Source organism: Papaver somniferum, chromosome 10, assembly GCF_003573695.1.
Source record: "Papaver somniferum cultivar HN1 chromosome 10, ASM357369v1, whole genome shotgun sequence".
NCBI lineage: Eukaryota > Viridiplantae > Streptophyta > Magnoliopsida > Ranunculales > Papaveraceae > Papaver > Papaver somniferum.
In genome coordinates, this window is record NC_039367.1 from 61651354 (window position 1) to 61718860 (window position 67507).

General features: G+C 38.0%; 2 protein-coding genes across 2 annotated transcripts; one reads left to right on the plus strand and one right to left on the minus strand.

Annotated features, from left to right (window-relative positions):
- Positions 1 to 30719: 30719 nt before the first annotated feature.
- LOC113318331 (ubiquitin carboxyl-terminal hydrolase 14-like) lies at positions 30720 to 38213 on the plus strand. The gene is made up of 20 exons (XM_026566477.1): positions 30720 to 30974; positions 31078 to 31249; positions 31493 to 31605; positions 31739 to 32075; positions 32333 to 32427; positions 32922 to 33055; positions 33195 to 33251; positions 33375 to 33452; positions 34166 to 34220; positions 34330 to 34371; positions 34589 to 34669; positions 35237 to 35435; positions 35519 to 35576; positions 35662 to 35784; positions 36002 to 36090; positions 36214 to 36303; positions 36528 to 36698; positions 36811 to 36926; positions 37046 to 37175; positions 37752 to 38213. The coding sequence occupies exons 1-20, from the start codon at positions 30867 to 30869 to the stop codon at positions 37928 to 37930; spliced, it is 2427 nt and encodes an 808-aa protein (XP_026422262.1). The 5' UTR covers positions 30720 to 30866; the 3' UTR covers positions 37931 to 38213.
- A 1392-nt stretch (positions 38214 to 39605) lies between these two features.
- LOC113318833 (putative cyclin-D6-1) lies at positions 39606 to 41618 on the minus strand. The gene is made up of 6 exons (XM_026567087.1): positions 41166 to 41618; positions 40986 to 41066; positions 40785 to 40883; positions 40475 to 40676; positions 40244 to 40374; positions 39606 to 40141 (listed from the first exon to the last, which is right to left on the minus strand). The coding sequence occupies exons 1-6, from the start codon at positions 41331 to 41333 to the stop codon at positions 39866 to 39868; spliced, it is 957 nt and encodes a 318-aa protein (XP_026422872.1). The 5' UTR covers positions 41334 to 41618; the 3' UTR covers positions 39606 to 39865.
- Between the last annotated feature and the right edge of the window lie 25889 nt (positions 41619 to 67507).

Here is a 67507-nt window from a genome sequence, read left to right on the forward strand (position 1 = left end):
ACACAATAGCTATTTATTTCTGATGAATGTGCCTCGATCAAACGTTTTTCTCTAATTGAATCTTCCTTAACAATATCCTCAAGAACACTAATCTTTTCGCGTTGTAGAGTAGTTTCTTGAATAAGTTTTTTAATATTATTAGAGAATGACTCAATCATATTGTAGACTTACCGTTCTCGACCAAGAGACTTTTCAAATTCATCAATGAGCTGAGTACGATTTTGAAAATCAATAGCCTCCGTAGAATTTTTTGAGATTCTGGTGAGCTCCATTTCAGCTTTTGCGGTGGTGTCAAATGTCTTATTAGAGGGACAGATATCAACTGCATTTCAACCTCGGGATTAGGAAGAATCAGCTAAGGAATGATCCTTTGAGGTGATCCCAAGACATTTCGCATAGTTAAAAGCTTTAGAAGGCATATTGGTATGCGTATATGCCAGAGATGAGATTCTGTCCACAGACTCAGATTGCTACAAACACAGACTTGTAAGATCTTTAAACGTGTTTGCCTACTCTGATACCAACTGAAAAATCGGGGGTCTAACAACCACACCCAATATTTCGCTTAACAATCTGTATGGACTAACTCTAATATACTTTTAAGAGAATCAACTAGACAGTCAGACTCAATCTTATTAAAAGTATATCAAACAGTTATATCTCACTTTCTCGATTCAATACTTACTCAAGCAAATAGAAATCTGAGAGTCTAATTGAATACAAGAGAAATCACTTGAACGGTACCAAAGACCAATGTTCAAGGATCAATCAATTTCAATCAACAACCAAAGGTTGGATTTCCCAATTGATCGATTCAACGCACAACCTGTGATATTTCAATTATATAACAAAATATAATGCCAAAAAGAAATAACACAGACACCAGAAGTTTTATTAACGAGGAAACCGCATATGTAGAATAATCCCGGGACCTAGTCCAGATTGAACACACATTGTATTAAGCCGCTACAGACACTAGCCCACTACAAACTAACTTCGGTCTGGACTGTAGTTGAACCCAAATCAATCTCACACTGATCCAAGGTACAGTTGCGCTTCTTACGTCTCTGATCCCAGCAGGATACTACGCACTTGATTCCCTTAGCTGATCTCACACGCAACTAAGAGTTGCTACGACCCAAAGTCGAAGACTTTAATAAACAAATTTGTATCACACAAAAAAGTCTATGGTAATAGATAAATCTGTCTCCCACAGAAATACCTATGAGTTTTTGTTCCGTATTTTGATAAATCAAGGTGAACAGGAACCAATTGATAAACCGGACTTATATTCTCGAAGAACAACCTAGTATTATCAATAACCTCACAATAAACTTAATCGACTAGCGAAACAAGTTATTGTGGAATCACAAACGATGAGACGAAGGTGTTTGTGACATCTTTTATATATTGCCTATCGGAGAAATCAATCTCAAGTCAATCTTACGATTGTACTCAAATACGATAGAAACAACAAGATCAGATCACGCAACTACAGAGAAAATAGTTGGGTCTGTCTTCACAATCCCAATGAAGTCTTCAAGTCGTTAACCTACATGGTCTCGAGAAGAAACCTAAGGTTAAAGGAGAATTGACTCTAGCTAATACAACTAGTATCACACAGGAGGTGTGGGGATTAGTTTTCCCAGTTGCTAGAGTTCTCCTTTATATAGACTTTCAAATCAGGGTTTGCAATCAATGTTAGCTTAGTAACAAAAGCATTCAATATTCACCGTTAGATGAAAACCTGATTAGATTCAAGCTAATATCTTTCAACCGTTAGATCGAACTTAGCTTGTTACACACAAATGAAATGCATGTTTATTTAGGTTTGTGTAACCATACCCAAACATGTACATTTAGTTGGTTCAACAGTAGTTAACCAAATGGTTAGCTATATGAGCACTTCCATATCAACCATATTCTTCTTTACCACAACTAGTTCAAATGACTCAAATGAACTAGTTAGAGAGTTGTTCAATTACTTAGATCTTATAGAAGTATACAAGACACAATCGAAGCAAAAACGATTTGATTCACTCGAATCAATTCATGAACTTTATAGCCACGGTTTTCAATTATGCATTCCTTAATTTATATAAGTTTAAGTTTACGAATAATCGTTTTTTAGAAAATAACCAATCTAAGTACGCGGACTGGTACGCGGACTTAAGTACCCGGAATAAGTTTGTTTTCTGTTCACAAACTCCAGCAGATTTTCACGGGACGTGAACTTCGGATGGTGCGTGTACTGGTACGCGGACTTTAATTCCGATTTTCCTGAGCAGCAAAGTACGCATACTTTGGTTGAAGGAATAAGGACTTACACACATGTGTAACTAGACAATGTTTATATCCTTCCAAGGTTATATATTCTAAACTCTCATTTCAATCATTGAAACATTCTTAGAGGACGTTATATGATTGTTATTCACAAACCATTTTTCGTCAAAGTCATTTTCAAGTAATTGAAACTTAATATGACTTTCGTCATTAGTAAAGATGAACTTGGCCAAAGCGAAAGCTTACCAACACATATTTCGAGAAATAGATATGCGAGATAAACTCGGCTCGAAATAGAAAACGTGTATAATCATAGTCTATATAATAATACGAATTTTGTCTCAAGATAGGAGATAGAATAGATAGACTTTTGAGTGAAAGATAAGTTCAAGTCTCCACATACCTATTAGTCGAAGAAGTTCCAAAAGTTCCTTGAGTAGTTCTTCGTCTTTGTATGATGATCGCCATGGAGTCTTGATCTCAACTACACTTTCTATCCTAGTCCGAGACTTAGCTATAAGTAGACTAGAAATCAAGACTTATAGTATTGATCACTAACATTGACAAACATGCTTGAGATAGCAACGCATGCGAGTTCGACCGAGCGGTGCTCTAACATGCTCCTTATCCGTAATCAACACCTTTGGAGTATAACCTTCTTGATACAATAACTTCACCTTTTGCAATTCCCACATATAACTTTCCTTCGTCTCGTCTTTCAAGAAATAAAACGCAACGGTAAATGTTGACTTGGTAGATGTTTGCCCAACAATGTTCAATATCGGTATGTTGTACTTGTTAGTTTTATATGTGCAATCCATAAAGAGAATTTGATGAAAGCATCTTGTCAGTTGTACACATTCCGGATTCGCGATGAAAAGATATTTCATTTCCTTTTCTTCATTTGTGTCATAGACGTTAGAGTACTTTGCCTCCTCAAACAATATCATTAATTGTTGCATAAGCACTCTCTCTTTACATGTCTCATTTCTAAATTTTATCTTTCGTTATAGATAGTTTCCAATGAGGATGAGGTTTGGGGGTTTAACACCTTCACGTCACTAAGAATATCAATAGGTCTTGTGCGTCTTTTACTCAACACGTGTACTAACTCCTTTTCTAATGGGTTGAGCCTTACCGAATAAGGATGGTTGATCTAATTCTCTGGAATAGGATGATTATGATAACCCGAGACGACTTTGACCATAAACCATATTTTCTTTTCCTGGTTAAATTTAAATTGAAGCTTAAAAGGGCATCCACACTTCTTTGTATTATAATGTCCCTTCTTCCTCGTGCTTTTCGGTTTATACTCGCTACCCTTTTTCCAATGGCTCGCATACATTCCAATACACTCGCAAACCATTTGAAAGGTGGTGTCTGTAACTTTTTTATTCTGGACTGTGATGCACATCTTTTTCAGCCCTTGTGATCGAGCCCACTTCTTTGTGTCTTCCTTATCTTTTCACTCATAGTTGTTTGCATAGTGAGCGCTTGTGTCCTCAGAAACTTGCACAGGTGGCGTTGGTCTTCCATAACAACCTCTTGTTATTCCACCGGAATGTACGGTAGAATCTATAATAAAATGAAATATGTCACATCATTTGTCAAAATTTAAAAAAAAAAAAAAAACAGAAACGGCTGGGTCGAAAAGTGAATATTCAGCCGTCATTGAGTATACGGCTAGGTAGACTAATGATATTCCACCCGTCATAGTATACACAGCTGGGTCGACTAGTGATATTCCAGCCGTCAAAAATTACACGGCCGGGTCGACTAGTAATATTCTGAAACGTAAAACGTTTAAGTCCAGGAGTATGGGACGTTAATTGTCCTGTAAATGGATGAGTTAGCTTACGGCCTAGAAAATGAGTCGTTAACAACAAAAAAACGTCCAGAAAACCAGGCCGTTAAATTAGATACGGATGGGTATCCCAACCAGCGCCGACAGCATCAAATAGCATTTAATACTTACGGCCAGGAAACCTAGCCGCCGCCGACAGTATTAAATGCTATTTAATACTTCCCATGCACGTAGAAAAAACATGGTCGTAACTTTCCAGTTACGGCCAGGAATATTCATCGTTCCGTCCGTAATCTTTTGGTAACGGTTGGGAGTTCATCAAGATTGAGCCATAAAACAGAATAACGGCCAGGAGTTCATGGGTTCCCAGCCATGATTGGACCTGGCGGCTGGAAACCTAGGGTTTTCGGAAGGAAAAAATCGAAACTTCTTGCCACTCTGAGCTTAGAAACTGAAATTGAAGTTAGAATAGAGGTATACTTGGTAATCTTGAGCATTTGTTTCTTCGATTTCTTCTTCTTCTTGGGTTGGTCCTTCGAAATCATAGTAAGGTTCATAAAGGTTATTTTGAGTTTGAGAAAAAAATTCATGATTTTCTGAAAAATCAGCAAAGAACTGATCGTTGTTGATGGGTATTAATATGTTATTGTATATTGAAGATGCGGGTTCACCTACATCAAAAGTCTTGCTTGAATCACTCATTTTCATTTTTTTCCCTATTTTTTTCTCTTCTTCTTCTCTTCCCTACCTTTAGTTGGCAGTGGCGCCTTTAACTCGCGCTAGCGGCATTGCGGCATAGCTGGCATGGTTGCGCCTGGCGTAGCCATGACCACTGAAATTTTGGCACGTTGGTGTGAAAATCTTGCCTAAATTAGGGTTTGGCTTGTCGAAACCCTAATTAGCCTGTATGGCATGTCGCATGTGGTGAGTGGCCATGTTTGGCGTGTTTTGGCATGTGTGTGTGGCATGTGTGCCTGGCATGTGTGTTTGGCATGCACGTTTGGCATGTTTTGGCATGCCGTTTGGCATGTTGGCGCGTTTTGGGAAGCCAACTTGGTATGGCAACCTCTTGACACAATTTCTGCCTCTTTTAAGGCTACGGCAGGTTTGGAGCAACCTAATTGGACAATGAAAGCAGGGGGCCGGAAAAGCATTGGCGTGGCTACCCTTTAGTGTGCGTGAAGGGTTTAATACGACCTGATTGGTCGATTAAAAGAGGGTCGGCCAAGCATGGGCGTGGCTACTCTTCTGGCGAGAGTGTGGCGGCTTTAGAGCGACCTGATTGGTCGATGGGAAGTGGGGCCGGCAAGCTAGGGCGCGGCCACACTTCCAGTGCATTGTGGCGGATTTAAAGCGACTTGTTTGGTCGATGGGAAGTGGGGCCGGCAAGCTAGAGTGTGGCCACATTTCCAGTGCGCTGTGGCGGATTTAAAGCGACCTGATTGGTCGATGGGAAGTTGGGCTGGCAAGCTAGGGCGTGGCCACACTTCCAGTGCGTTATGGCAGATTTAATCGCCTAGTTTGGCTAAGCATAGTTTCGACCAACGGGGTCTAGTGTACTGCGCGGGGCGCGAAACCCTATTTTTTGCAAATTAGTCGGGTTTATGAGTTTTTTTTGAGTTATCACAATAATTGGCTGGATTTTGTATGTTGCTAGAAAATCCTTATCTATAGAATGCAGTGTGCTTTCCGTCTGAGCATTCCGTGTGATGGCCTTAACTTTGGTACTTGGAGGTTCATGCTACTCCGCTGCGAGTGAACATAAATCCGTCATGCCATACCGATATTAAGGGTTCTGCCGGGGAACATAGCACAGGAAAGTACTCAGTGAGTCTTGTATTGGCGAGGTTCCGAAATTTACAGAGCGTTTGGGATGGTTTCTAAATTCGCCAGTCTGGATAAATTTCATGTAAGTATATTGAGCGGCTCAATAAATATGACAGTGGAGAGATTAGCACTCACGGAACCGTTTCCTTGCAGAGTGACGTCACATCAGATGCAAGGTTTTACGATTCTAACCCTAATCTAAAAACCACCATCAACAATTGTTCTTGTGAAGTAGAATCGATTCAGCATCACCATAACTTTTGAAGATAATACGTTAACTTAATTGTTGAGTTTGCTTGATATCTTGTTTTTCTTGAAGATCCCTCATAAACATATAAATTTCCATATATATTTCTGAAAGGGAATCAAATAGCCCATATGTTAGAGGTGGAATAATAAAAAGAAATTTCAATGAGGTTGAAACAACTCCTAGGCCTGTAAAGAACGCCAGTTAGGGGAATCGTGTTGCGTAGGATCTTGCATGATCAAAGTTATGTAAAGGAGGAAAAATGAAGCTAAGTTGCTCGTAGGTCGATTCAGACTCAACTACATTCCTTTATGAAGTCTGATAATAAGCTAGTGTATGTAGCGGCTTAATACAATATGGTATTCAAGTTCTGGACTAGGTCCCAGAGTTTTTTTGCACATTGCAGTTTTCTTCGTTAACAAAATTTATGATGTCTTGTGTTATTTTTTTCCCGTCTTATATTGTTTATCTTTATAATAAAAATATCACAAGTAGTACGTTAAACAACTTAGATAGTTTTTAAGCCTAAAACAATGTGTTGAACCAACAAGATTTATTCTTGAGAATTTGTATCATGACAGACAGATTACAAGACATGTTCTTGTTGGAATTCGGTTCGGTAACAACTCAGGTACATATTAGGTCGATTCCTAAATATTGATTTTTGAGATCGTCCAATAAAACTCGTCCACAAATCAGGTATTGGATCTTTACTATTGGTTTGTGCTACTGATTGTAACAAGTTGCCCATACAAGTTTCTGAACGAAAAATTGGTGGTGTACTTGGTACCATATCCTTTCCAGATAGAGGATCCCCTTGTCTCAGCCCTCTCTCAGGTTTTATAAGTTCAGTAGGGACACCGTTAATTAGGACCGAGTAAGACGTAGTGGCTAGGCACTAGATTATCAAAGAAATCCATTGTTCCCAAAGACCAAGCTTTATAAGAACTTTTTCTAAAAGAATCCATTAAATTTTATCATAAGCTTTAGACATATCTAATTTGAGAGCAACTGACCCCTCTTTTTCTTTGTAATGATTGATAGTAAACACAACTTCATTAGCAAGAAGGATGCTACCAGAAATGTTTTTTTTTTTGAAACAACGGCACTTTGATATGAGATATCAAACCATCCATCACAGGCTTAAACTAATTGGCTAAGGTCTTAGAAAGGATTTTGTAGACAAAATTTCAAATGCAGTGGATCTATATTGAGAGACTAATTCATCCATAGGGAATTTAGAGATAAGAGCTATGTTAACGTGGTTCAGGAATTTGGTTGTGTGGCCTGTTCTAAAACAGATTTGAACCATATCAATAACAAAATCACCTACAATATCATGATGTTTCTGATAATAAAAAAAATATTTAAAGCCATCAGGACCCAGAGTTTTTTCCAACCCATTTGAAAGACAACATTCTTAAACTCCTTAGAGGAGAGGGGAACATTGAGAAAATTATTACCGACTGAAGAGAATTTAAGGGGCAGGTCTTTGAGAAATTCATCTTGAATAGACTGAGAACTAGAGGAGTAAAGGTTCATAAACTAATCAACAAAGAAAGATCTTATACTCTCTCTATTAGTTATAGTATCTCAATGGCTTTATTTTTCTCTTATAAAGAGTAATTATATGGAAATAAGGAGTATTTTTATCTCACTCGAAAGCCCACACCTATCTATACTTATCCTTCCAAAATAATTCTTCAATAGAATACAAGAAAGTCAATCTGGCTTTAAGTTTAGAGATAGAGGAAGAGTTGATAGGATCCGACGACTGAATATCAGGGAGATCAGTTCTAGTGGTAGATATATTGGTTTGGATGTTATTAAAAGAAGTTATACTCCAGTTCTTTAGACCTTTTTTTTTGTATTTAATGGTTTAGACTTTAGTTTATAAGCATGAGAACTAACAACACTGACAGAACAAAAATTGGCTATGATATATATATATATATGGATGGGATCTTCGGTCCACATAGCCACAAAGTTGAAGGGTTTAGGCAAAAAAACACCATTAAAGTTGAGATCTACATGAATGTGGCAGTTGTCAGAGGAGTTCCTAGGTATGTTATTAAGTGTTATACAAATCTTAGGAAATAACATTTCAGCATGATGGTTTATTAAGCATACGTTAAATCTTTCAAGAATAAAACCAGTTCCAGTTTGCATGTTGAACCAGGTAAACCTAGAACTCGAAAATATCGGGTCATGCAACTTAAAAGTAACACAAAAGTTTTTTAGATTGTAAAAATCAACATCATCTTCCTCTAAACCATATTTTGGTATTTTTCTCCTAATAGAGAGTTGAAATCCCCAACAAAGAAAACATGCTCACCATCAGGGATACAAAGTAATTCATATTGACTGGCCAAAAAGCATCTTTTAGGGTTTGATTGGGTTTACTATACACAAAGTGTACATGGAAGAGTTTAGAGTGGATAATGTTATTGGTAATAACATAGATGCCTCTAGAGGTGGAAAAAATAATATTAAGATCTAAATCGTGCTTCCAGGCTATAACAAAACCACCAGTACTTATACATATACAAGGGTTATTAAAAACACAAGGGAAGCCCATATTCTTCATTCTTCTAGCAGGAAAATCATTCTTCATTTTAATTTCAGACAAGACAACTACCAGGGTTGATATTTTTGAGGAGAATATTAAACTCCTTATATATGATTTCTTTTTTATGCCCCTAGAAATCCAAAATAGCATATTTCTCATTATTAACGAGAAATAAAGAATCAGAAATAGCTGAACTAGAATAAGCTGTAACAGACTAAGAAAAAGGATGACTGATGCGTGTCATAAGTGCAATCAAATTAATAATCTTATTTCCACACAATTAACTGGTAATATAATGGAAGTAAGGATCGTTCCTACGAAAAGCAGTGAGTTTTAGTTGTCAAAGTGTCACAAACGATGGTTTTGTTTTAGATTGTGAACAAAATAAATAATCAAAGCAAATAAAGTTATATTGTAATCAATAGAGAGAGATATGATTGAGGAATCCTTCTTCGTATATAAACCGTCAATGAGTTATCATGATTGCCTACTCTTCGTTAATCATAGATTATCACCAACCATAGAATAACATCTAGATCAGTGCTATCCCCTAAATTCCTTATATCACTGGATACGGAAGTTCTCGCCTACCAAATTTTATCCAACGAACCACCAAGTAGTAGATCACTCAAGGTGTAATCCAATCTAACGCTTTAAGCTTTGTGAATTTATAGGTTGATCCTACTAGTTAGACTCTTAGATCAAGGTCCACTTTTTAGTGTTGTTTATACACACAATTGCTCTACGGAAGCCCTCTGCAAGGTTTTGTGTTCTATAATTGTGTACAAGTTATTCGACGATTACTTATCTCCTAACTTAATACTAGCAATAGATTGAATCAACAAATCAATTTAGTTGGCCACCTAAATAATCTATCAATCAATCATAAATATTCAAATAGTATAAACAAACGATAATCATATGAAGAACTTCAAAGTAGATTAATATAATAACTCAAATCTTGTTTACAACTTAGAATTCATCCTCAATCAATAGGTGTTTAGCTACTCATGGATGTAGAAACATCCATGATATACATATGAGAAAAGTAAGAGATAACGTTACGATTGATAATCGCTCCGTGTGATGTTTCTTCTCTGCAAATCCTAACAATTTCGTGACCTAATGATATGATATGATTTCACATAACCTAATACATTTTTATAGGTTTTACATTGCTTGGCGTTCACGTATTGGGTTCGGTTCAAGAACCCGACCCAAAATAACGAATTAACGTTCCCAAACGTGCCCTTAGGCCTTCCAAGGAGTAGATACACGTTTCCCCTTTGCTAAGTGCGCGAACCTAGTCCGAAAACTTCAAAATCCAACGGGAATTTTTGGAAATAAGTCTGCGAACCCCGTCCGCAAACCCAGTTCGCGGACTGCACTATCTTCGGTTTTCAATAAAACTGTTTTGGCCACAACTTCTTCATCCGAACTCGGAATGACCTCATTCTTTTTGAATTCTTTTTATCTTTCAAGTCTATTAAATATGGTGATGAGAAATCCTTAATTTGAATGAGTTAAGATCGGTCTTTGGCCCTTCTCTTGATTATGTGTGTTTTGCTCCTTTTCGTTGCTTTTCTTCCACTTCGCTTGGACTTTGGCACTTGGATACTTGGAATACTTCTCTTCTTAGATCTTTCAGAACTTTGTATCTCCTTTTTGGATGATTCACCTAATAGAGGCAAACAAGAGAAAACAAGAGTAATAATACGAAAATATGCCAGAATAATAGCTAAAACAAGTATGGAATGGACACTAAAATCATATGAATTATGCACTTATCAAATTCCCCCACACTTAGATTTTGCTAGTCCTCGAGCAAATTAAATAAAACTAATCCTAAATACAACAACTCCATGTCGTGAGGATACGGTTACTCTTAGCATGAATAGCAGGCCTTTAAACCCCTAGGTGTCCCTAGTGGACGAGTTATAGTCTCGTGAGGGCTTACAAGAGGTATACCCACAAAACCTACTCCAATTTCTCGCCTTGGAAGAACCACTAAGGATAGACACAAAGCAAAAAGCCAAATAATTAGCTTGCATATGTTCTTTAGCTACAAACATCCCACATACATTCCAATCATCACACATAAGCAATTACTTGCGTGTGACATTCAACCTACTTGAAAAACTCTACTAAGATAGTCATCGTACTTGTTGCAACGTTTATCACAACACTCGCATACTGAAATCACATGGATAGATAAGAAAATGAAAATAGAAAAGTGAAGTGTGAAAATGTTGACTTAAGTGAAAGATGTTACCCACAATACTTGTATGAATGTCGTCAAAGGATATATATTTATAGCGCACTAGTTGAGAGAAGCACCCATTTAACTCGACCTCATGATTAGATATTCTAAGCGCATGTTCCTTTTCAGCAAGTATGTGATAGTTGCCTTGGATTCTGCACTCCACGCTTGCTTAGGCGACGGAGACAGGGACAACTTTTCACACATACTGCTATCCAAGTGTCAAGAACCTCATCAATAGTCTTTTTTGACTTGCTATATAATGATGATATGGTTTTTATTTTCATCGACTATGATTATCCGCGATTCCGGACCTATCATTTATTAGTGTCGATAAATGAAGAGGAGCCTTATAATTTTCTTTTCTTTTATTTTTCTTTTTTCGGCTCACTCTTTACTCTTTAAGAGTGTAAGACAAATGTCTTATGGGACTTTTATATACTCAACCAATGATTACCTTGCTACAACATCCACGACAGTATTAGGATCCCACCAAATCACTTTAGAGAAACATAAACTACAAAAATAAAAAGAAAGTGATTCAGTAATGATTAATTGCGAGGATGACTCTTTCAAACGACTATCATAGCTTAGTTTCGCATTCAATTATGAACGTATATATTTAAGGATTGTGGAATTGATAGAGTGGAACTCAATCTATAGCCGTAAGAACTATTTCAACCTTAAAAAGATTTAGAGTGTCATCCTAAATAGCTCATAATTAACTCCAAAGATGAAGTCTCAAGAATGCAAGAAATCAAAGAGTATTATTATTATGTGTATATGCAAATAGTAGATACTAAATGCTCCCCCGCACTTAAACTCAACATTGTCCTCAATGTTCAAAACCGAAAATTCTGATTTCTGACATAACATCCCTGAAAAACTCAAAAACTGTACAAATGGGTAGGGAACTAGGAAAAACATCCTAAACAAAATTTGTTCGCCTACGTCTTTTCTATAACTCGTAAAAAGGGCACAGTGTTTCAATAAATGGTCTGACTTTTATGGCCTCTGGACTGACTGACATGCAATCTGAAAAAGTTCTGGAAAAATACCGAAACTCAAATGTCCGGGCCAATCGGTCCGACTTAACAGACTCCTAATTCATATTTTATTTTTGGAAAAGAAATGTGAGTTTGTCCTTTTTAAAAGTTTGGGTCAACTACTCAAATAGGACTTCGTATGAAGTCTCGAGAGCTATTTTCATGACAACTGCGCGGTCAGAATTTTCTGACGAGAATTCGTCAAAACTTTCATTATAGATATAGGACTTGTAAAATCTAAGATGGGAATGCAAGATATGATACGCAAAACTAAGAAAATTAAAAACAAAAGAGATAGAGATACAAAACCGATGGGTTGCCTCCCATTTAGCGCTTAGTTTAATGTCCTCAGCCCGACTTGGTCATTCTTTTAATTACTTCTCCAGAGGGAGATAATCATGAAATTCTTGCACATCCATATCCACATAAGCAATGCTTTCATAATATGGCTTCAATCTATCGTCGTTCACCTTTAAATTTGTTCCATCTCTAAGACTAGAAATTTCAACTGCGTCATGAGAATAAACATTAGTAACAACATATGGTCCAATCCATCTGGGCCTTAGCTTACCAGGAAATAGTTTAAGACGAGAATAAAATAAAAGAACTTTTTGCCCCACAACAAAATTCTTTCGAGAAATCATCTTGTCATGGAAAAGTTTCGTCTTTTCCTTTTATATACGAGAACTCTCGTACGCATCATTGTGTATCTTCTCTAGCTCATTAAGTTGTAACTTTCTTTGTTTCCCCGCATTGTCATAATCCATGTTGCACATCTTTATCGCCCAATATGCCTTATGTTCAAGTTCAACCGGAAGATGACAAGCTTTTCCATAAACCAACCGATATGGATACATACCAATCGGTATTTTGTACGTCGTTCTATATGCCCATAATGTATCATTAAGCCTATAAATCCAATCTTTCCGTGTAGTGTTTATGGTTTTCTCAAGAATTGATTTAATCTCACGGTTTGAGATTTCGGTTTGCCCACTAGTCTGTGGGTGGTATGGCGTACCAACCTTGTGTGTTATGTCGTACTTCTTGAGTAGAGCATGGAAGGATTTCTGAAAATGCGAACCTCCGTCAGTGATAACCACTCTTGGTGTACCATGTCTAGAGAAAATATATTCCTTCACAAACTCACAAACAACTTGAGAATCATTAGTAGGGGTGGCTTTAGCTTCCACCCATTTCGAAACATAATCCACAGCAAGAAGGATATAAAATTTTTCATTAGAATTGACAAAAGGACCCATAAAATCAATTCCCCACACATCAAATACTTCAACAGCAAGAATTGGTGTGAGTGGCATTTGATTTCGAGCACCTAGATTGCCCGTTCTTTGATATCTATCACAAGATTTGCAAAAAATATATGCATCCTCAAATAATGTAGGCCAATAAAATCCACTTTCAAATACTTTGAAAGCGGTACGTTTAGAACCAAAGTGACCACCACATGCATAAGTATGACAAAAAGTAAGAATAGATTGAAATTCAGAATTAGGTACGCACCTGCGGATGATTTGATCAGAACCGTATTTCCACAAGTAGGGCTCATCCCACACATACTGCTTGGCTATTTTCTTAAGCTTAAGCTTTTGAAAATTGGACATTGTACTGGGTACTTGTCTTGTAACCAAGCAGTTCACTATATCCGCGTACCAAGGTGTTGAATCTTCAATTGAGAAAAGTTGTTCGTCTGGAAAACGATCTTGTAAAGGAAGTTCTTCTTCGGAAACAACAAGTCTGCTGAGATGATCCGCAACAGTATTTTCAACACCTCTTTTATCCTTAATTTCATAATCGAATTCTTGCAACAGTAGTATCCACCGTATAAGTCTTGGCTTAGCATCTATCTTCTTTAGTAGGTACCTAAGTGCTGCGTGATCGGAATACACAACAACTTTTGAACCAACCAAATAGGATCTAAATTTTTCAAGTGCAAACACTATAGCGAAAAATTCTTTCTCGGTAGTAGAATAGTTGATTTGTGCATCGTTTAGGGTCCTAGATGCATAATAAATCACATGAGACAGCTTGTCTACTCTTTGACCCAAAACGGCTCCAACTGCATAGTCACTTGCATCACACATTAATTCAAATGGTAAACTCCAATCTGATGACTTGATAATTGGTGCAGTTGTCAACAATTCTTTCAATTTATCAAAGGCATCCTTGCACTCCTTGTTGAAGTCAAAAATAACCTCTTTTCGCAATAATCTGCACATCGGCATTGAGATTATGGAGAAATCCTTGATAAACCGCCTGTAAAAACCTGCATGACCAAGAAAAGAACGAATTTACCTCACCGAAGTGGGATATTATAAGTTTCTTATTAAGTCTATCTTTGCTTTGTCAACTTCAATCCCTCGAGAGGACACAATGTGACCAAGCACTATGCCATGGTTTACCATAAAATGACATTTCTCCCAATTAAGAACAAGATTAGTGTATATGCATCTTTTAAGCACAAGTTCAAGATTTTGTAAACAAAAATCAAATGAATCACCATAAAAATTAAAATCATCCATAAATACCTCAATAATGCGCTCCACATGGTCAGAAAATATATTGACCATACACCTCTGAAAAGTTGCAGGTGCCTTGCAAAGACCAAACGGCATTCGTCTATAGGCAAACGTACTAAAAGGACAAGTAAAATTAGTCTTCTCCTAATCCTCCGGCGCAATAACAATCTGATTGTAGCCCAAATAACCGTCTAAAAATCAATAATGTGAGTGTCCAACTAACCTCTCTAACATCTGATCAATGAAAGGCAAAGGAAAGTGATCCTTTCAGGTTGTTGTATTAAGCTTTCTGTAGTCTATGCATACTCTCCATCCTGTTTGAACTCTTGTAGGAACAAGTTCATCATCTTGATTTCTAACAACAGTGACACCTGATTTCTTAGGCACCACTTGAACCGGGCTAACCCATTTGCTGTCAGAAATTGGGTAAATCACCCCCACACTTAGTAATTTGAGGATCTCTTTCTTCACGACCTCCATCATTGGGGGGTTAAGCCTACGTTGAGCATCACGTACTGCCTTAAAATCATCTTCCATTAGGATTCTATGCATGCACATGGATGGACTAATGCCTTTAATATCAGTAATTGTCCAACCAATAGCCGTTTTGTGCTCTTTCAGAACCCTAAGGAGGCGTTCTTCTTGTATTGGTGAGAGGTTCTTTGCAATAATTACCGGAAGTTCTTCTTTATCACCCAAGTATGCGTACTTTAGGTGGTATGGAAGCGGATTCAATTCAAGTTTCGGTGCCTGCACAATAGAAGGTAAAGGAACCTCATTAGTTATAGGTAACAAAATATAAGAAATATTACCCGTTTTTGCTTCTGGTAGTGCTGTTAAGGCACCACACATCTCCACTAGATATTTTGATATCTCAATGTCCATGTTCGGATGTCCATGAATGTCCAAATCAATGTTATTCCGTATCACAACTCCAAGTTCATCTTCAACATTCAATTCAAACATTTGTTGCGCTAACGAACCAATAACATCAATGGAAAAAGCTGAGTGAACATCACTAGGGTAGCGCATGGTTTCAAATATATTGAACCGTATGATCTTATTATCAAATTCCATAGTGAGTGCACCAATATCAACATCAATCTTCATCTTTGTAGTTTTCATAAACGGTCTCCCAAGAAGTAACGAAGTAGATGAACAATTATCTCCATTGTGCATATCCACAATGTAGAAATCAACCGGAAAAATTAACTGATTCACTTGAACTAACACGTCCTCCACGTCTCCCTTAGGATATATATTGGACTTGTTAGCTAATTGAATAGTGATCTTTGCCTCTTTTAAAGGTCCGAGATTCAAAGAATCATAAACATCGGCTGACATAACACTTATGGATGCTCCCAAATCAAGCAAAGCACGCTCAAATCGTCTCTTACCAATGGTAACGGGAACCGTAAAACCACCAGGATCTTCACACTTTGTAGGCATCTTCTTAAGTAACATAGCTATAGCACTTTCGCCCACTTGAGTGATCTCATTAGCAATCAACCTATCCTTACTTGTGTACAAATCCTTCAAAACCTTGGCATACCTAGGTACGGTTTTGATGGCCTCAATAAATGAAATGTTGATGTGTATCTTGCTGAAAATATCCATGATCTCCTTGTCTTGAGCTTCTTTCTTGGATTTGGCAAAACGACTAGGGAGAGCAGGTGGTATGGTAAAAGTGGGAACCGTGTCCTTAGGTTGGCCGTTAGAGGTTGGCTTTTCCTTTGGAACGGTTTCCTCCTCTACTTCCTTTTCGATGTCGTTACTAACCTCTTTTTGTTGATGTGGCTCTTCAGTCTGTTTTCCACTTCTTAGAGTTAATGCATTAACATGCTCTCTTGGGTTCACAAAAGGTTGTGATGGGAACTTTGTTGAAGCTTGCGCCTTCATTTGATTCATATATGTCGCCATTTGCCCCATCTGAGTTTGTAAATATCTAATAGCGTTATCAGTTTTCAACTGATTCTGATCAGATTTCTGTTGACTTTGTTGAAACATGGAGATGAGCATGTCAATGTTTGATTCTTCAATTGGAGGTTTTTGTTGTGGTTGGAATTGTTGCTGGAAACCACCTTGTCTCGCATATGGATTAGGAAGTGCAGCTTGCTTATTTGCATAACTAAAATTTGGGTGATCTTTCCAACCAGGATTATAAGTATTTGAGTACGAATCATACCTTTGCCTTTGATTAGGAAATATAACATTCACCTCAACATCATCTTCATATGTAGGAATAACTGTAGAAGTTATCCGTTGAATTTCCCTTTCCATGCTCCCCATCCTTTGTTCAAGGTATGATGATGAATCACTAACTTCATGCACTCGCTTAACTATTGGTTCATCTCTTGTGTAGAATTGTTGTGAGTTTGCTGCCATACTTTCAATCAACTCGGTAGCTTGAGCTACCATCTTGTTCACCAGTGAACGACCACCCGCGGCGTCAAGAAGAGATCTATCACTTGGTTGAAGACCTTTGTAGAAGTATTGGAGTATCATAACATCACTGAATTGATGGTGTGGACAGCTTGCCACCAATCTGTTGTATCGGTCCCAACATTCATACAATGACTCTACCACATTTTTCTTTATCCCACAATTTCCTTGCGAAGTTGAGTAGCCTTTGATGCAGGAAAATATCTTTCGAGGAAAAGTTTCTTCAACCCATTCCATGTTGTGACACTTCCGGAAGGCAAATAATATAACCATTCCTTAGTATTGCCTGCCAAAGAGAACGGAAAAGCTTTCAGCATTGCTCCATTCTCATTAGTCTCTGGTGGAAGCATGGCCATGACTATGGTATAGAAGTCCATAAGATGTTTGTTTGGATCCTCGTTCACCATGCCATGAAACTTTGGTAACTCTCTAATCAACCCAGGTTTGATCTCGAAGGTTGAGTTAGTTTGGATACACCATTGTTCCGTGTCGAGCTTGTGAGAAGCTAGGTCCTTGAGTGTACGATCATCCATTGCTTATTCGTCTATGTCCGAATCTGCGAACTCACTTGATGAAGAAGGAGGAAGCGGAGTATTAACCGCTCGAATGAAGTCTTTTAGTTGAGTGCCAGATCGAAGACGTATTGGACTCAGTCTGCCCTCTTTAAGCATTCACCAAAGATATAGTACCTGAAACAAAAATCTAGAAAACAAAAATTAAAAACTAAAAAGAAATAACAAAATAAAAATAAAAATAAATAACAACTAAAGCTACCGACTGTTCCCCGGCAGCGACGCCAAAATTTGATGCGTGTCGTAAGTGCAATCAAATTAATAATCTTATTTCCACACAATTAACTGGTAATATAATGGAAGTAAGGATCGTTCCCACGAAGAGCAGTGAGTTTTAGTTGTCAAAGTGTCACAAAGGGGGGTTTTGTTTTAAATTGTGAACAAAATAAATAATCAAAGCAAATAAAGTTATATTGTAATCAATAGAGAGAGAGATGATCGAGGAATCCTTCTTCGTATATAAACCGTCAATGAGTTATTATAATTGTCTACTCGTCGTTAATCATAGATTATCACCAACCGTAGAATAACATCTAGATCAGTGTTATCCCCTAAATTCCTTATATCACTGGATACGGAAGTTCTCGCCTACCAGATTCTATCCAACGAACCACCAAGTAGTAGATCATTCAAGGTGTAATCCAATCGAACGCTTTAAGCTTTATGAATTTATAGGTTGATCCTACTAGTTAGACTCTTAGATCAAGGTCCACTTTGTAGTGTTGTTTATACAGACAATCGCTCCACAGAATCCCTCTGCAAGGTTTTGTGTTCTCTACTTGTTTACAAGATATTCGACGATTACTTATCTTCTAACTTAATACTAGCAATAGATTAAATCAACAAATCAATTTAGTTGGCCACCTAAACAATCTATCAATCAATCATAAATATTCAAATAGTATAAACAAACGATAATCATATGAATAACTTCAAAGTAGATTAATATAATAACTCAAATCTTGTTTACAACTTAGAATTCATCCTCAATCAATAGGTGTTTAGCTACTCATGGATGTAGAAACATCCATGATATACATATGAGAAAAGTAAGAGATAACGTTACGATTGATAATCGCTACGTGTGATGTTTCTTCTCTCCAAACCCTAACAATTTCGTGACCTAATGATATGATTTCACATAACCTAATACCTTTTTATAGGTTTTACATTGCTTGGCGTTCACGTATTGGGTTCGGTTCAAGAACCCGACCCAAAATAACGAATTAACGTTCCCAAACGTGCCCTTAGGCCTTCCAAGGAGTAAATACAGGTTTCCCCTTTGCTAAGTGCGCGAACCTAGTCCGCAAACTTCAAAATACAGCAGAAATTTTCGGAAATAAGTCTGCGAACCCCGTCCGCAACCCAGTTCGCGGACTGCACTATCTTCGGTTTTCAATAAAACTGTTTTGGCCACAACTTCTTCATCCGAACTCGGAATGACCTCATTCTTTTTGAGTTCTTTTTATATTTCAATTATATTCAAGATGGTGATGAGAAATACTTAATTTGAATGAGTTAAGATCGGTCTTTGGGCCTTCTCTTGATTATGTGTGTTTTACTCCTTTTCGTTGCTTTTCTTCCACTTCTCTTGGACTTTGGCACTTGGATACTTGGAATACTTATCTTCTTAGCTCGTTTTAGCACTTTGTAGCTCATTTTTGGATGATTCACCTAATAGAGGCAAACAAGAGAAAACAAGAGTAGTAATACAAAAATATGCAAGAATAATAGCTAAAACAAGTATGGAATGGACACTAAAATCGTATGAATTATGCACTTATTAATGACCGGAGGAATTTACCTGATTGGTCGAATCAACACTACCATTAAGCTGAGAATTAGCCGAATCACCAATATTTTGAGTACCTTGACTAACGTTCAGGTCCAGAATGGCATCCTCATGAGAATAATTATTGCCAACAACATTATTCACCAAGGGTCGGACAATAGATTCAAGAATTTAGGCATAAAGGTCAACAAGGTTATGATAGTGAACATTGGAAGCAAGATTGAGAACTGAATTGAGGTTTCCAAGGTGGGTAATTAGTGGACATATATTAGCATAATCTGATTCAGCTGTCACCGTGGGTTCAGGAGATGCCATTATAATACTTGCAAAAGTAGGTTTAGTAGCACAAATCTTTTGCTAGCGTCAACTCTGGGTTAATCTTTATTTTTAAGTTGACGAGGGCATCATGTTCAACAAATAATGATATATATAACCTCTTCTTTAGACAGAGATGGAAGAAAAGCTGAGAGAATTATGACTTTAAATTTCTTTACTGAAGAGGAAGATCTATTGTGTCCTTAAACCCTTGTGGTTTGAGCACTGGGTGAGTAGAAATCGTTGTCGAGTTTAAACCGGAGCCAGTTGAAACCGATCTAGAAATGACAGATAAGCCATGTTCAACATGAGTTGGGGGGGGGGGGGAACCTAACCCACTTCATGAATCTTCAGAGTTGGAGATCTACTAGATAAACGACCTATATTGATTTTTTTGCGAAGAGATTTTGTTTCCAATTCATTTAGAGTTTTCTCGACCATAATGGACTTTCTTTTATCCAAATATGTTGAAGTTGGAGAATTTTTGACAACATTCATGTTGACATCCACAGAAGCAACAATAGGATTTACCGACTTTCCAAGAGATACAAGGTCATATGAGACTGGAACTGGTTGAGGAGGCATCCATCTTGACACATCTTAGTCCTTAATTGGGAAAAGTGTCATTTAATGGTTAAATCTGGAATAATATTAGGACATTTGGTGTCCTCTAAGGGAATAGAAGTTGATAAAGCCAAGGTTGACCTAATTTCAAAATTAAGACCACATAAGAATGTAACAGATATTAGATCGTTCCTTGGCCAAGCTGGATTTTATCGTCGTTTCATCAAAGACTTTAGCAAGATTGCCTTACCTCTGTCGAACCTACTTGCTAAAGATACTGCCTTTATATTTGATGAAGCATGTGTTGCAGCTTTTGAGAAGATAAAATCATTGTTGACTTTTGCCCCTATCATCCAACCACCCGATTGGAACCTCCCATTTGAAATCATGTGTGATGCGTCCGATTATGCGGTTGGTGCTTTCGTTGGATAACGACGTGATAAAGCACCTTGTGTGATTTATTATGCTAGTAGGACCCTAAACGATGCCCAGTTGAACTACACAACCACTGAGAAAGAAATGTTAGCCATCGTTTTTTCTTTGGAGAAATTTAGATCATATCTCCTAGGGTCTAAGGTCATAGTTTACTCTGATCATGCCGCACTCAAATATATCCTTTCCAAGAAGGACTCAAAACCTCGGCTGATCAGATGGGTATTGTTGTTCCAAGAATTTACTTTAGATATTCGTGATAAGAAAGGGTCTGAAAATGTAGTAGCTGACCATTTATCCCGTATCCTTGATGAAACTAGAGATGACGAGAAACCAATCCTTGACACGTTCCCCGACGAACAATTATTTTCTTTCTCTTTGTTACCCTGGTTTGCTGACATTGTCAATTATTTGGTAACTGGTCAAATGCCCGACCATTGGTCTAAACAGGATAGAGCTAAATTCTTGTCTGAGGTTAAATACTTTTTCTGGGATGATCCGTACTTATTTAAATACTGCCCTGATCAGATCATTCGTCGTTGTATTCCTGACAACGAAATCTCCAGTGTCCTGACTTTTTGTCATTCTGGAGCTTGTGGGGGTCACTTTAGTTCTAAGATAATAACTGCTAAGGTTTTGAAATCCGGTTTTTATTGGCCAACTCTGTTTAAGGACTCCCACCTATTTTGTCAAAGTTGTGAGAGATGTCAGAAGTTAGGAAAGTTGACCCGACGTAATATGATGCCACTTAGTCCTATACTAATAATAGAAATATTTGATGTGTGGGGTATAGATTTTATGGGCCCTTTTGTCAATTCCTATGGAAACTTTTACATCTCATTAGATGTTGACTATGTGTCTAAGTGGGTTGAAGCAATAGCCACCAAGACAAACGATCGCCACGTTGTGATCAAGTTTGTTAGAGACAATATTTTCTCTCGATTTGGTATTCCTAGAGCAATCATTAGTGATGGAGGTTACCATTTTTGTAATCGGTCTTTTGAGACGCTAATGAAGAAATATTCCATTACCCATAAGGTTTCTACACCTTAACACCACAAACTTGTGGCCAAGTAGAAGTGTCTAATAGGCAAATCAAACAGATTTTAGAGAAAACAGTAAACCCTACCCGAAAGGATTGGTCCTTGCGCTTAATAGAAGCTTTGTGGGCTTACCGAACCACTTTTAAGACTCCACTTGGGATGTCTCCATATAGACTTGTCTTTGGTAAAACCTGCCACTTGTCTGTAGAATTAGAACACCGAGCTTATCGGGACATTATAAAGCTAAACTTTGACCTATCTACTGTTGGTGATAACTGTAGACTGCAACTTAATGAGTTAAAAGAAATTCGTAATGATTCTTACCAGAGTGCGAAAATTTACAAGGAGAAAACAAAAATATTTCATGATCAATCGATTATTCGAAAGACATTTGAACCATGTCAAAAAGTTCTCCTTTACAATTCTCGTCTACATCTTTTCACTGGTAAATTGAGGTCTCGGTGGTCCGGACCACACTTTGTCAAAATTGTGTTTTCCTCATGGTGCAATTGAAGTTGAAAATCCTAAGAACGGAGAAACTTTCAAAGTTAACGGTTCAACGGTTGAAACCATTCTTGGAGTTACCCAGTCATGCAATAGAAGAATCGGAGCTGAGAGATCCTGTCTACCAGGATTAATTTTAACGGGTAACAAAGTCTGGTTGAAGACAATAAACTTAGCGCTTAATGGGAGGCAACCCATACATGGTGATATTAAGGTCCCTCTGCAGGACCCTGTTGTTGTTGTATATTGGTTTTTTTTTTATTTTCTTTTCTTTTTCTCCTGCTCCCCATGGAAGGATTGCTACGCTTCATCCAGGTACTATCTTTCTGACTTCTCTCTTTACTAATGCCTCGTGTTACTTATATTTTTGGTATTGTACTTTAATTTGAAACATTGAGGACAATGTTAGATTTAAGTTTGGGGGTAAGGGAGAAACTTCTAGTGTCACATAGTATCCAGTTATCTAAGTTACATACCGTTTCTCACCAAAAAAGATGAAAATTAGAATTGCTAGGGGTAACATTCTGGTGAGACATTAGAGAAAAAGACATTGAGATCATTGACAGTCAGGAGAGAATATGTACGTTTTAGAGGGTAATCGTGATGGACCTAACCATCCATGATGGAAAGACAATTCGGTCAAAAGGAAATGCCAGAAAGACAAAGAAACCTCACAGTGTAGTCTTAGTTACTGGATTACGACTCTCTCTCAGTAGAAACTTATCATCATCAACAAGCGGAGAGACATCAAAATCTATGAAGAAAGTTGAAGACATTTAAGGTTTATAAGAAAAAAATAGAAAGAAAATCAAAAATTCAAAATCAAAGTTGAAGACTTAGAGCAAAGAAAATCATACGATGTAAGTTGTTAAGGTTCATAATACCAAGATATTACAAGTTGCAAAGATCTAGGTGCTAAAGTCCCTGTCTCATGGCCATGTAAATTTTAGTCTTGTTATTACTGTGTTTTTTTTTTTAAAAAAAAAAACAACAAATATATATATACATATGTACATTTAAATTTTGTTGTTGTTTTTTGTTCAATAAGGCCATAGGGAATTAGAAATCTATAAGGAAATTTCAAGCAAGAAATCGAAGAGAAGAGTTAATTGTCAAGGTTCTACGAAGTTCAAGAGTTTATCATCAACAGTTGAAGCCGAAGAAGACGTTGTTTCTACTGAGCACTATGAGAGAGTCAAAGAGAGATGCATATTGGTTGCTTTGTTAGTCCGCTTTCCAACTGGCACAAGATCTTTCTAATACTGGTTCAACTCATCACACATAATTAGTCCAGTTGTGTAGAATATGTCCCTCTCATCTTTATTTCTCTCATAATCTTATCCAGCTGTAAAACGGATGCATCTCATAATGTTTATCTAGTTGTGTAGTGGATATCTATTTATCTAGCAGTATTGCGGATGTGTCTCCCCTTTTCTTTATTCAGCTTTTGAGCGGATACCTTTAATTTCTTTGGCATTCTAGTTACTTGGTGATAGGTTGAGAATATGTTTGTCCTCATAGCTCGTTGGATATTTGTGACCAATTAGGAGTTAAGGTTTTGTGGGTACACCTCTTGTAAACCCTCCTGAGACTATAACTCGGCCACTAGGGCCACCTAGGGGTTTAAAGACTTGTTGCACATGGTAAGTGCCACCGCGATGCCTGCGACAATGAGTTAGGATTTTATTTTGTCAATTAGATTTGCTCGGGACTAGCAAATAATAAGTTTGGGGTATTTGATAGACGCATTTATGTGTCTATTTTGATCTCAATTTTCTATATTGTTAGTACCCATTTTTGTATTTATTTTGGTATTTTATGTCTTTGTAGATATGTTTGGAGAAATAAGCTTTTGCGGAGAAATTGGCTGAAAAATTGCTATTTGCACCCACCGAAGGAATTACTATTTCCACACCATAAATGGATAAGGGGAACCCAAATTACTAAGGGGCACCCTAGTTGTTATCGGCACCCCAACAGCTCGGATAAGGGGCACCTTTCTTCAACCTTTTGAATCTGAAATTTGGCGAGAAGTTGGTTTTTGAAGAAACAAAATTAGGGTTTGCGTTGTGGATGAGTTAGAGTGAGACTCAATGGCTGAAATTTGTTGGGGTTGTTAGTTTAAGCTAAATAGGGTTGGTAATGGTCTTTGTTTTGACCGGAATTGGCTAGATAATCGGCATAAGATGAATCAGAGCTCACGGATAATGGCGGGAAACATGGGTTTTAAACTTGCATAACTTTCGATCAAAATTTGGACATGTTACGAGGAGACTAAATTGCTGGAACTGATTGGACTATATCCTTTGGCCTAAATAGACCGGATACGATTTCAAGATTCGATTAGATTGGCTGGAAGTGGATTTGGATAAAACAAGGGAGTTTGTTTTACGGGAAGTTTTGTGAGAATCTTGTACGCGATTTAGAGATATTCAACCAATGGATTCGTTTGGATTTGGCTTTATGGAGTTAAACAGGGTTGGTAAGGTCATTGGAATCAGTTAAACAGGGGAGAAGAGTTTTATCGGGTATGGTTTTCTAAACTTGGGAAGATTGCTTGTGGTTGGAGGACTTAAACACGACTTGGAAGGTGATGGCAACATGTTGGAGCAATTCTGTGTACAACAGATGCATGGAGAAGAAATAGAAGGAAAGAATTTCCCATACAGAAAAAGAAAATATTCCCGAGATGATCATCGTTACTGTGAGAAGATACGTCATTAAACTGGAGATATTTCTCACCTGTTGGGTATATAAATGCCTCTGGGATGTCAGAAGAAAAGACAGAGAGTCTGGGAGAAAAATTAGTTCTTAGAATCGAGAGAACTCAAAGTTTCAGAAAGTTACCTGCTGCTGCAAAACTCAAGAACACGAAGAACATAGTCTGCCAGAGACAGTCGCATAAACTATCGTATTACAACAACAGTAGTTGTGTATCGTTTTAGAGTTCAGTTGCGACAGATTTTTAGCAGCTGTACTCATCTTGGTAGCTGGACTTTTAGTAACTAAAAATCATTGTAAGAACTCTTTATTATTATCAATACAATGATTAATCAAGTTTTCTCCAATTTTCGATTCATGAGTAGCTAAATATCTTTTCTAAGGTTTTGGAAGAAACTATTTTTGATGAGTAATCCTTAGTAATTATTTTCTTTGACACATTTACTCCAATATTGTGCTTTTAATTTGTTCAAAATTTTTCTCTTCTTTGTATGCTTCGTAACAATTATTTTGGGTAGTTTAGTTATCGATATTTTATAAGCGAAGGAAAATTAGGCCTTAGAATAGCAACGAAAGTCATAAAAAAAATCTTGTAATGTTATATCTTCCAAAGCATGAGATTGGGTTCGAAATTGTTTTGAGTAAAATAGGAGTATATTGTCAAAGAAATTGTTATTGAGTTTACCAATATCGAAAGTAGTGGAATCCAAAACCCTAGGCTTGTCTCTTCTTGATAAACAAAATCAATTTTAATTAGATTTTCTTAGTATTTTCTTTTAATTAATCTTAAACCAAATCTCTAAAAAATTCTGAAAATAGAATTCTTACTTCCAATGTAAAAACTACATCACATACATCTGAAGAAAACGACAGTGACATAATTGGAAATGAAAGTGGAGGGGGAGGTGGAGGGGGAGGCTATACTGCTAGAGAAGGTCGTTTTATGATAGCATCATGATGATCAAGATCCATATCTTTTATAACGCCACAAGTTCACCTTATTAGGTAACCTTAATAGTCAAGATGATACACAATGTCAGTATCCACATGATGAATCAATATTTGATAGTTTATGCCAGCAAATGCAATAGATATTACTCAATGATGATATTTTTTTCCAGAATTGGGAATCAATGGAATTTCGATAAATAATCTCAATATCCAATGCATGAATATCGTGATAGACTAGAAGGATCCTTTGAAAATTCACCTAGTTGTTACACATATTCTCTACAAATATGATATCAGCTAGAAGAGCAAAATCAACCATCTATAAATTATTCACATTATGAAGAAGTTAGCTCGACCTTTAATATGTTTTCACATCATTTTCATGACCAGTGGAGACAATGAAACATGCACAGTCTATCTAACGTAATAATTTATTTGAATTATAATATTTTCTGGATTCAGTAGCGTAATCACCTTTATTTAACTTATTGCTATACTTGAAAAAATATCTCAATGTATTCAAATTTATATGATGGAGGACGACAATACTTTAATTGGACAGAAATCCTCAATATTGATCAATATCGGTTAATTTCGGTGAATATATGTGAGGACTGATACGACGCCGTATCCTGATATTATGATCCAAGCCAATAACGTATCCCGATATTATGATCCAAGCCGTATGGCCAACCTTAGGCTAAGTTCTATGGGCTAGATTGAGCTGCTGGATTGGCCAAAAAGTGTTGCAAATCAAAAAAAAAAGTGTGGTTTAAAAGTTAACACTACTTCTCTCTCCTAGCAAGTGCTTGCAGTTCAACTAGCAGCGAGATTGAAACGCTGAATGATTCAACGCTCAAAAAGTGGTCCCAATGCTGAACGATTCAGCGCTTTGCGAATATTCCAGGGCATCAGCACTGAACTATTCAGCGCTTTCCTGGGAGCTGTTCCATTCAGCGCTATAGGTTGGCGCTGCACCATTCAGCGCTTGACCTTTTTTTTCACCAACGACTATTTTTTTTTTCAGAATTTGATTTTCTAAATGTTTGGCAATTTGTTCCAATGGTTTTTGGTTTCAAAATTTGAGAATTTACCAAAGTAAGGGAAATCTTCCATTACATTGCAAAACAAGGTTTTAATGTTTTTTGAAAAATTAAAAAAATACATTAAAATTTAAATAACTTAAAAACATAAAAAAATACATTGAAATTGAAATCCTACTTGTAAATAACTTAAATAACTTAAAACATAAAAAATTCCATTGAAACTGAAATCCTACTTCTAAATAACTTAAAACATAAAAAACTACATTGAAACTGAAATCCTACTTCTAAATAACTTAAATTATTACTAATATATCACTTTAATTTAGGGGATAAATGGCAATCCATGACGGGCCAAAATCTCGTTCTTCCATATTTTGTAGAGGGGTTTCTCCCAATCCTCTAATTCATTCAAGTTTTGGCGTGGGATCTTCATGTCAGCTTCTCTTTGTTGTGTTTGTGCCAAGATTGTAGAGTTTTCCATATTCTTCTTCAAGTACTCCTCCTCTGTTTCATACTTGGCATCCCTTTGTGCTTGTGCGGTGTCAAGAAGTTCGATAAATTTATCCATTTTTTCATCTGCTTTCTACGATGCTTTAGCCTCACGAGCCCTTTTCTTTGCTTGATCTCTCCCTCCACTTCTAACGTCATCTGTTTGTTCGAAATAGCGTCTTTTACGAGATATGTCCGAGGTTTCAGAATTATGAGTAGATGAGGAGCTACCAAACCTTGCCATATTTTCCAAATCTTTTATCCATAGTATCAGCTTCATTGTCTTGAGTAGCTTGAGTCTGCTGAGTAGGTTGAGTGGAAGTACCAGCTCCATCATCATTATTCACCGTTGGGTTGTAATCGGGTTGATAGGTCTTCAGGATCTGGAAAACTGATTCGTGCTTCCAAGGTTTTTCAATCTCTGCTTCATAATTCTTTTGTCCAAGACGATACTGGGAAAAAAATGTATTAGACAAAGAATGCAAAGAAAAATTTGAGAAAGAAAGAAAGAGATCAAAATGGGAAAAAAACATCAACAAAAAATTCAAGTACTTATATAATCATGTTCATTCAACCCCGTAGGTTTGTTTCGGAAGTAGGGCCTAATATGTGAAAGATATCTTCTCACTTCGATTCTCAATGTGTTGCACCTTGTTTGCAATGACTTTTTTTTATCTCTTTCAGTACCATTACGGCATTTTGTTTTATTGTACTCTTCAATAATCTTCCTCCAAAATATTGCACCTTTTTTTTATCTTTTCCATGAATCAGATCGTTGCTTGCTATAACCCAACCATAAATTAGTGCCTCATCTTCTTTTGTAGTAAAGTGTGTCATAATTTTGTATGAACAAAATTATAAGAAGAAGAAGAAGAAAATCAATGAAGAAGATAATCAATTGATTTTGGTGTAAGGGATGAAGGAGAAGTAGTTATCTATTTATAGGGTAGCCTGAAAATATAGTTGTTGAGGTTTCAAACGTCCACTAAATCCGAACCGTTGAGATTCAACGATCATATTTTATCTGATGGATGAGATTTCTCAGCGCCCAAGCGCAGAACAGTACAGCGCTGCCTTCCCTGCCGTTGAGATTCAACGGTCAAATTTGATCTTGCGACTGTTAGGCAAAGCGCTGTTTGGTTCAGCGCTTTGTCTAACGGCTACATTTTCAGCCCAAACTTAGATCATTTCTCCTCTCTATATAAACTCAACACATGAACTCAAAATCCCCACCCCAAACTTTTGAAGTTTCACTTTATTCTTCTTCTCCTAAATTCTCAATTCAAAATTCAATCATGGTTGCATTCTCAATTGCCGAAGACAATGATTTGGTGAGAAGTTTTCGCAAAATTAACAACACAAATCCTATCGACAAGTCTCAAACAAGCAACACATTTCGGGAACAAGTTGTTCAAGAATTTGTGAGAATCAATGGAAATGATAATGGAAGATGCCAAAAACAACTACAATCTCGGTTAGCAAGCATCAAGCGTTATTGCAAGCTTTTTGCCATTTCATTAAGGGCATCAAATGGTAATCGTGAAGATGCTTTGAATTTATACCAAACGGATCATGGAATGCCATTCATTCATGTCACCGCTTTGGAGATATTTGGTGGAGCTCGACGTTGATTTGAATGAAGTATATGCATGAAGAAGTATTATGAAGTTCTAGTTAAATATGTAATGTAATTGTAAACATGCATGAAGAAGTATTATGAAGTTCTAGTTAAGTATTATGGAGTTTAAAAGAACTAATTAAAATGTATACTTATTAATGAAGTTCTAGTTATTGTAAACGTGCTTGATCGAAAAAAGGAGTATTACGGTTAAATAAATTGGTGCATATGAAATTTACTCTCCATTCTCATAAAATGCTCCATCTCCTTGAGGGTCATATTGGTCTTCATCGGTGTCCATGTCGGTTGTACCCTCATGAACTTCCGGCAAGGCATCATCCATATGCATGTTTGGAATATCACCATCTCTTAAACCTTCTGCGTGTCGGTTCCAAATGTGTGTAGTGAGTTCCAAGCGAAGTTCCGCCCAAATCGCAGGGTTGTACAATATATGAGGAGCTAGCCTTACGTTTCCTTGAATTGGCGGTTGAGGTTCATCTCCCGTGATCCTCCCCCAATCCGCATTGTGATATTCCATCTCAACACACATACTGTGCATTATCAAGCACCCCCTCATAATTGCCTTCATGTCCGATTTTTTTATAATAACAACAAAGTTTCAATATAATGTCAAACTTACCTTTTAGACCACCAAATGCACGTTATATGTCCTTCATTTTGGCTTCTTGGTATTGATTGAAAAGAGCTTCTCTGTTGTTTGAAGAGGGTTTGTACGCATGCACGATGCAACCATACATAGGATATGCACCATCTCCTAGGTAGTACCCTTGTCGTAATCCCTTCCATTGATTTGATAATGACAAGGAGGTGCTACACCAAGAAAAAACCCGAAGCATGCAAGACATTAAGATCATTGTTCTGCCCACCCAACCCAAAATAGGAATGCCAGATCCATCTATCATATGTAGCTACTGCCTGCAAAACAACCGAGGGATATGACTTATAGCCGCAGGGGGATCCTGCTTGATCCATTGGACATGCTCTCCATGCCCAGTGAAAACAATCGACACTACCAAGCATCCCAGGAAATCCCCGAGCTTCATTTTCCGCTAAAATCCTTTATGTATCTTGAGCGGCAGGTTGACGCATGTATCGACCATTATAAATCCAAATAATTGCATCCATAAACTTCATAGCACCTTCAATCGATCACAAATTAGAAGTAGAACAAACCACAGAAGGAATTTGCAAAAAGAAATTCTAGAACTCATGAAGTTGGACATGCATTTTCGGGAGAAATGGGGATAAAAATGAGTGAGAAGTGAAAATGGGGAAGAAGGTCGATCTTCTGTTGAGATATGTGTTTTCTTGGGCGCTGAATGGTGCAGCGCTGTCAACACAGTTGACTGAGTCAAGCGTTGTTCGGTTCGGCGTTCTCATGGGCGCTGATCTATTCAGCGTTCGACGCTGAACTATTCAACGTTTAGTTGCTAGATTCGCCATACCATAGGACTTAGGAGGTTGTCCTAGCTGACGTGGAATGCTAATCTAGCTGCTAGATTAGAAGACCATAGGGAGCCTTAGGAGCCGGGTTATCCCGAGTTGGCTGATTAGGTTAGTATAAATGTTGACTGGATCTACTGAATAGTCGCAAGACTCAGGACTGGAAGCATATATACTGTGTCGGCTGAAGCATACATACTTTTCTTGCGATTGTTCCTTCGGCCCAAAATAAGTTTTGCTTGCAGGAAGCTTTAGGGCAAATAATATATTCCCTCGCAAACTTCTTTTCTCACCTAAAAACCCTTTCTCCCCCTAATCTTCTGAAACCTTCCACAAACCCTAGATGGTAACTCCAATGGAACTTCTTAGATCGAATCTCTCTCGAGTTCGAATTCCAGAGCCTACTAATCGAATTTACAAGCAAGAATGCTGTATTTCATTCGATACTCCGGTACGATTTCTTTTAATTCTACTTATGCATATTTTGATTTTGAATGTTCGTTTCCGTCTTCTGTATATCTTTAATGGAAATTTTTTATTTTGATGATTTTCAGAAATTTGAAGGAGGACTATTCGTTGATATGAGTTCGTTTCTTGCGTTTGGAAAAGACTGTGTTGGTTCGAACTATCAGAAAACTGGAAATCCAGTTTATTTGCATATAAAACAAACTATAAAACAAGTCTCAGAGGACAGACCTCTCAAGAAACCGACTCTTTTAGCTATAGGTATAAATTGTTCATTAAGTGTTTTACATTCATCTTTTTTAGGTTTGTTTTGCCATAATCTTCAGTTAAATTAAGGAGTTTTCTCTTGCATTACATCCGCCTGTAATATTTGATCAACCTCATTCAGTCTTTGATTCTTTGTTTTGTTTTAGAAATTTAGAAATAGATTTTTGTAGAACTGTTAGACATTAACGATCCATTAAGAAAACAAGAAGTATAGCTAAAATTCGGTTTCATATGCAGGGGTTGATGGGGGATTTGACAACCATGAACCGGAGTATGAAGAAACTTACAATATTGTAATATTGCCTGATTTTGTCAGCCTCCCGTTTCCTTCAGTTGAACTGCCAGAAAAGGTGATCTTGTCTTATTCTGCAATTGAAAAGAGGAATTGACTACTGCTTAAGAGTAAAATATGAATACAATCAGAGAGAACTTTCACAGTGTTTGGCTCTAAAATTTAGGTTCGATTTTCTTTTGAAATTGCAGGTGAGGTTGGCAGTTGATACTGTTGTGAGGGCTGAGGGTGCTGAGAAAAAAGAACAACTAGCATCTTGGACAGCTGATAAGAAGCAAGTTAGTGCCTATGCTACGAATCTGATACAGATTGATACTGGTGTTGTTGTGCCTCCTTCTGGGTGGAAATGCTGCAAATGTGACAAGACTGAAAACCTATGGCTAAATTTAACTGATGGAATGATATTCTGTGGGAGAAGAAACTGGGATGGAACTGGGGGCAACAATCATGCTATTGAACATTACAAAGAAACAAACCATCCTCTTGCTGTAAAACTGGGAACTATAACTGCTGATTTGGAAGGAGCAGGTAACCCCTTCCTTTATCCCCAATTTGACATTTATTATCAAGTATTAAACTTTGTCATGTTTTCTTACTCAATCGCTTAACAAAGAAATTTTGATATGCAAATGCAATCCTAATGCGGTGTGTTCCAGTCATTTTAATTTCACAGCTCAGATATTAATGTTTATATAAACATTTGTCTAAGTAATGTACCTTGATTATCGTAAATTTAGATTGACGTGCACTTAGAGCTAATTACGGAACCTATTGTGGCAGCTCAGATGTGTTCTCATATCCGGAGGATGAAAGTGTTGAAGACCCACTATTAGCTCAACATTTGGCATTTTTTGGAATTGATTTTTCCTCGCTTAAGAAGGTTAGTTTTTTTTTTTCTTGTTATATATTTGTATGCCTTTGTATTTTTATCGTTGGACATAGGGCTTGAATATTAGCAAAAAGAATAAAAAGGATATTACACAGTTAAATCTGATAACTCTTTCTTCTCTGAACAATAAGAACGGATTGCATCTCCTCTTACTACATTAAAGCATTTGTCATACGAATATCTCAATCCCATAGCTTTCGGCTTCCTGCCTACCTAGGTCACATGGTTTGAAACCCCCCTTATCTAGAAACTATTTTGCTTACAAGTGTTTGCTGACTGTTTTAAAAAGGATTTTTTAAATTAGAAACTGTGATATTGGATGTGAGGGAACTTTTATTTTATGTTATTTTCGTGTTAAACTGTGCAAGAAAAAATCTCTTAGTTCACACCAGGAAAAGGTAGAACACTGTAATTTGAATACTATATTCCTCATTCCATCTGATAGTCATGTTTCTACAATGGAACTAACAGCTGTGTGTTCTCAGACCGAAATGACAACAGCAGAAAGGGAGCTTGACCAGAATACCAATTATGATTGGAATCGCATACAAGAAAGTGGACAGGAATCAGAACCATTATTTGGACCTGGTTATACTGGACTTGTTAATCTTGGAAATAGGTAAGTTTGGTCCATCAGGGCTGCTTAAGGATTCACAGTCACACTTAACCTTTTTTTTTCTTCTTTTTGTGTACTTACTCTGGTTTGTCCCATTCTTGGTTAAACTTTTAAAACTTACCTTAAATAATGTTCTCCACAGTTGTTATTTGGCAGCGACAATGCAAGTGGTATTCTCAACGAGCTCTTTTTGTTCACGGTCAGTATATTATTATATGAAACGTAAAGATTCGTATTTACATTCTGGATTAGCTTCACATATTTTCTTTCCTTCTTTTTTTCTGCTCTTTTGAAATTTTCGGTTGATGTATTTTTGTGTCAGGTACTACAAGAGTCAAAGTTTGAAAGAGGCTTTTGAGACTGCACCTGCTGACCCAACTCTGGACTTGAATATGCAGTTGTGAGTAATTAGTGCACGAGCATCTTTCTATTGTCATTTTTGCTGTATTGTTTCTTGGTTGATGAGTTTCTTTATCTTGAGCATCGCCGAACGGTTTTTCGTTTCACTTCCAATTTGTGAGGAGATCCCTTTAACAATGTGTTTTCATAAGTTCCTGGGAGTTTTTGCATATTTTCTCCATCTCCATTCCCCCCTTGTTTTATTAAGCCCTCCCTTTTTTTATTAAGTCTAGTTTTGGTGTTTTTGAGATTTTTTTTGGTAGTTTATGGTTTCATGTGCTGTTCTGCTCTAATTGTCGTTTCCTCTGAAATAAGATTACTCGTTTCTTTCAAATTTTGTGGTTTTTAGTAAAGGTTGTAGTTTTTCTCTTTTGGTTCCCATTTTAAAAGATCTTGATTTATGTAAGCTATCTTGCTTGAGTTATATGCGATGATTTCCTGTTGAATATAACTTACATAGGCTACTTGAAAGACATATTTTTCTCAACCCTACTCAACTATATGCTTTTAACAGAGCCTGCCTGTTACAGTAATTGTCGTCCTGGTGGTACTATGTTTCAGTAGTTTCTATTATGTTACTCTAACGACGACTGCCTTCTCATGATGTGTAGCTTCTTTTATACTACGGCTTAAGTATTTCTATTATGAATTGTCTATTCGTTTGTCCCATTGATTGTAATAATCTTAAATATCATATTGCTCGTGTTGTGATAGGACAAAACTTGCGCATGGTATGCTGTCCGGTAAATATTCGGTTCCTGCTCAGGAGGTATGCTATCTATGGAAAAGCTAAGCTTGCTTGCTTTTATAGAAAGAGAAGTTATTAATTTGTCTCTTCTTCCGAGTTCATGGAGTATAACTAGTCATTTGTTTTCCAGAAAGACGGGAGTTTTGATTCTGCAACTTCAACTACAAGTACAGTAAGTTCTCTGCATTAATCTTCTTACCTTAATGTGCTGAAATTCTTTTCAGATTGTAGAATTTCTGCTGTCAATATTGATCTCATGATGTAGCATACTAGCATGTGTGTTACCTTTGTGATATATGCATTCGTTTCTCTCTGTCTTTTAACTTGCATGTAATTATTCTAAGTTTTTGTGCTGGCATTGGATGCTTAAAATGTTATTCTTCTTTCAGAAACAGGAGGGAATACCACCTCGTATGTTCAAGTCAGTTATTGCTGCAAGCCATCCTGAGTTTTCTAGTATGAGACAACAGGTATTGTCTTCCTCACAGTCAAAGAACTTTACTTCGCTAACACACATTCACATGCTTTTTGTGAAGAGTCTACCTTCTTGTTTCATTTTATCCCTTTTCTCACATGCTTTTCATTTTAAGTCGAGAACCGTCCGCTGTTGCTAAACCAAGCCCTATTTGATTGCAATTTGCTGTCTGACAAAATTTGACATGAGGTATAAAAATTTGTGAAAGCCCTTTGTATTTCTTCACAAACCAAAAGGACCACTGTTGCTTTATCAGTCCCCTGTGTTGCATTAAATGATATGATAAGGATGCATTTGGAGTTCCATCATCTGTTTTTTAACTTTTTTTGTATGTCCCATGCTGTAGAAATAGTATTTGCCGTTATTCGGATGAAATGATAAAGTCATATATGTTTTTTTCTATCACGGAAATGGGTGTCTGCTTGTAGCCCTATGCCGCTTGTATTAGAAGTGCAGCGTTTTGCTTCTGTTCATTTATTTTGTTCTTTTTCATTGTTGACACTATCAGCAGGCTTATAGCTATTTCTATGTAACTTATTTATTTGTCATAACTTCTTCCTAGGACGCTTTGGAGTTCTTTCTACATTTTCTTGACCAAGTTGAGCGAGCAAATGCTGGAAGTCCTCAGTTGGATCCCTCTAAGAGTTTCAAATTTGGTATTGAAGAGCGTCTACAATGTCCATCTGGAAAAGTTACTTACAATAAAAGAGTTGACTACACCCTTTCCTTAAACATTCCTTTGCATGAAGCTACTAATAAAGGTAAGTTCTGCGAACCGCTTTCCTGTTTAGCCTGTATGTGGAGTCGATCACTAAATACTACGATTCTTGATTTGAGTATACAGAACAGCTAGAAGCCTTTTACAAGTTGAAGTCAGAAAGGAGTTTGGAAGGAAAGGAAGTGTAAGTAACAAAAAAGAAGTTGATGCAATTATTTTTCTCCAGTATATTTTCATAAGTTGTACTTAACTTTACTTTACTATTTCAGATCAAACGATGAAATTGTACGCCCAAGAGTACCCCTCGAAGCATGCTTGGAAATCTTTTCAGCTCCAGAGGAGGTACATGATTTCCACAGCAGCGCCTTGAAAGCCAAGACCACGGCAATCAAGTAAGTTTCTAACAAAGTATTAGCTCACTATATTTACGAATGTGTCTGTGTCTTGTATTGTGGTGCACTTGTTACTATCATTTGTAAAGAAAGTTGAAGGGCGATTCAGAACTCAGTATTGTTTCAAGGCTCTTGCCTATAACTGGTGGCAGCACCTTTATTAGGTGGATAATCTCAAACCGGAAGAAACTATCTTAAATATTATTGCTTCTTGCAGAACTACTGGCTTAACTTCGTTCCCAGATTATCTAGTGTTGCATATGCGGAAATTTGTCATGGAGGAAGGCTGGGTGCCTAAGAAGCTTGGTATCTTGTCTTCTTACCCGTTTCTTCCAAACTGCTGCAGTGTTTTTTATTCCCTCATTCTACCTTTACGTCACATACTTCATCTGAACATTAGTTTGTCTTTTGTCCTTCGAATTTCTGCAGATGTGTATATAGATGTTCCGGATGTTATAGATATTAGCCACATGCGCAGCAAGGGTCTTCAGCCAGGGGAAGAGTTGTTACCCGAGGAAGGTGCGTAATGAAGTGGCTTCAGTAGTGTGATATATATTTGTCATGCCGAATAAATGAATAATGAATTTACCAATAGTATATTATTGCTGGAAACACTCTTTGGCAATACCTGACTGTCTAAGATACTGAATTGTACTTGAATGGTTCTTTGCTCTGTGGTATGTCTGTCAGTTTGCATGTTGCGAAGGAGGGTGTAGCTAAAGCTTGTTTCATCTGTTTTGCAGTTGCTGGGTCCGAGACAGTAGAATCAAGTCCCTCAGCTTATGATAATATTGTTTCACAGCTTGTGGCAATGGGATTCAACAATCTCCACTGTAAAAAGGCTGCTATTAACACCTCAAATGCTGGGGTGGAGGAGGCTATGAATTGGTTGCTCTCTCACATGGATGATCCAGGTACGGTGACCCTGACCAAGCCTTTTTAAGCTGTGGTACATTCATCTTTTATGCTACGCTGTTACACCCTCTGATTCCGAGATACAATGGTTTCTTCATATTTTGCATTCAGATATAGATGATCCTATCAGTGAGAGTGTTCCATTACCCGTCGACCAATCACAAGTTGATACCTTGGTTTCCTTTGGTTTTCAAGAAGATATTGCTATAAAAGCGTTAATGGCATCAGTAAGATTCTTTATCCATCCGCATTCTTGAGTCACTACCGCAGATATTTTGGTGAGCAATTTCTTTGATGTAATCATGTATGTTGTTAACTGCTTTCTCTGGTTTGGGATTCTTGACAGGGTGGAAATATTGAGAAAGCTACTGATTGGATATTTAGCAATCCTAACGCCTCTGCTCCATCCAATATGGATGCTACATCAAGCGGTGCAGAGTGTTCTGCGGATGGTGGATTACCTGATGGAGGAGGAAGTTAGTATCTTTCACTTCCTTCGTCTTCCTTTCTTATTTTAACCATTAAACAACAGATGCATTTAGGAATTTATTTCATCAACTTTTTCCTATGGGGGGTAGAGTTGTGGGTTCTCTGAAGTTTATTTACTGCATTCAGGCTTGTAAGTTCACTGAGAAGGCTCAACCATGAAAAACTAGCTTTTTGTAGTTTGGTGTTATCCATGCTGGTTTACTGTTGGGAATTAGTTTTTACAAGGAACCTATGACAGTTTTACATCGTAGCAAACCCACAGTTCCATCCTGATTGTTCTTAGATGTAGAAATGCACTTGAAGTGTGAAATTCAATGATTTAACGCTGTGGTGTAGATCCCTTTAAATGTCAAACTTCTAATGGGGATGGAAGTAATTACAATTTACAAGAACCTAATATTTTTGTGTGCGAAGAACTGGCATGATCTTTGTTTACCGAATTTGAGCCCTTGGATCTTCCTCGTGTCCCTAGAATTGTGTTAAAATGAGGTTGTGCACACAACCATATAAGTAGTCCATATAAGTAGTTTGTAAGGATCTCATTATTTTTCATTCTTGTGCAGAATACAAGCTTCTCGGATTGGTGAGTCACATTGGTACTTCTACTCACTGCGGACATTATGTAGCTCATGTGAATAAAGACGGGAAGTGGGTGATATTCAATGACGACAAGGTTGGGGTCTCACACAATCCTCCTAAAGATATGGGCTACTTATATTTCTTCGAGAGACTCAGCAGTTAGATAGGAGATGCAAAAGGCAGGCTTGGTTTTGAGTATCCTGGCTCATGGTCAATCCTTACCTGCTATTCAGGTAGTTTTTTGTTTGTCTGGAACTGTTTGTAGGTATATACTTCTTTCGGCTCGCTTGTTCACCTTCTGGTGGCCAGCCCCATTTGCTGTAATCTACATTTTTCAGTTTTTGTTTGCTGGTGGAGGTAGAGGAAGAAAGAGTTTCATTTTTTTTTTAATTGTTTTAAAATTTAATGGTAATTAAATTTGAATCAAATCTAGGGTTTGTGGCCAATGAACATTTGCCTAGCTGAACTGTGGGATCATGGGACCGAACTTTAGGATTGACCATGACCCCAAAATTAGTAACATATACGATACGCAGAAGGTTGCAAAAGGCTGATATTTATCAAATGTTGAGTGCCCCCCAAGTCTCTCCATCTACATGGAACTCGGTCGTATTTCATACTATGATTCGTTAGTTTTGAATTATTGATAATTTTTCACCCATATTTATGTTCTGAGAATTTGAATCAAGTCATTTCGAGGTGTAACTTGCGGGACATAAGGGGGTAATCGTACAAAAAATGGCGAGAGAAGTACAAGGACAGTTCACTGGAGCACCAGTCTAAATTGAATGCTAGTATTCAAATTTCAGAGCTCTTAATTAAGTAAATTCATTTTTTTTTACCGCTTTGAAAAGGGAGGCACTGGTAAAAACATTCAATCATCCACTTGATTAGTATACGAGTTCTGGATGGAACGGTCAACAATCGGGGTATATTTGTGGTGAAGGGTAAGAGGCAGTCTTTCGCGATCCGTTCATACTCCAGGTACCATGCAACTTAACCAAAGATCCAAAGCCCCGATGAGTTAGTTCCCTTTTGGTGGATACGGTCTACACTACACTCCATGGTAAATATTGGATTTGTTGGTAAGGACTCGGCAACTGTCAAACGATGCAAGATCTTCCAATACTACACGACCACACTTACCCTACTATACGACCTCGTGGGCAACCATGCAAGATCTTCCAATATGGGAGGAATTGGACCAAAGTTCGAAACTTCGTACCTGTAAAACCTTCATTATTTCAAGTACAATTATTATAAATTTGGACCACTTCTACCTGGAACTTGTTAACTAATCTTGTACACTGTTCTACTAAAACAAACTCGGTAGTCTGTACGTAAATTTTTCCTAAGTAATTCGTATGCACATGATAATTAAAACTTAATGTAGTTCTTCCCAGTAACCTTAAAAAAAGAAGAGTAAATTCTCTCATCAGAAAAGGTTATTACGTATATTAACCAAGGTTTTGCAAACTTGGAGTTACTCTCACAAATCCGATATGTTTGTGACAAGAGAAGTTCTTGCGAAAGGATGAGATCAGAATAAATGCATCAGTTCTTGTCAAGTAGCAGTCATTTTCATGGTAAGCTGTCTAGACTCTTGAGAATAGTAGTAGCTAAAACTAAAATTTTAGCTATCAGTTGAATAAATACACATTCAATAAACCCCTTCATTTAAGGATATACTGTGCTCTCCCTGTTTTGTCTACTTGATGTGCCAGGATTCTTTCTATAAGGATTACTATAGTCCATAGTACTTTCCCGCCTTTGCCATACAATCTTAAAACATGAAAAGGAAAATTTCAAATATTGAGTAGAAATTCAAACGAATTTAATAATGGCAGGCACCTTTTTTGGTGTAGAAAATTTACATTTTCTTAAAAAATTATTTATTGTTACTATTCCTCTGCGAAGGAACAAAAGAGACACGGTACCATTTATCGAATTCCGTCATCATTCCCAAACAAGAAATTTGAAAAATTAAATCATCCATCATCCGTCCATCAGTTTTCTATTCTATGCTGCTGGATGTCATTCTCTAGGAAACTGTTGAGATATGAGCTATATTAATAGATTTGTGATGAATAAGCTAAAACTAACACTGTTGGATCTGAGTAACCTGAAACGACGACTTGTCACCACAGTAGCCTATATCATTCCCACTTATCTTCCGCCGTTTAATGTCTCTTTCTGTTATCATTACAGTTGCTGTTGCTGCTTTCTCGCTTTGCGATGTTGTTGTTGAGAAATGTAGGTCAAGTACATTGACTGGTGTGTTGTTTGTTGATAGAGAAATTATCATATCGAAAACTGATTCGTAGCTGTTCATCACTGTTGAATTCATCACATTCCAACAATCCAACAATTTCTCCTGTTCAATTGACAAAACAATTTTCAAAATAATCAAATTAACAACAAATTTCAGAAATAATCAAAATAACAACAATTTTTGTGGTTCTGGATTTGTTCTTACTTTATTTACATAGATACATGAGGAAATGGCCGTTCTGAAACTGGGGAATTGCAAGGGGAAAAGTTCATGAGATGCAGAAATTAGCGCAGAAGCTGCGATAATTGAAGGCTTGAACTCTAATAGTTTGATTTCTGAAACAATCACCAGTAATGATTCAAATATAACAATTAGATTTCAAAAAGAAAACAAAACAGATGTAAGAATGATTAGGAAATTCTATCTTGTATTTACCGTGTTGAGATGTGAAGATAATCTGTGTAGCACGATTTTTGAGAGCTTGTCTTAATTGAGGATCCTTGAGTTTGAGCAAAGATATGAAGAAATAGATGAATGAGAAAGGTGTAATGGAACGCATACGCCACTTTAAAGCTCCGAGAATCAAAAGCTCCATTCTCTGAATCGTTTCGGTATCGAAGATAAACCCTTCCTTTCTCTGCAATCAAACATCAACTAGGTTAAATGCAGCTTTTCATGTTAAATTTATCAAAAAAAAACAAAAAAAAAAGACTAATCGGAATTTGACTTCTCGCAGAATTTACACCTGAATATCATCAGTAAGAGAGAAATCGTTTTGTTTCATTTTCGCTGCAAGAGATAGACAAGATATGCAAAGTAACTTTATCATCCATGGTTTTCCATGCTGCAATCAACATCAAATTTCATTAGATCCTCCTCCACTGATTAAATCGAGAAATAGAAAAGAAAATTAGTTCAAACGAAAAACCAAATTCATCAACATTACCGGCAACTCTTGTCTAGAGATGAACCGATCGAGGTAATTCACAGCTAAATAAGGTACGAACGGGTCGGAATTGCACGAGAACTACATTTTCAATAAAAAACACGATCAAACTTCAAATCCGACAGAAGAAAATTAACCAGAAAACTCAAACCAGGAATCAGTCTTGATAACAATAATTACCTGAAAAATCATAGGAATTGCTTGTCGACGAACAGAAACATCTAGATCGCTACTTTTGGAAGTCGAAATGTAAGTCATATGATCAGATTCAGATGAGAAAAGTGACGGAATGGTATCAGATTGATGTTCTTCAAATCCTGTTAATGGATTTTCAAGTTCGTACTCCATTGCTGCTTAATCAATTATCTCTTCTTCTTCTTCTTCTCCGTTTTCCTCTTCAACAAACAAAACTCTTGCTCAGAAGACTGAAGGTTTTAGCAGTAGAGAGAAATGAAAAAGTGTGGGTTTATTCGGTTTTAAAAAGGAAAAGAAAGGAAATGGGAGATACTCTTAAGTTTCTCTCTCCCCTTATCTGAAATGAAATCTCTCTAATAAACTTCTTTTCCCTGATATTCCCGCTTTTATTGGGAAGGAAAATCCGAATTATGGATGATGGAAGAAAATGCAAAGAGATGGGTGTGAGATTATTACCACACAATGGACAATAGTACACACCAGCTTCTACCTGCTCTGATTAAAGGGAAGTACATTTTGAATCATTTTGTTTGTTTAAACCACATATCACGAGTATCACTTGTTATAATTCAATTTTATTTTCCAACGTCCAAGCACTGCTGCTTCCTGTCTATATGGCAATGGCATTTACATGCTGTGGTCCTTATAGGGGGCTCTACATGTCGACCAACTTCAATTTTTAACAGATCATGAGACGCATGGTTGAAACCAAAATCTGAGCCTGGATTTGTTGGAAGAACGGAAGCTTTTTCATTGCTAGGGAAGAAACTGATGATGGCAACTTGGCGACTGATTCTATATTATTTATTTTTTTCGAGTATAGTATAGACCAGATGATCAGGAACCCACCATCTACCAACGTAATGACTGACCTTCTTTTCTTTTTTACTTTAGTGTAAAAGACAAAAGGATCATATTCCAAAGGGAGGGTGGGTGGGTGACTAGAATACTAGTATATTTTTTTTTTCAATTTACTACCATTCCTATTGGGGACTTCGTGGCAGGATAACGCTCCCACGCCAGTAGCGTTATTGTATTGCAAGTTGAATGTAATTTTTTTTTGTTGAAGTAGGATAGATCCAATCATCCAAGGGCATTCGGTACAATCCCCACCGTGTTGACCGGGTAACCACCACAAGACCTCCAACCATTTTTAACTAGTGAATTGGTTTGTGTTTGCAACCGATCGTTATTAGCATAAAACTGGAGTCATTTGGTTCTAGTAACTATTATTAGAATCTCTTAGCCTCGGTAGGTGGGAAACAAAAATGGTTGATAATAATGGATAGCAAGCATTTTCGCTTTTCAAAATCCTTGTTTTAATCATCTTGTTCGGAAACAGTTCTGTAGTGGATCGATCACTTGATTGAGAAGCGTGTCAGCTGGTTTCATTTGATGCTGCTGCACGCTGAGAAGGCAGCTTAAAATGGATACGTGCCACGCTGATACGGGGTATTAGATTCATTCAACTATTCAGGGTTGACCACCTGACATTTTCTTTTCTTCTCTATTCGTGAAAGTTGGATATGCCACGGAAAGAATGTGGATCTCGAATGACTTTAAAAAGCATATTAAAGATTATTATTACTCTTTCGGATTTCAAAATAATAGGATGGTTTATTAAGACATGAAACCATCCTATTATTATAAAACGGAAAAGTAGTACTCCCTCTGTCCTCTATTCTATTTTCGTCTGTCCTAAAATACTGTTCAGTTTCCGTTTATAGTCATATTTTTTAGTAAAACTCTCAAATATATCCTTCAAACTTTTAAAATTATAAAATTATTTTAAATATCACCGATCTAAATATTAAATAATATCTTTCTCAATAGGGAAACAAATCTAATAAATCAATCCATAAAGATTTTTATTTTTATCTTCTATTTAAATATTTCTATATATATTATAATTACCAATGTATTTTTCTTACATACTCCATATACTCCTTTTTAATTTTAGTAAAAATGTACCATATAATAGGGGTAGTTTTGTACATTCCTACGGTCTCCTTAATATCTTGACTTAGTCAAAGCGGACTAATAATTTAGGACGGAGGGAGTAATTAAGACTGGTTTTAGGAGGATCTCCGATAAAATTGAATTCGATCGAAAATGTGATGATCAATGCTCATGAAGTGTGTGAGGATAAAATATCTATCTACCATGTCGAGAATATCTGACAAGAACGGAGTATGGTAAAAATAATTGCGGGAAATACCTCAACAAGCTCTAGATTTTAATGATTTTTATTGAGATATCTACTACTCTTGGAGGTTAAAAAACACGTTGAAACTACAATTGACAGTCAAGTTTTAAAGAAAAGCAAAACTGTTAATGCATAAGCAACTTCGACGGGATACACAACAAGCAAAGATTGGACACGAGTAAGGAAAGGAAGAACTTCAAACTAAGACTGTTTTAGGGCAAAACTAGTAAGGAGACTAATCCAGGTCCTAACAAGTACAATTCCCCTATCCCAATAGGGAGACAAACATAATATCCCTTCCAAGTATTATTTCTTTTCCTCGTATGGAGACATGTTTTCTACTTTCCCTTATTACTATTGTCATTTTTCTCCACCTAAATTGTCCTTGACACCCTTGTCAGCAACCTTTTAATTCTCATCGACTTTTTTTCTTCGTTTTCTTGCCCTTGGACATTAGACTTAGGTCGAAACAAGTCCTCCTTTGTGGGCATAGTCTAGTCCCCGAGTCCCCAATCCATGCATGGACTACGGCTCACAAAATGGATAATAATTCTTTAGTTCAAATAGTAAATTTTCATGTATCAATATTAGTCAGTGGCTATTTGACTAAGCGTTAGCTTGGTCAACATTCACTCAGATATGACGACATGGGACAATGCAATCCATTACCCAGTGCGTATGAGAGGTTACAATAGACCTGTCCCACTAATTTAAAGCATACGTGTCCCAATAGAAGTCTAACTTTCTCTCAGTTATTTGCTCGTAACCTTCACACTTTCACCATTCTTAAAGATCATATATATACATATATGGAGATTTCAATATTTTTTTATTGCTCCCATACTCTATCTTTTTCCACTTTGAAAAAATCATTCAACAATCACAATGAGCGGAGAATCATCTGGCAGTTCTTCAGACGACGAGCTAATCCCTCTTGCAGTGGACGAAATATAGTATGTTATAGCTGAGATAAAAGGGAATGCGCATCTCACATACAATACATACTCCAGATGCATGTATTCGAGGATGACAATCAGATACCACCTATTGATGACAATCTGGTTACTCGCCTCATGAATTCTTACATGTTCCCATTTGCTTTCTTAGATGAGTGGCACCCATGTCCTCAAGCAGATGATCCTTCTCCGCTATTTTTTCATGAAGTTTCTCGCTTAGCTATTCACCCCAGTGACCATGTCCTCCTTAAAGTGCATATTCGTTCATCGGCTGAGACATATCCACTTTGAGGTTCTTGGACCTATTATATATATTCTCACTCGGGTTTACACGACGACTATCCACGAGAATGGTCTCGATGATGCATGCGTCAAGATATAAATATGTTAAGAAGAATAAGAGTGATATGATTCATATTTACTCGCTTTGGACATCAGATGTATGTTGTCGTCCTCATGGATTTACCGCAGGTACACATTATTATCATAAAGCTTTTATTCAAAAGATGATGTGATAAGGAGATAAGGATTTGTATAACTATTTGTTTCAATATAAAGCTAAGTCAATAAAGGGCCAACTTTCGACGAGAAGGCAAAGAGGAAGAAGTGTTAGAGCACTGCTTGATCGAACTCGTAAGTTTTTTTATCTCAAGCTTGTTGTCAAAATTAGTTGTACAAATCCATATCTTGATTTCTAGCCTACTAAAGTCAAGTCCCGGACTAGGTTTAGAGGTTGATAGTTGAGTATCATACATCACTGAATAACCCTCGAAGATTGAAGACTGAAGATTAAACAGAAACTTTTGGAGAACTTCATCAACAAGAGGTATGTGAAGACCGAACCATTCTATTTGCTTACATGAATTACCGTTCTATCTATATGAGACTATGTCTTATGACTTCTAGTAGATTTACTGTTGCAAAGAAGAAATTCTGAGTCAAGCTTGTTTTGTTAAACATCTTGAAATATGATTCAAGCAATGGATGTTTGTAGGTCCTTAACAATATTAATTCGAAACAATTTGTTTTTCAAGAACTACGATTGTGTCATATGAATCTTTTGGAAATTGTCCAAGCAATGATATTTCATATCCATGGCATTTGGGAATGTTTCGAAACATCAAAAGAGAGTTTCAAGAACTTACTGGAATGGCCTCAGGGAATGTACACGTATCTAGTACACATACCGCAGATTTCTGAGGTTCCAGAATAGGTAGGTACACGTACCTAGTACGAGTACCTTAAGGTTTAGGGTAGTATGCATACATAGTTCACGTAGTGTATTGATCTAAGTTCGTGAACAACCAAGCGGTACATACACCTAGTACGCGTACTGTTGGTCCCTGAATTCACTAATTGGTCATGGGTACGCGTACAGTTTCGCATATATACCCAGTACAAATATACAGATGCTTATGGACTATATTTTTAAATATGTATAGCATTGCTACAACTGTCATAAACACCTCTAAGACATCACTGATAACTAAAACACTTTGTGTTGTGCATCATGATTCAAATCTTAAGTATTTAAATGAACACGATATTGCTTATAAGTTCGAAAGGCATATTTGCCGAGAACTAACATTATACACGGTTCTGGTACCCGGACCATAGTGTATATTCTTCTATGTGATTTGAGGACATATTTGACACATGCTTACATGGACTCCTTACAAGAGTTTGATTTAAACAGCGAAAGTGTTTACTTGAATCTCAATTTATTTTTAGCTTGAATTCTAAGCAACACTAGTCTTGAAAATCTATAGATAAAGAGACTTAATCAACTGGGAAATTCAATCTGTGACACTTCTTTGTCCTATATGTTCGCTAGATCCATCCTCTATTTACCTAGGTTTCCTCGAGTTACATAATTAGGTCCACGACCAAAAGACTTCGCTTAGGGATTCCTGAAGCCAGGTCTGACTATCTTTACCTTGATAGTTCGTGTATCTTGATTTTGTTCATTCTATCATTGAGGTTTTAGTAATCTCTTTCAGGAACGCGATAAATAGAAACCACAAAGTTATTTTCATCTCAAGATAAATATCTGAAAAACTATTCTTAAGTGATTAGTTTTAAGGTTGATCTTGAGATGTGGTTAAGAAGCCTGACTTCTCAGCTAACTGAGTGCAGTGTTCTGGATTTGTGAGGTTTCTTAGATTTTTGTATTGCAAACAGATTTCCAAGCCTTGATCTATTCGATCTGTAGGGAAATCAAATAAGATTATCTGTTAGTGGCAGATCGGTATCAAAAGTATTCACTTAGGTTGTAAAGGATGTCATCTAATAGAATCAATTGCACAGAGCCTTGCGAGGTTCAAGAGACGTAAGAGCACGATTGCGGCTGAACTGATTGGAGGGTGAATTCGGTCTTAACTACATTCCAGTCCGAAGTCTGATAGTAAGCTAGTAAGCGACTTAATGCAGTTTGACATTCAAATCTGGACGAGGTCCCAGGGTTTTTCTGTAAGTGCAGTTTTCCTCGTTAACAAAACTTCTAGTGTCTTGTGTGTTTTACTTTTCCGCATTATATCATTTTATCTTTATAATAGGAACAACACAAGTTGTACATAATCAATTCTAGTAGATAAGTCCATATTAATTTTGATCAATTATGAGACTTGTACTTCTAGAATTCATATCTTGAAATATATAAAAAAAGTTTCATACTTGGCAGAATTCATATTCAATTATTTGAATACGACTAGATTGATCTTGGATATTGATTTTCGAGATCGTCCAAGTACTCTTACTATCAATCAGGTTCAGGGACTCTGATGTCTAGATTTTTGAGTTATCATCGAGGAATGAGCGAAGGTGTATAGAACTGTCAATTTGCCAAAACTGATAGAGCAGATAATAATCTTGGACTGGACTTCTTCCATTTTCTCGGGTCTATTTAGGTAATTTTTGAGACCAGTTTTCATGTTCAGACCTTGGACGTCAATTTTTTATGGAAGTCTGCCGATTTTTGGCAACCCTTTTTTGCACGGGATTCATGCACATGACTTCTACAACTTTGATAGCTATAGAAGAAACACTTATTGACCTAGTTTAGATATCTTTTATCATAAATTTACACAGAGAAAGAGATAAGAGGGGATATTTATATTTTAGGATTTACCTCTTTAGGGGAAACCGTGCTAATTCTTCTATCATAAATTTGTAATCATGAGTAGCTAGGGTTTTATTGATTAAGGACCAATTCTACGTTCTAGATGTGAATCTTTATTAATTATACAAGTTTGTTCGGAGTTGTAATTGAAAAAGCGGGGGTCTAACAACCACACTGTTTTGGGGTAAAAACTGATTTTGCTGGAAATGGTAAATTTGGGTGTATCGCCGAGAAAATAATCTAAACCCTAAACAAATGCCATGCATGTGAGTATTTTAGATTCGAGAGATCAATCTGTACAATTGGCCTAAACCAAGAAATGGTCGTTCCAGACTTGCTTCGATCACAAAATGAAGGAGAAGAGTTGATCTTAGGGAGGGAAGCGAAGAAGGTGTTGAGATCAAAATATTGAATTTTGAAGGTGTGGTTGTTTTATAACTTGTATCAGAATATGGAACTTGCTTGCGGAATGTAAGCTATCAGTTCTTGGTGTTTTTTTAGATACTCTATTGATAACACTTGTGTTCTATTGTCGAAATGGGTTGAAAACCTATTTATACAAGTCATTGAGCACCCTTGATCTCGTAGGAAATGGAGACAGTTAAGTAGTGGAGAAGTGGGGTTGTGTGGAAGCGGTTTACCATCATGTTCCCATTGTGAGGGGAAACTGGTCATCCTTACACCCACTATTCTCTTACTGCTATCTAACCGTCCGCTCTTTCCTGACACTTTCTTGTAAATGGGAGCATTGCACCCCACACGTTTTAAACCACCAGACCAATACCCTGATGAGTATCCCCCAGTTTGTGACATGTTTGATGTCTCGAGTGTTTCGTGGAAAAATGTGCAACAAGTTGCTGAGTGGGTCTAATGTGCAAGACCTATTTATACTGACCAATCGCACGCAAGCTAGGCGGCATAATGGCATAATGGCGCCTGCATAGTGGCACAACGGCAATGTGGCACCTGTTAGTGGCTAAGTGGCGAGGTGATGGCTGCCAATAGCGTAATGGCAAGGTGGCGCCTGCCAATGGCGTAATGGCAAGGTGGCGCCTGCCAATGGCGTAGTGGCAAGGTGGCGCCTGCCAATGGCGTAGTGGTCAAAGTGGCGCCTGCCAATGCGTAATGGCAAGGCGGCTCCTGCCAATGTCGTAGTGGTCAAAGTGGCGCCTGTTATATCTTGGCATATTGGTGTTAGATCCAAATATGACTTAATGATATTAGCTCTAGTTGCCACATCGAACTTAAGGCCTAAGTGATGGTATTTGGCATGGGGCGGCTAAGTGGCCTTCGCTAAATTAGGGTTTGGCATATCAAAACCCTAAGTGGCATGTTGTGGGCACAGAGTGGCATAATTGGGCCACGACTAGAAAAATAGGGTTTCCCTTTGGTTTGACCAAAGCCATTGGCACGTTGCTGCCGCGGAATGGTATGGCCTCCCAATTGGCATACTGGCGCGGTTTGGCAAGTTGGCTATCCAATTGGCATGGCACCTGTGATGATTACCAGGAGCGGTTTTGGGATGGCTGGTAGGCAATCCCAGCACTTTGGCATGAATTGCAGCAGCAGTGTTGGCACATTGTTTGTGGTGGCATGGTGATGTCTGTTTGGTCGCGTTGGGAAGCGGCTAAACTTAATAAATCAAATCGCCAAATCGTGCGGCCTTGATTGCTTTTTGGAAACTGGCTTGTGCCGTCTAGATTAGGTTCCTAATGGAATTAGGCACATCGACCAACCAACTTCCAACTTTATTAAATGTGCGTGTGGCGGGTTTTGAGCGATCTGATTGGTCGATGGCAAAAAGAGGGGGCCGGCAAGCAACATGGGGCCGGCCTCATTCCAAATGTGTGTGGCTCATTTAGAGCGGCCTTATTGGTCGATGGGAAAGAGGGCCGACAATCAATGTGGGGCAGGCCTCATTCCAAATGCGTGTGGCGCATTTAGAGCGGCCTGATTGGTCGATGGGAAAGAGGGCCGGCAAGCAATGTGGGTCCGGCCTCATTCCAAATGCGTGTGGCGCATTTAGAGCGACCTGATTGGTCTATGGGAAAGAGGTTGGCAAGGGAAACATGGAGCGTGGCCAGCAGCCACAAGCGGAGCCTGTTGGATCGGACCGGCCAGTGATGTGGCATGGTCGCGCCTCTTTTGTTGTCGCTCCCATTTGCCACAGTTCTTCTCTATTTCTCGTTTTTGGTAGGACTTCGCTCCTACTAGCTCCATGGAGGATTAGTTCCCAGTTTATCTAGGTTTGGCTTCGACTAATAAGGTTCGAGATATTTGCAAAAGGCGCAAAAGACCTAATGTTTGCACATTAATTAGGCCGAAAACTTGAATCTTGTGAGTTATCACAAAATTGAACAAATTTAACAAATTATGTGTGTTGACACAAAATTCTTTATTCTCAGAGAGTAGTTAGCACGTCTTCTGATTGAGCATTTTCATGCAGACCTTAATTTTGATACTTCGGGAAATTCGTGCTACTCAGCTGCGAGTGAACACTGATTGTCATGTCATACCGATACTAAGGGTTCAGCTGGGGAACATAGCATAGGAAAATACTTAGTAAACCATACACTAATGAGTAATGTAGGCGAGAGTTTAGAGAATGTTTGGGATTGTTGGTACATGCACCATTCTGAATAAATATACTGAGTTGCTCAATACATGTGTGAGTAGAGAGGCCCTGGCACTCATTACTTTTAAATGGCTCAGTCCTTTTGCAGACGGCACATTAAACACAGGGTTTTACATTTTTAGCCCTGAACTAAAAACCACCATCAACATTAAGTCCCCTGCTTAGCATGTAACAGTGACATTGTTGCGGGGTAAGCATTAGATGGTGACAGACAAAGCTAAAAATCGAAAAGGCAAGACATGTATAGGTTACCAGGAAAAGTTTGACCGACCTTTAGCAGCAAATACGAGTGGCTGGTGATCTTTGTACCGGCGTTCTGCTAGCTTGGCCATGGAGCGTTGCAGGTTGAGCGGCTGGCTTGGCCATGGAGCGTTGCAGGTTGAGAGGGTGGCTTGGCCACGAAGCATTGCAGGTTGAGCGGATGGCTTGGCTACGGAGCATTGCAGGTTGAGCGGCTGGCTTGGCTACGGAGTATTGCAGGTTGAGCGGCTGGTTCGGTCATGGAGGTTGGTGCCATAGAGCGTTGGCTCCACGGGCCCAGCTGCCTTCTTCCGTGCATGGTCCAAAAGGAAAACCCTCCTCTACTCGAATTCCAAAAGTGCTATGCGTATAAAAGGGCGTGTTAACTTCCTCCCCTTTTATTATTCGCTCGCCTGCTTCTTGTGTTCGTTTGCAGCAACCCTATCATAGGCGCGCCAATCGTCAACGACAAGGTAAGTTCATCTTGTCTTCGTATTTTAGTTGTGAGTGTAATATCCATGAGTAGTTGATCAAACTTGGACATTTAGCTCGGTGTGAATGACTTTCTTTGTTAGCGGCGTCAACGACAACAAAGCAATCTCCAATAGTTATAATTAGCAGCAAGGCGAGCCAAGAGAACTCAAGATAGGTGTTCTTTTCTATTTTGCGCATGTAGCAACCCAACAGTACCATCGATCTTATCCAGAATGTGTAATAAGGTTCTGACTCCAGAATAATGAGCATCTAACCTCTCTAGTGGATTTCAAAATTTACCAAACTCCATTGCACTCCTGGGATGGATGGATGAAATATATGCTCGGCAATGATCATGTCAGGGCGAATCTTGGAGAGTGTAGCTGCATTGTTGATCGGTCCTTGACTCTAAGTTATTTGGTGTCTGGATTGCTGAGCCGGTGTCTGGAAGGCTTATTCTTGCCTTTCTGATTGCGGTGATGACATGATGTGGATGCTTGTATGGTCGAAATCTTCCGGAACCTCTAGGTGAAGTAGAGGAGCTGATAGGCGTTCCGTTGCCGACGTGCTTCTATCAAGTCTTTGAGGACTTCATTCCAAGCGACATCCTTTTAACCATCTTCTGAATCTTGGACTATTGTATCGAATGGGATACGATGAGCAGTCCCCAGTTACACTTATGTCTGGTCATAGATCTGATGGCGTGGCCGGATATGTGAATACCTCTGCGGCGTGCTTTTGGAGTCTTTGATGCACGTGTACGGCTTCATGTTGAGAAATTCCTCCGACTCGTAAAGCTTCGACAGTGATAAGGTTGACATCAGAAATAACCTGGTTGAGGGAAGTGAAGGCACCCCATGCTGGTAGTTCCCATGTGTAATTATCTCGAGCCTATTTTCTCGTAGGAAGATGCGCTTCTACTGCATTCGCTGGTAAGGTGGTGACTGCGTTTAAACTTCTAAACCTGAAGGAGGCTTCAGTCCCCAAGTGTAGCCTACTTTGATTGTATCACCTTGAATCCACGCCTATGGGATTTGATAATAGCTTATTGTACTCTCCTGGATGCGATGCTGGGATGCTTGGAGCATCACATGGACGAAATATTCTGGATAATGAAGAGGTAGAAGCGAGAGAATTATGTTGTTAATCGTGGATCCCACTGTTTCTTTAAGAAAAATGTTTCCGCCGCGTCTATGGAGTTATCTCATGAGTCTTTGATTGTTGTCGGGGATGAACTGCGATGAGCAGCCCCCAGTCGCACTTCTCTTTTGTTACTGAAGTTGTTTTCTCTGAGTAGGCTTGGGATCCGTCACGGACTCGTAAAGTGTTGCAGGCACCTTCCAGGCAGAGAGGTGATGATATCCTTACGCTGTACCTTTGAAGAGTAGATGACCTCGTCGTGGCTATGACTTTTTGGTTGACTGTGTCTTCTGAGCTTTGACAGTGAAGGGATTCCGTGTAGAGCCTCAGTCCCCAAGTGTGGTTTACATGTTTCTATCTTTTATGGTCGGTGGGTTGACCATGATAAAGATATCACCATCTTGCATCCGTACTGGTGACTCTATTACTTCTTCCATGTGAAACTAAAATATTGAGAAGTACGGATTACCTTTGTAGTGGTTGTTGCTGTGGTGAAGCTCTGGATGGTATCAACAAACGAGCAGCAAAGGTTCTTGGCAGCAGCTTGGCTGGCTGCGATTACAATCCTTGACAGAGAGGAGTGTGGCGGCTACGGGCACGATCCTTGGCAAGAAGGAGTGGCGGCTACGGTCATGATCCTTGGCAGGAAAGAGTGGAGGCTACGACACGATCCTTGGCAGGAAGGAGTGGCGTCTATGGCAAGATACAATCCTTGGCAGGAAGGAGTGGCGTGGCGTCCGCAGACTCTGGTAACACGCAAGGATTTGCTCGGATATTATGGCCCAAAAGAAGGATTCATCCTTTTAATATAGCTCGTGTCCGTGAGGTTATTTCTTCTTATCCTTCTCTTTTCTTATTTCGGCGAAGTATCTCTTCCATGATTCTCTACGTGCGGCAGCTTGCCTATTGTTGTTTTCCTGCGACCTTGGTGTATTGACTTGATGAAAATTTTAGATTCGTGTCTTCTTTTCAAAAACGGCTGCAAAATCTTTGTCCGATATCGGAATGAGGTGATTGACCCCTCATTCTTTTACTAAGAAGAAAACCTAACCTTTGCAAAAAGAATTTATTCATTCGGAGTCCGTTTGGTGCGTGAAAAGTACCTGACACCGAAAATTCAGAACTTTCCAGGAAGAATTATGTAGGTTTTTTAGCTGTCACGTAGTAGAGAGTTTCGACTTCTATTTATAGCTCATTCATGGGATTGATGAGCCCTTTTAGTATGTTGTAGAAGACTTCCATACGAATCGTTTGGTATATGTATCACTCCAAGATTCTTTACCAATTAGCACCAGTTTAAATTCTTCTGGAGGGTAGTGTAAAACGTTTCTGACGGAGCTCTTGCAAAACGACCCGTAACCTTTCTAAACCACATGCCATGTCCATGGGTGACGCTGCTGATGAGGTATCTCTCTTTGTGAGTTATCTGCTGATGCGTTAGTACCAGCAATATACTTAGAAGTCGAGGGCTTCAATTTTGGATCTCTTGACGTATTCATCGAGATGCCTGTTATTTTGCTGGAACATCCCGGTGTAGGTTCTTCCGGTAGGCAATTTGGATAACTCTTCAGCATTACCCGCTTCCCTGGGCAAAGGAAATTTGGGAAACATGGATCCTTTTGCTGCAACAACTTCTCAAATCTTACTCTGCGTGAAGTTATCTCGGTTGCAGATTCTTTCCTGACATGATGGTGCGGGCATCGTTATCTTCTTGAGGCTGCTCTCTTGACGTGTCGGCTCCAGTAGATCTGAAGATGTCCCGGGATTGCTCTTGCTTGGGTCGGCATAATAGGCGAACCCCTATGAATGATTTGAAGAGGTGTGAAGCCTCCTTTATTATTGTAGATGTACGAATTCCCAGAATTGCGCCATGGTCTCTATACATTTTGTTGATGAAGTGATAGCGGATACTCCTGACCATAAAATGGTAGTAGTGGTGGAATGGAGATAGACCCTCGCTTTTGTGATCTCTACAGGTGCCTTTCTAGGACTCCACTGGTGTTGAGATTTGTTTTCCACTATCTCCATACTGGAACAACGGCTATGCGCATCTTATTTTTATCTCCCTGAGTGTGGACCCTGGAGACATTAATATCAGTGATAACTTTGAGTCGTTTCCAGCTTGCTCCATATAAAATTTATGGTATTGCAGATGTGGCTGCTCCATTCAGACCTCGAGATAAGCCATTGTGCCTCCTAAGTAGTAATCACGTCTTCATTTGTCTTCACGCGGCTTTATGGTCCTTTCATCTGGGAGATTTACTGGTGCTCAGATATCCAAGGCATTTCCAGTAGCATTGTTTGAAATAGCATTTTTGTGAAGCTTCTTAGCGAACGGAACACCGAAATTGAAATTGGAGACTGAGTTTAATGATTGAATTGGATCTAAGATCCACCCTTTTAAAATTGAGAAAATGGAATGAATCCTGAGAAACTGATTTTGCAACCGAGAGATTAATCTCCCACTGCGGTCGCTAGTTGTTTTGGGGTAAAAACTGATTCTGCTGGAAATGGTAAATTTGGGTGTGCCGCCGAGAAACGAATCTAAACCCTAAACAAATGCACTGCACGAGAGTACTTTAGATCCGAGAGATCAATATGTATAATTCTGGCCTAAACCAAGAAATGGTCGTTCCAGACTTGCTTCTGTCACAAAATGAAGGAGAAGGGTTGATCTTAGGGAGTGAAGCGAAGAAGGTGTTGAGATCAAAATATTGAATTTTGAAGGTGTGGTTGTTTTATGACTTGTATCATAATATGGAACTGGCTTGCGGAATGTAAGCTATCAGTTCTTAGTGTTTTTCTAGATACTGTGTTGATAACACTTATGTTTTGTTATCGAAATAGGTTAAAAACCTATTTATACAAGTCATTGAGCACCCTTGATCCCGTAGCAAATTGAGACAGTTAAGTAGTGGAGAAGTGGGGTTGTGTGGAAGCGGTTTACCATCACGTTCCCATTGTGAGGGGAAACTGGTCATCCTTACACCCACTATTCTCTTACTGCTATCTAACCGTTTGCTCTTTCCTGACACTTTCTTGTAAATGGGCGCATTGCACGCCGCACACTGTAAACCGCTAAACCAATACCCTGATGAGTATCCCCCAGTTTGTGACATGTTTGATGTCTCGAGTGTTTCGTGGAAAAATGTGCAACAAGTTGCTGAGTGGGTCTAATAAGCAAGGCCTAGTTATACTGACCAATCGCACGCAAGCTAGGCGGCATAATGGCATAGTGGCACAACGACAATGTGGCACCTGTTAGTGGCTAAGTGGCGAGGTGATGTCTGCCAATAGCGTAACGGCAAGGTGGCTCCTGCCAATAGCGTAACGGCAACGTGGCGCCTGCCAATGGCGTAATGGCAAGGTGGCGCCTGCCAATGGCGTAGTGGTCAAAGTGGCGCCTGCCAATGGCGTAATGGCAAGGCAGCTCCTGCCAATGTCGTAGTGGTCAAAGTGGCGCCTGATACGTCTTGGCATATTGGTGTTAGATCCAAATATGACTTAATGATTTAGCTCTAGTTGTCACATCGAACTTAAGGCCTAGGTGATGCTATTTGGCATGGGGCGGCTAAATGGCCTTGGCTAAATTAGGGTTTGGCATATCAAAACCCTAAGTGGCATGTTGTGGGCCCAGAGTGTCATAATTGGGCCACGACTAAAAAAAAAGGGTTTCCCTTTGGTTTGACCAAAGCCATTGGCACGTTGCTGCCGCGGAATGGTATGGCCTGCCAATTAGCATACTGGCGCGGTTTGGCATGTTGGCTAGCCAATTGGCATGTTTCTGCCGCGGAATGGTATGACCTGCCAATTGGCATACTGGCGCGGTTTGGAAGGTTGGCTAGCCAATTGGCATGGCGCCTGTGATGATTACCAGGCGCAGTTTTGGGATGGCTTGTAGGCAATCCCAGCACTTTGGAACGAATTGCAGCAGCGGTGTTGGCACATTGTTTGTGGTGGCATGGTGATGCCTGTTTGGTCACGTTGGGAAGCGGGTAAACTTAATAAATCAAGTAGCCAAATCATGCGGCCGTGATTGTTTTTTTGGAAACTGGCTTGGGCCGTCTAGATTAGGTTCCTAATGGAATTAAGCGCATCGACCAACCAACTTCCAACTTTATTAAAAGTGTGTGTGGCGGGTTTTGAGCGATCTGATTGGTCGATGGAAAAAAGAGGGGGCCGACAAGCAACATGGGGCCGGCCTCATTCCAAATGCGTGTGGCGCATTTAGAGCGGCCTTATTGGTCGATGGGAAAGAGGGCCGGCAAGCAATGTGGGTCCGGCCTCATTCCAAATGCGTGTGGCGCATTTAGAGCGACCTGATTGGTCGATGGGAAAGAGGTTGGCAAGGGAAACATGGAGCGTGGCCAGCATCCACAGGCGGCGCCTGTTGGATCGGACCGTCCAGTGATGTGGCATGGTCGCGCCTCTTTTGTTGTCGCTCCCATTTGCCACAGTTCTTCTCTATTTCTCGTTTTTGGTAGGACTTCGCTCCTACTAGCTCCATGGCGGATTAGTTCCCAGTTTATCTAGGTTTGGCCTCGACTAATAAGGTTAGAGATATTTGAAAAAGGCGCAAAAGACCTAATGTTTGCACATTAATTAGGACGAAAACTTGAATCTTGTGAGTTATCACAAAATTGAACAAATTTAACAAATTATGTGTGTTGACACAAAATTCTTTATTCTAAAAGAGTAGTTAGCACGTCTTCTGATTGAGCATTTTCATGCAGACCTTAATTTTGATACTTCGGGAAATTCGTGCTACTCAGCTGCGAGTGAACACTGATTGTCATGTCATACCGATACTAAGGGTTCAGCTGGGGAACATAGCATAGGAAAATACTTAGTAAACCATACACTAATGAGTAATGTAGGCGAGAGTTTACAGAATGATTGGGATTGTTGGTACATGCACCATCCTGAATAAATATACTGAGTTGCTCAATACATGTGTGAGTAGAGAGGCCCTGGCACTCATTACTTTTAAATGGCTCAGTCCTTTTGCAGACGAAGCATTAAACATAGGGTTTTACATTTTTAGCCCTGAACTAAAAACCACCATCAACACACACCCAGTATTTCGTTCGGCAATCTGAATAGATAAACTCCAATATACTTTCAAGAGAATCAACTAGACAGTCAGACTCAATCTATAGAAAAGTATATCAAAGAGTTATATCTCAATTCAATCTGCAATCAAACAAATAGGAATTTGCGAGCCCAATTGAATAATATTAATAACTTGGATGGTATCACAAACCAATATACAAGTGTCAATCAATTCAATCAATAACCCAAAGGTCAGATTCAAGAACTGATTGAACTTAATGCATAACCTGTGATATTTGTATTATATAACAAAATATAATGCAGAAAAAAAATAACACAGACACCAGAAATTTTGTTAACGAGGAAACCGCAAATGCAAGAAAAACCCCGGGACCTAGTCATGTTTTGAACAACACGATGTATTAATCCGCTACAGACACTAGCCTACTACCAATGAACTTCAGACTGGAATGTAGTTAATCCCTAATCAATCTCACACTGATCAAGGTACAGTGGCGTTCCTTACGTCTCTGAACCCCAGCAGGATTCTACGCACTTGATTCCCTTAGTTGATCTCACCCACAACCAAGAGTTTATACGACCCAAAGTCGAAGACTTGATAAACAAATTTGCCTCAGACAGAAAAGTCTATTGGAATAGATAAATTCGTCTCCCACGGAAATACCTATGAGTTGTGTTCTGTCTTTTGATAAATCAAGGTGCACATGAACCAATTGATAAACCAGACTTATATTCTCGAAGAACATCCTAATATTATCAATCACCTCACAATAATCTTAATCGTATGGAAGCGAAACAAGATATTGTGGAATCACAAACGATGAGACGAATATGTTTGTGACTACTTTTAATCTTACATATCGGAGATAAATCTCAAGCAAATCTTAGCAAAGATAATACTCAATCACGATAGTAGAAGTAAGATCAGAACACGCAACTATAGAGAAAATAGTTGGGTCTGGCTTCACAAACCCAATGAAGTCTATAAGTCGTTAACCTACAGGGTTTCGTGAAAAACCTAAGTGATAGACACATTTTTGTTTCTAAATTGTCCTCAATGTCTGTACCGTTAGTGCTCGAATTTTGTATTAATTATGGTGTTTTTATGTGTGTAGGTGTTTTTGGAGAAATAAACTCTTATGGAAAAAGTTGCTCGAAAAGTGGTGTTTGACCCCGAAGAAATTTCTAAAGGCACCCAGAAAAAGCGTTAAAGACACCCTCACTTTGGATAAGGGCACCCCCAGCTGTTAAAGGCACCCCTATTTTGGATCGGGGTAATTTTTGTTCTTCACCAGCAGAGATTAGGGTTCGTATTTAGGAAGGGATTTAAGTAGACTCAACGGCTGAAATGCATGGTTCGACTTGATTAAGCTTAACAGGCATGTTATGATCAATTTTGTAGATTGGAATTGGTTGGAAATTCAGATTACATAACTCGGGGAGTTACGTATTGTGAAAACCCAATATCGCTGTTTTGGTTTTGGAAGACTTCTAGGGGGATTAGAACACTACAATTGATTGGATTGGGCCTGTTGCAGCTGAACATGACTGGTAAGTCCATCAGAACCGGTGAATTTGGGCTACATCGTCGGAGAAAAGAAAACAAGGAGTATGTGTACGAAGTGAGACAATCACGTGATTTTGTGAGTTGTAGTGAGTTTTAAACATGTACTGCAGAGTTAATCATCCATTTGGAGCGTATATAAGATAAATAAGGAGATTTGACCGATGCAGAGCGTGTGAAAATCAAATCAGAGATAAAAAAAAGGAAGAAAAATCACGTACCCTGCATGGAGAATAATGAAGAATATTTTGCAATTAAGACGAGATATGTTGTTGCTGAGAGGTATAAATAGATTTCTCGGATGTTGAAGAGGGGTTACGGAGAGTTTGGGAGAGCTTAGAGCAAGAACATAGGTGATTGATCGAGTTGCAGAGAATACCTTTCTGCTGCTGCTGTGAAGAACACGAAGAACAAAGTGCTGCTAAGGTCAGTCGTTTAGCTACAATGTCAGCGACAGTTTCCATTTATCGTTCTCTGTAACAGTTGTGTTTGAAACAAATATAATTGTTACAAACCCGGTTTTAATCAATTTTTCTCCCATTTCATCATTTGTAAACCACCTTTGAGCAATAAAAATGAATTTTGAGCGTGTTTCCAATATGATGAGCTAAACCAATCTCTGGGCGACGGAGGAAGCCATTCTCTCAAGAATTATGTGGTAATCTTTATTTAATAAATTTATGCAATATTTTTATATGATTAATTGCATTGATAAAAAAAAGATTAGATGATTTTTATTAATCAAATGTGTTTTCTCTTGATGATGCATGCTTAGTTTTAGACTCTTGATGTGTTATACTTGCGACTAACATTTGATATTTTGGAAATCTGATTTTGGCAATAATTTAGAATCGAACCAATTGTTTAATTGCATGAAATAAATTAATTTTGAATCACATAATTATTTATGAATGTTGGAATCTCAGCCCTAGTTTCTCCATAATATTCATAACACCTTTTGTTCTGAGTTTGCTATATTTTCAGTTTTAAAATTAAGTCTAGAATCTATTGCTTTCACAAGTCTCAACGAACCTATTACTACAACAACTTTGAAATCCCATCACTAAGGTTAAAGGAGAATCGACTCTAGTTGTAACTAGTAGCACACAGAAGGGGTGGGGATTAGGTTTCCCAGTTGCTAGAGTTCTCCCTTATATAGTTTTCAAATCAGGGTTTGCAATCTAAGTTACCTTGATAACAAAGCATTCAATATTCTCCGTTAGATGAAAAACTTATTAGATTCAAGCTAATATCTTTATACACAAATGAAATGTACCGTTAGATCGAACTTAGCTTGTTATACACAAATGAAATGTACCTGCTAAACGTACCTAAATGTGTACACTAGGTTGGCTCAACAGTAGTTAACCAAAGTTAGCTATATGAACACTCTCATATCAACCTTATTCATTTTAACCACAACTAGTTCAAATGACTCAAATGAAACTAGTTATAGAGTTGTTCAATTGCTATATTCTCATAGAAGTATATGAGAACACAATTGAAGAAAAATCGGTTTGATTCACTCGAATCAATTCATGAACATTATAGCCACGGTTTGCATAAAATGCATTCCTTATTATATAAATGTATTAGTTCATGAACAAACCGATTTTAGAACTTTAACCACTCAAGTATGCAAACGGGTACGCATACTTAAAGTAGCCGGACTGAGTTTGGGTTCGCCAGTATGCGAACGGGTACGCATACCTTCAAACACAACAGAAATTCCCGGATCCAAACCCTTCGCCAGTACGCGTACGGGTATGTATACTTAGGCTTTCAGAATTTCAACTAACAGGTACGTGTACGGGTATGCATACTATAGTTTTGGTCATGGATCACATATATGCAAGAACACATACTATGTTTATAATCCAATGATGGTTAAGTGTTCTAAACTCTATTTCAATCATTGAAACATTCTTAGAGGATAACAATAGCTGTTTTCACGAACTATTAGCATCAAAGCAATTTTCAAGTTATTAAAATAATCATTATGAAACATTCCAAGTCTACACCAAATGATTGTATCACACAAACCATGTAAGATGTTACTCGGCGATTTTCACTTGGTCATCTTTTGACTTTCGTCAAGAATATAAGATGAACTTGGTTGAAGCGAAAGCTTACCAGCACATATTTCGAGAAATATGTAAGCGAGTTAAACTCAGCTCGAAATCTCAAATGTGCATAATAGAATACTATATAGTAATACGACTTTTATCTCAATATAGGAGAAGATAAAGTAGAAATAGACTTTCCAAGTGATAAATGAGTTTTAGTCTCCACATACCTTTTGTTGATGAAGTTCCACAAGCTTTCCTTAGTAGTTTTTCGTCTTCAAATGATGAACGTCGTGAAGTCTAATGCTTAACTACATAATCTATCCTAGTCCGAGACATCACTATAAGTAGACTATAAATCAAAACTTATAGTTTTGATCACTAAAATTGACAAATAATCTTGAGATAGCAACGCTTGCGAGTTTAACCGAGCAATGTTCTAACAGTAATCATCTTATCATTCGTCTTTACCACATCTAATATTTATTAGTAATTCTTGGATTTATTTGGAGTGCATGCTAGTTTGATCTGTTGATTATTTTATTATTAGTAGGAGTTAGTAGTCAAGTAATAGTCGAATAACTCTCTACACAAGTAACAATCGTGAGACCTTTAAGAGGGATTTGTGGAGCAATTGCGAGTGAATATAAAACCAACAAGTGAACCTTGAGCTAAAAATTTAACTACTGGGATCAACCTAAATTCAAAAAGATTAAAGCGTTTGATTGGATTACGCCTTGAATGAGCTACTACTTGATGGTTCAGATGAATAGAATTTGGTACTGGAGAGCTTCCGTATTTAGTGATACAATGAGTTTTGGAGATATCATTGAGCTAGCTTATATTCTACGGTTAGTGATGAATGTTCCTGACAAAAGATAGATAAGTATACTAATTCAGTAAATGTTTGGTAATGGCGAATAAATCCTTAATAATCTTTTATTCTTACTGTTTATTCTTTTTAGTTAAATAGTCAGCCAATCCATCTTTTTTATTATTATTATAGTTCAACTAATTTAAATAACATATCATTACCCATCTCTCTGCGGGAACGATCCTTACTACCGCTATATTACTAGTTAAATAATTGGAATTACTTTAAGTAATTTGATGCACCTACGATAGGCATCACATAATTCCATATTAGAATTTTCCTCATTCCTTTCACTTACGGCAGCAGTAACCCTTGCCGAAGACTCCCAATTGCTTAATCAACGACAACCACCCGCTTCTATCAATTACATCTTCAACAACAACATCACCGTCAATTCTGCAGCTACGAACCCCAAATCCTCACTGTTGCTTGAAATCTATATCCTCAAACTCATGCCACTAGCATCAGATGAAAATTCAACCAAAATACATCTTTAATTCATCACAAATTCTTCAATCCAATCTCTGATAATCTCTTGCAGAAACCAAATCCAACTTCCCATCAATCACCATTCAAACAGATGACACAAACACATTTTTTTCCCTATTGCTTTCAAAATTCCTTCTAAATACTCCTCATTGATCTTGTTAGCCTCTTTGATTTCTTGATCCATGTCAAATAATAAAAAGAAAGAAAAATGGAAAATAAGAACCCTAATCCCCCCCCTCTTCTCAATCTAAATGGGTTATAAGAGAGGATGATGATTTAGATGCCCAAGAATCTAATATGGGCTGCCATAGGTGCCATTAATTATACTTTCTTTTTTAAAATGTAGTGGTTGGCCCTGAGCGAATGTTTCCCATTCCTTTAACACTTCTCTGAACTTCAGATGTTTTCCCTTTATCCCCAGCTGAGCTCCCAAAAGTGTTCTCTTGTGAAATGAATTTTTTTTCCCCTTTCGTTCCAACTGGATGGTTTCTTCTTCTTTCACTTCAAATGACTCCAAAGTACTTGATAAACTCAAAATCACCACAAGATACATAATTTACAAGAAAAATTGCAATAAAAGGATAATCAATTGATAGTAAATCAAGGTGTTGAAGGCACCTATAAGTAGTTTCCCCGTTAGCAATTTTTTTTGGTGTCTGTGTTATTTCTTTCTCGCATTATACTATTTTATCTTTATAATTGAAATGTCATAGGTTAAACATATTTAAGCCTAGATAGTATCAACTCAACTATATAGAACCTACAAGACTCATTCTTGTTGAGTTCATATCTTGAAATTTAGATTACAGGATTTACTATTGTTGGAATGCGGCTCGTGTATATTTCGGGTATATACTAGGTTTACCTTGTTAAAAAATCGGTTTCTTAACAGATCACAAAAGTTGGTGGTGTGTACTAGTTGCCCTCTCTTTTTCGCTCGGGGAATAACATTCCATTGTTGGATGATGTACCCTCATATGTTAATGACAATGGTGATGCTATTCTTATCTATCATGTAGGATCCACCACCAGGGAAAGTAACTTAATGTCATCAATAATGACCTATTGCACGATGTGTCCTAGATGCGGCTAGATTCTTCCTATAAAAGATATACGTTTCTTTGAGAAGCATAATCAGGTTATGATTTTTTGAAGTCTTCACTATGGGATTCATGAATCCCGAGAAAACTATTTTTACCTAATAGATCCTTATATCCGTAATCTCATCTTGATCATCGTAGTTCTTGTCTATTCTAAAATTCCGATACTTGTGTTATACGACCATTGAAGAACTATCGACCAAAGAATAATATTGATTTAAATTATAAGGAGTTTTTCGTCTCTGACCTTATAGTTTCGCAAGATTACGATCTAAGCTTGAATGTAGATAAATCTTTTGAGGTAGAATCAATTAGGTTTTGTAACATGTAAACCCTAATTGTTGAGAATTGCTTTGATAACTCTTTTCCTTTGGAGTTCCCTCAAAGAAAAATATTTCCATTACCTTGATTGTAATATCTGAAGGGAATCAAATAAGAGTCATGTTGGAGGTAGGGAAGCACTAGTCTTCACGAAGGAATGTGGAGCATCTTCTAAAAAGAACTTGTACTCTGTTAGAACATTGACAAGAGAAATTTCCAACGAGAACTGAGGATTCTTCTAAGAGTTTTACAGGTGCTTGAGTACAACTGAAGTAGGAAAATTTTGAGGGTGTATTACATCTAGTCCCAAGTCTGATAGTAGGCAAGAGGTGTAACATCTTAGCTCAGTGTTTGTTCAGTATCGACTAGGTCCCAAAGGTTTTTCTACAAGATTGTGGTTTCCTTGTTAACAAATTGGTCTGTTTGCTTTAACTTTATTTCCTCATTATAACCTCATTATAAATTCTTTTATAATTATAGCCAAAGCAAATAAGTACGTAAATCAACCTTGAAGAATTCAACTCTTAAAAAAATAAAACAAACAAGACTTGCTATTGTGGGAATTTTGGATCTTAAAAGAGATCATTTTTGTTTCTCCCTGGGTTTTGATTTTTGAGATTGGGCAAAAAATTTATCTTATAGGTTCACGAACGAATATCAGTGGTTCTTAGCACCCTCTCCTTTTCACTTCTTTTCGTCTATTAAAAGAGTTGGAAATAATAGTATGTCTTTTAGTTATTTGTTGTGCTGAAATAAATCTCTCTTTCTATGTAAAACATGAAAATTCATCCAGCGAAGAAAGTGAAATTGTGAGAACACGTAAAAGAACTCTTTCAGTTATCAACAACGCCTCAAGTCGAAAGAAACAAAAAGACTCGACCCGCTAAGAAAATATTTGCTCGAGGAATTTATGGCTTATGACAGTTGACCGGGAGCAATTTCATGTTTAGAGTTTGAAGATAACAAGGGCCAAGAGCGAAACAACCAAAAAAAAAAAATGAAGCTAACAACAACAGATAAGATAAATCATCTCCCTAAGATTCATGAACAACTTCTTCGGTTATTTGCTCAGATCACGCTGAAAAATTAAAATAAACTCTGGAGTGTATTTTTGGATGGAAATAATGATTGTGTTTGAAACAATACTTACGGTATCAAGATTATTACATTTTAAATTCCGAACTACCATTATTAGTGAATTGAGTGCAACTTTCTAACCCATGTTAACAGTATAGAGTTCATTATGTCTACCATTTTCAACGGAACAAAAAGTTTGATAAATTTGAAAGATATTCATGTCATGGACTCATGTTGGTATAACCTAGCTGGCTAACTGAATGGGCTAACTCCACCTCAACTTGGATCTCAATGGGTTAATTTCCACCTCAGGTTTGATTTTTCTCTGATCTCATCTCATCAGCGTTATTATCATTATGTCCATATTTTAATGGAATCCTATTATCGGGGCTTAAAAAGGCTTGTTTTTTTGGAGGCTATATTGGGTCACCAAATAGTATTAGTGAACCCCCCTATCTAAATATTTATATAATGAACAAAATGACCCCCATTTGGTTTGAGATAATAAACTTGATTAACATCACTAATCATGATTAGATAATCAATTAAGATTAGTTCATTTCTTTAAGTTAAGTGATGAAGATGAAAATCAAAACAACAAAAAAAAATCAGAGCCATGATCGACGGCTACCTTTCCTCCTGAGATGCGATCTCAGCCATTCAAGTTCGCCACCAGATTAACAGGCTTATGGCAGCTTTTAAGCGACCATGCCGCCAAATCCTAAACTTTGGCCACGTCATCAAATCCCAGTTTGGCCACGACACCTAATTTCGGCCACAGTGTTAAACCCTAAATTCGGCCACATTGCCAAACCCTAATTTCGGCCGCAATCCCAAATCCTAACTTCGGCCACAGTGACAAACCCTAAATTGGTCACGGCACCCAATCCCAACTTTGGCCATGCCACCATGCCACAGGCGCGGCTATGCCACAGGCGCGTTAAAGGCGTCATTGCCTACAGAAGGTAGCCATAATCGATGGCTACCCTTCCTCCTGAGATGCAATCTCAGCCATCCAAGTTCGCCATCGAACTAATAGACTTGTGGCAACTTTTAGGCGACCGACCGCCTAAATCCAGTGGCCATGGCTACACCAGGCACCACTTGCACGAGCCATGCCAGTTATGCCGCAATGCCGCTAGCATACCCTAAATGCCATCACGCCATTATTAGGCGCCAACAGAAGGTAGCCATAATCGACGGCTATCCTTCTTCCTGAGATGCAATTTCAGCCATTCAAGTTTGCCACTGAAATGTTAGACTTGTGGCAACTTTTAGGCGACCAACCGCCTAAACCCAATGTCCGTGGCGATAATGGCGCAAACATAAGGTAGCCACAATCAACGGCTACCCTCATTTTATAAGATGCGATCTCGGCCATCGAAGTTCGCCACTGAGCCGGTGAGCTCGTGGCAAGTTTTAGGCGACTAGCCAAATCGAGCCTAGCATCACATGCTATTTGCCTGTGACAAGCCTCTCAATTTTACTTGCCACACATAGAAAAATGCTACATGTTTTCCACGAAAACACTCGAGACATCAAAACATGTCACAAACTGGGGGATACTCATCAGGGTATTGGTCTGGCGGTTTACAGTGTGCGGCGTGCAATACGCCCGTTACAGGAAAGTGTCATAAAGAGGGGCGGTTAGTAATGGCAAGAAGTAATGGTGTAAACGATCCTTCATTATGGAAACATAAATTCCAGGTGTTACCCGTTACTCCCTTCTTCCAACACTCAATCGTTTCCACTTCCTACGAGACCAGGGTACGTTTTGTTGCAACTTGTATAAATAGGTCTCACCTATTTTCCACCAAACAACAAGTTTTGGTCAGGAGAACAATACAACATCCAGAAATCATCTAATAACTTTTCATTCAGCCAGCCAGTTCAACTTTCTGATACAAGTCACGAAACACCCACACTTCTAGAATCAACTATTCTGGTCTCAACACTTTCTTCGCTTCCCTCACTAAGACCAGCCCTTCTCCTTCACTTTGTGACCGAAGCAAGCCTGGAACGACCATTTCTTGGTTTATGCCAGGATTGTACAGATTGATCTCTCGAATCAAAAGTACTCCCGTGCAGTACATTGTTTAGGGTTTAGACTCGTTTCTCACCCACACACACGAAATTACCGAAAATAACAGAAACCGTTTTCACCCACAAACAACAATGTAAACAAATCAAAATAGAAGTGATTTAGATACCTATCTTATGGAATCACGAAATCTTAGACAAAGAGTACTTTGTAATTTTTATCTATCCTTTTCCTTATACGTAGTTCGAAAAACACTACAATAACCAATAAGAACAAGATGCGTATAACAAAGATCTATCAGGTACAATATAGTCTTGACGGGCTTCGTGAATCCCTTAGTGAAGTCTTTCAAAGTCATAACATAATACGATTTCACCAGAGGAAACCTCGGTTTTAGAGGATTTCTCTAGCTGCAACTAGGAAACATAAATGCCGGGATTGTGATATTATGCAGGGAGTCCTCTATTTATATTGATGAACATGGTTTAGTGACTTACAAACAAAGCTAAGATTGTGAACTATTTTCCATGTTTATAAATTACTTTGTGAGAAGTTTTCCTTAAATCACAAAGAAGAAATGTGCAATTGTATGTTATACGTTGTGCACCAAGTGGTTAGACCGAGAAAAATAGTCAAGTATATCTGGAACCGACAAGCATAAAGTAGAGTACAGTATCACAAGACCAATATCAGTTCGTGAATTGACCAAGACAGTTTGTGGACAAATATTCATCTCATAACTCATAACCTTTTTGTATTTGATAAGTTCGCGAACTGTCCAAAACAACTTTCATACTCAAATGCAAAAAGTATCCAAGAACCTTTCAAAATCAACCAATTCGTGAACTGCATAAATCAGTTCGTGTACAATTGAAAGAAAGAGTATCCGGAAACATCTCAAAATCGACTAGTTATTTCACGAACTAGACAAAATAGTTTGTGCAGATAAAAAT

Coding starts and splice junctions, on each gene's coding strand:
- LOC113318331 (XM_026566477.1), top strand. CDS start 30,867: ATGGTAACTCCAATGGAACTTCTTAGATCGAATCTCTCTCGAGTTCGA. Junction 30,975..31,077: donor GTATTTCATTCGATACTCCG/GTACGATTTCTT, acceptor GATGATTTTCAG/AAATTTGAAGGAGGACTATT. Junction 36,304..36,527: donor AGAGTTGTTACCCGAGGAAG/GTGCGTAATGAA, acceptor TCTGTTTTGCAG/TTGCTGGGTCCGAGACAGTA.
- LOC113318833 (XM_026567087.1), bottom strand. CDS start 41,333: ATGGAGTACGAACTTGAAAATCCATTAACAGGATTTGAAGAACATCAA. Junction 41,067..41,165: donor CAATTCCTATGATTTTTCAG/GTAATTATTGTT, acceptor TTGAAAATGTAG/TTCTCGTGCAATTCCGACCC. Junction 40,884..40,985: donor TCTCTAGACAAGAGTTGCCG/GTAATGTTGATG, acceptor TGTTGATTGCAG/CATGGAAAACCATGGATGAT.